At 36.9% G+C, this 72,089-nt stretch overlaps 4 protein-coding genes across 6 annotated transcripts in view; 2 read left to right on the top strand and 2 right to left on the bottom strand.

The window, feature by feature from the left end:
* apolpp (retinoid- and fatty-acid binding glycoprotein apolipophorin) overlaps positions 1-4,918 on the bottom strand; it is a 25,682-nt gene extending 20,764 nt beyond the window's left edge. The window contains exon 1 of the mRNA XM_011644092.3: positions 4,728-4,918. Coding sequence (XP_011642394.2) covers positions 4,728-4,797 — 70 coding nt within the window. The 5' untranslated portion in view covers positions 4,798-4,918. The remainder of the gene's footprint in view (positions 1-4,727) is intronic.
* Positions 4,919-13,896: 8,978 nt separating this feature from the next.
* jeb (low-density lipoprotein receptor domain-containing jelly belly protein) lies at positions 13,897-24,618 on the top strand. The gene is made up of 4 exons (XM_089078379.1): positions 13,897-15,738; positions 17,643-19,615; positions 22,181-22,341; positions 23,170-24,618. Exons 2-4 carry the CDS (start codon positions 18,673-18,675, stop codon positions 23,227-23,229), a joined length of 1,164 nt encoding a protein of 387 aa, XP_088934505.1. The 5' UTR covers positions 13,897-15,738; positions 17,643-18,672; the 3' UTR covers positions 23,230-24,618.
* LOC105430570 (uncharacterized) lies at positions 24,439-29,679 on the bottom strand. Its single transcript, XM_089078378.1, has 8 exons — positions 29,396-29,679; positions 28,368-28,448; positions 28,237-28,285; positions 28,081-28,165; positions 27,880-28,005; positions 27,520-27,702; positions 27,266-27,441; positions 24,439-27,175 (listed from the first exon to the last, which is right to left on the bottom strand). The coding sequence occupies exons 1-8, from the start codon at positions 29,513-29,515 to the stop codon at positions 25,077-25,079; spliced, it is 2,919 nt and encodes a 972-aa protein (XP_088934504.1). The 5' UTR covers positions 29,516-29,679; the 3' UTR covers positions 24,439-25,076.
* A 2,415-nt stretch (positions 29,680-32,094) lies between these two features.
* LOC105430498 (organic cation/carnitine transporter 2) lies at positions 32,095-48,735 on the top strand. 3 transcript variants are annotated; one of them, XM_011644087.2, is made up of 11 exons: positions 32,095-32,722; positions 40,844-40,929; positions 42,049-42,193; positions 42,372-42,591; positions 42,691-42,797; positions 43,487-43,641; positions 44,526-44,715; positions 45,066-45,198; positions 45,472-45,784; positions 46,598-46,782; positions 47,096-48,735. In XM_011644087.2, the coding sequence occupies exons 1-11, from the start codon at positions 32,688-32,690 to the stop codon at positions 47,300-47,302; spliced, it is 1,776 nt and encodes a 591-aa protein (XP_011642389.2). In that variant the 5' UTR covers positions 32,095-32,687; the 3' UTR covers positions 47,303-48,735. The 3 variants fall into 3 exon arrangements, with proteins under 3 accessions (XP_011642389.2, XP_011642387.2, XP_011642391.2); XM_011644085.3 differs by lacking the exon at positions 32,095-32,722 and adding an exon at positions 37,923-38,303; XM_011644089.2 differs by lacking the exon at positions 32,095-32,722 and adding an exon at positions 38,407-38,535.
* Positions 48,736-72,089: the final 23,354 nt, after the last annotated feature.

The following is a 72,089-nucleotide window of genomic DNA, read 5'->3' as shown; positions in this document are numbered from 1 at the left end:
TAAATATTACTCAATATCATATCAAGATTAATCGAAATGAAAAACAAGCAGAAACAAGATTTGCACTTTGCACTGAGAGGAGTTGCATAATTATTTGCTCGTTAAATATAACCGATTTGTATCGGCACAAATCGTTATTTTGAAAATGTGTACGGAGGAGAAAACAAAACTAGAGCAACTTATAAATTGTACAATTGTATCTGTAAGAGTTATGTGACGATTAATGTTTTCCGTTGTGGCGCTCAATCTTTCGCAGCGGAAACAATTAAATCTAATCCTCACACTTTATATTCGGCTAGAAACATGTACGTATACAAAGAGGCCCTACTAATCTTCCTTTCGTTGTGATGGAAAAAATGTAACATAATTTTTTATGAATAAATCGGGAAAGTAATTAATTTTTTTCTATAAATATTGCAACCGAGGAGAGCAAATAGGTATATCTAGATTGCACTTTATTTAAATGATGATGACGTAAGGGAAAGGATAGATAAAATAACAGCAACTGAATAGATAAAGAAGAAAAGAGATAAATGAAGTGCAACGAGAGAAAGGGGAAACGTTCCTTCAATGGGATAAAGGAATAACAAAGGGATAAAGAACGACGCGCGCGAAAAGATGAGGAGAAGAGGGTGGAAAGGGTTTCGAGAATAGAAAGAAGGACGAATCTATTCAGTGAAGATGTATATTGTTTCTCTGACAATGATGTTGCAAATACCGACGATCAATCTCTTTCTCTCAACCGTTGTTACTTTAATGACAATCTACAAATTCATCGAAATATTTCTTTGTATTATTATCGAACTGTCACAATTGGAATTTCACGTTTTATTGCACAAAACAAAGAAATTCGTTTGAAATTGTATTAGCACTTTTATCTCTCTCGATTGCTCTTTTCATTTTCCGCTCTTCTATGTTATTTATCCTTTGATTTAAAAACACGTTTTTCCAAGCGACAAATGAGATATCCACTGGAATAATTGATATTTTGAAAAGATATAATCGATTAAAAGAACAATGTTATATTTTGCAAATTATTTTTTAAACTAGATTTAGTTTTTTTTTTTACAGATACAAATTTACTTTTTTTTAAATCTAGATAGATTTTATTTTAATAAAATTTTATTCAAAATTGCATAACTTGAGAATATTTGATATAATTTGATATTAGAAAAACATTATTTATATAAACTTCTTTTTGGAGAAATTAACTAACTGCTAAATTGCTAAACTAACTAAAAATTGCACATAGAACATAGTGATTCGCCAATTAAATTTGTAATTACGCTCTTCGTACATTATCTTGTTGACTGAATAAATACAACGTCGACAGATGGACACAATATGAAATCTACCACGGACATTTATATATATATATATATATAGAGAGAGAGAGAGAGAGAGAGAGAGAGAGAGAGAGAGAGAGTCTCGCCGGGATTTTACTGTAATCTAACAATTGCAACCATAATTTCTCGCGTTGCTTGCTCCCTGATGTGCGCGACGCGATTAAGGGTGCTTCGTTCTCGTTATATTACTTAAACGTATGCATTATGCAAATTCGCGCAGCAAACGACAGAGAGTATCTACTTTCATATTTCATGCTCAGGGGGGGCGTTGTATCTTTCTCGCATTATTTAACGGCACCGTTTAAACGTCGATCTTTCTCCTTGATGAACCCGTATTCTCTGCACGTATTTTTAACCCGACAATCGCGCTTCCATTTCTCATACAGGCGCGCCATTGTAATCATTTATCACGGAATTTAATGCGCCTTCAATGGTCGTTGAGTGACTCGATATAGCGGGAGAGATGTTACGTTTGTGTGAAGAGAGATTTATATGAAAAAAAAAAAAAAAAAAAAAAAAAATCCAACTCTAGTAGCATTGTTTCTACTTTCCGGCGTTTCGGAAAATACGACGAGCGTAGCCAAGGCAATGAAAAAAGCGTATCGCGCCAACAGAAAGCAACGATCGCAATCGGACTCCGTTCAGTACCATTTTGCTTGAGAGAGAGAGAGAGAGAGAGAGAGAGAGAGAGAGAGGGGGGGAAGAGAGACAGACAGAGAGCCGCGGAGAGAGAATGTCCGACCCGTGTCATTTATGTTCCCTTTACGTACTTTAAAACGCGCCGGTGAAAGAACGTTTGTTACGTCGCAACGGTCGGATCGGATCTATTTTACTGGGATGTAGGGACGTCAGATCAATTTACCAAATGTCCGGTCGAACACGGGGGACCTGTAATCGTTTCAATGATACAGACCTCGTTCCGACCACCGATACGCCATACGCGAACTCTTTAACTACTTTCGTTACTTCGTAGAACGTGCAAAGGAATTCCGCTTTCTGCCACTGATCGAGTTCCATTCCCTTCGGGCTTCGTTAATTGCTCACGTTCATTACTTAGAAATATGATTACGTATTCACGCCACGAGCGATATTGATTATGAAGCTCTCCTCATTTTCCGAGTTTATTTTTTCGCCGATAATTTACTCGCGTGCGAAAGAAATGAAAGGAAACATATTCACAATTCTCACGATTTTACGTTCAATATAGGAATATGAGTTCGAAAGTGACTGCCGGCATTGCCGGGGAATTTTGCATTCAAAAGAGAGATCTTTATAAAAATAGCATAAAACGATCATTACGTATTCTATGTATGTAATTATTTCAATATACATATATTAATACGCGCTAATGCGCGTATCTTTAATAATAAGATTATTAGCTTGAATAGTGCATATAACGCTCAAAGGAAGAAATAAAAGATAAAATTATCAATAGAGTTCCTTGTATCGATTAATAGGAAAACATAAAATCACAGTTACTAGGAATAAGCAATATTTTATCATCAGTTTTCTGTCTGGATAGGATTATAATATCTGTAGCCAACCGTATGTTCATTTTTGTTTCATACCCGAGTGCAGAGTACATTCGCAAATTAATACATATGTTGGTTTACCCTTTTCGTTATTTATTGAAATAAAAGCGCTCACTAAAGAGAGCTTTTTATTCATTTTATTCGTTTTTTTTTTACACGTTGCAATTTTGCAGAAAACTGAGGAACTGATCTTTTTTATATCTACAACTATTTTTCCACAAATTATTTCACTGATCGTTAAACATATTTTTTTTTCAACGTAATTCTATGTAAAACGTTTCCGCGCCTGTTTGTTAATAGAAGACTCCGGTGTTCGTTTTCTTTACTTTGGCAGTGTAATCTAAAAAACAATTTTCTTTAATCTTCCTTCCAGTAATAAGAAAGCATTAAACACGCTCGCCGATAAAAAGTTTTATAAAAAGTTAATTTACAAACATAAAGAAAGCACGCGCGGAATTGTCGACTTTGATCATTAATTAAATTCCAGAATGGAATGTAATTTAGCGTAGAATGGAAAATTATATATCGATAATGCAAATAATGTCGTGTCATTGAATGAATTATAGTCGTTAAAGAGGAGAAAAGAGGCAAAGATTTCGCACATAAGTACGACACGTTTCCCTCCCTCGCGGGAGATTAAAATGATTCTAATATCATGTTGAATAAACATGACGGCACGGTGAGTACGAATGAAAGATAAATTTTCGTAAATCGCATTACAACGAACAAATTCATAAAAAGAAATACTTTTGTTATTTTTAGTTCGTCGCGGTAATAAATGCCAATGGAACAATGCGGATTAAGTTCTGCGAAATCACGGATCTTTCGTGGTCCTATGGCTCACAAAATTATCACCGATTTCGACATCCATTTCGCGACGATAATCTTTATCCTTGACACGGCAAGTAACCTTATGATATTCAAACCTGACCGCGCTGAGCACGTTGACCCTTTCTATCAACACTCGCGCATTAATCTTTAATTTGATAGAAAAATTAAGACTTATCGAAGTCATCCGGTCTTCTCGAACGATCTACAGGAGAGAGAACATGGTTGAAGATTTCGTATTCGTGCGTCAAGACACAAACAGATGCCGTTTTACAAGCTCCCTTAGGAATAGCAAAATTTTAATCGTAATCATATTACGTTGAATGTAACAACATGAAATACGCCTGAAATATCAGCGGGTATATAAAATATTATAAATGGAAATTGATATCGAGATAAAATTGTTCGAAAGCAATCCGAAAGGATGAAATTATATTTTTGTCACTAAAATAATTATGTGTTAAATATTACGTTAAATGTGAAAACATGACACAACTTGTTTTATTTAATTATTAATCAACTTAAATTAAATGATTAATTTATCATTATTTTTATCAATTATCTTAGAAACTAATATCTTGAAGGTCGAGGCTATATATTTGATTGTTCTATTTTCTATCTTAAATTGATGTGTAAAAGCATGAAAATTACGAGGTCGAGGAAAGTCAAAAGTTCTGTATTTTTTCCATCGATACAATTTCTACGAATCTATCGTATTGTATCTCTATATACAAGTCTGCATTCAATATATTTATTTAGCTCTCTTCCTTCTTTAATACATGTTACATCTTTCATTCTAAGAAATTCTTTTTCTTTTACTTGAGAAAAGAAGTCAGTACGTATTTCGGTTTTATAACTTCGGTCCTGTAACTTTCACGCTTTCGTGATCATCGAAGAATAGAAAGAAGAGCGAATGCAACGGCCGCCGTCCAGAGGCCCCTCAAGAGGGTGGGTACCGTGAAGTACCGGAGTACTTTGCAAAGAGGAACGAGCGACGAGGCGCATTTTCCGCTTTACTTACTGCCTGAGGCGTCGACCGCCAGGAAGAGAAGGAGACAGCCGGCGAAGACGGCCGCCCTCGCGAGCCCCATGGCTTTCTCTCCCCGAGTACCGCAAACTACTTTAACACTACTCTCGCACAATCAGTCGATGACACGATCGACGGCCACGGGCGAACACGACAAAAGCGTCTGCGCTTTTCTTCGTGCGTGCTTTTATGCTCCCCAGCTAGTGCAGCTCCCCACTCGCGCTTACAAATCTTTCCTATGCACGCTGGCCCATTCGTACAGATGGTCCGCTTCCCGGGCCGAGGGCTCTGTCATCACCCACTTGCGATACGCGGGAGATATAGAGATCTCCTCTACCCGCACCAGAAGAAGAAGCAGAAACTGTGAAAGTGAAACTTATCGAAACTTTCCTAGGATGTTTTAGTATCTATAGCGGAAAGATTAGAACGGACATATTTGTGACGTTCAAATGCATGCATCTGACTGTCCCGTGAAGGGTAGGCTTTATTATCAAGAGGTTGTGACCTAACAACGTCTATTTCCCGTCTCCGCCTCTTCCCGTGACTGTATATCAGCGTATGAAGTAAAAAATTTAAGAGGAATAGGACATGTAAAATAGAGATATATAATTTCTTGTCTTTTGAGTGACAGAACTGAAAAAAGATATATATATATATATATATATATATATATATATATATATATATATATATTAATATTGCAGCGTTAACAATGTTTCGATCATTTCTACAAAAACAACATTTACATGAAGAAAAATAGATAGATAAACTGAGTAAACAAATTCCTTACAAAAAAATTACACCGTATTTATCGGTAAAATGCGACTGTACGAGAGTCCTTTTAAAAGATTAGGAAGACATTTATATTTTGTCACATTATGCATGTGTGACACATATGATAAAACTTATCCTACCCAGTAGTTTTCTATTCACATGTTTTCTATTTTTGTGTCTTACAACGTTGCTGATCCTAATTTTGTCACAAATCTTGGAAAAGCGTCTTTTGTCTCAAATATCAAATTATTAAAATAAAAAGTGATATCGATTTTTTCTACCGATTTTTTGAAATTTCTTTTTATAGTATGTTTTTCAGCAATATTGATTTCATTTATTAACATTAAATCGTTTACTTCAGTTTCAATAAAATATCTATAACATGATTCTGAATTAGTTTATACAGTTAGTTTATACAGTTTAAATTTTATTTTCTTTAAAAATTTTCTTATTTTTTTAAATATTTTTTAAAAAATAATTTAAATTTATTTTTTCTTGTTTTATATACTTTCTTTTAGAACTAAAGTGATGTTTGAATGAATCTATTTAAGAAAACTAAACTTTTATTCTATCTTTTTATTCTATTTAGTATTTCTAGTTTTTATAGTGATAACTAAACTTATGTCGTTTAGTATCGAATGTGTTTGGCTGTGGAAAATTATTCTTTGCAAAAATAGTAAAAAAAAGATTCTTCCTATTTATTACCTATTTTTTTTTTTTAATATTTTCTGAGTATAAAAACTAATGAAAACTTCCTTTTTGAAGTATAAAAACTAATGAAACCTTTTTGAATTTAATTCGTGATTTCAGACCATGCGTCTATCAATTCGTGAACACGTGCAACATGACCTTAGTTTAGGTATTTACATATTAAATATTCATTATGATACGAGATATTCGTTGAGATATCATTGTTAGTTTTCACACATCTCTTTAAACATACACATATGAATACAGAATGTTCTTGACCGTATATATTTAGAATTTAAAAAGTAACTACTGTATGTTAGGCGACAATTTAAACAATTTTTTATGAATTATAAAATATAAGATTTTTCTTTTATAAAATTTCTTTTTGCTTTACGATAAATCCATTTATTTATTATAAATATGTGATGCTTTCGGATGTTTTTATATAATGAGACAAAACTAATATAGAAAAGAAATAGCTGTCGTTTGTTATAGATTAAATATCATTTATGTAAGTACACATTACATAAAATAGATATTAAATCTATATTAAGATATGACGATTCTTTGCTTTTATTTACATGTCTACATTTGATTTTTCTGTCTACATCAGCGTTTTATAACTGATAATAATTTAACATCATTCAGTAAACTTTGGTTAAATGAGGTTGAGTTCATAAAGATCAAATAAATTTTTCCATAATTTTTTATTTAATTTTCTTTAATCTGTATTTTTCCATAAGTTAAAATATGACATCGTCAAATATAACTTTGTTATTCATGTAATAATTATACACAATTAGATTTAATCAGTTCAAATCAGATTCATTTATTATTAATTATTCATCATTTCTATTTCAATTTATCGTTATTTAAAAATATTTTTAAAAATGTCAAGAAACAAATATCTTTCGCAAGCTGAAAAATGGATTTATGAAAAATGGAAATCTAATGTTACATTTTAAATATATGTAAATTTAATCCATTGTTGAATATTTTACGCTTGAATTCACTGTGAGTAAATAGATTTAGATAAATAATTTATTATTTTATATATATATATATATATATATATATATATATTAATTCTATATAAATATTGAATTAATACTCTCTCTCTATTTTTTCCTTTCTACCGGATATTTTAAATTTTTAATAGGTTTGGTTATTAAAATTATCCTGAATTTTATTTGCGCAACAAAATTAAAAAAAAAATTATAAGAAAGTTCATGACATTACGTGATCAGGCAAGATTTTAAGCGCCAATTATCTGTCCGATCGTGATATCATGAATTTTCCTATTGTTTATTCGCATGTCCGGTTTAAATTTATATATAAAAAAAATTCTTCAAAATATTCCCTTTTACAATTTTAAATCTATACTTATCTTAACATTGGTAGGATTTTATCGGACAGCGGAAGTAATAGTGATCATCACAGCGGTTCCCACAGTCATCACTCTGGACTTGATATCTATTTCTTTTTTATTTAGATGTCATTTATGCCATAAGAGATACGCATAGAAAATAATATATTTTATATATGCACGTTTATAAATTTTTCTACAAGATGATCCAAAATGGTTTTCTGATATTTGAGACAATTTCAGCGTTTATATCTGACCGTTACACTTTTCGCGAATATATATATATATATATATATATATATATATATATATGTGTGTAAGTCACTTATTTCAGTCGGAACTAAAAATATTAAATATCGATTACCGTTTAATACCCCTAGAAATTCTACAATTTTATTTAAAAACCTTTTTGTATTCGAGCATGATATAAAGAAACTAGGTGAATGACTGTTTCATGAAAATAAATCTCGTCATAATTTAGTTTAGTTTTGTTATCATGAACACAACAGGAAAGCAAACAAGTTAAAAGATTATGATGAGGCGATGACTGTTCAGACTAGATGTAACAAGTCAGTACTTCTCTTTTTATAATTCTCTCGAACTTTGAAAATAATATTACCATCAGAAAAGTTAATTGTACTTTATACGTGACAGCAATCAGAATATAATTTTAAGAAAAATATTATTTCAACATCAGACATATTATCTGAGTATTTTTAAAAAAGGTGATTGTTTAATTTATGATGTCACATGAGCGAGCAACAAGCAGTCGAACAAAATAGCAGAAGAAACATGAAAGATACAGAGTAAGATGGCGATTAAACGCTTAATTAGAGTTTAACATGCATTTAAAAAAGTTATTCCAACGTTTCAAAGTTGTTTCAACGAATCGATAAGGAAAATTGTTTTTATACCAAGGCATCAATAATTATGAATCATCAATAATTATGAAATTTACATCAATAATTATGAAGGTTTTCATGACATGAATGAGAACATGAAAGTTTTAATCCCATAAGTCCCCGAAATATAGCTTCATATAGCTTTATAAGCTTCTCAATCAATCAATTTTAATACAGTTTCTCTTTAACGATCAAATTTAATAGTCAAATTATTTAGATTTAATAAATAGAAACTCGCGACTAATAATAGTCTTTGATTGAATTGTTATTAATAAAAAGCCAATACTAAATTGATTGTATTCAATTTACAGCTTGAACACCATTTGATGATTTTGATACATATAGTACAATCTATACATGTATAGTATCGAACCGAAATAATTAATTCACAATTTGTCATTTATGTAATTCAGATGATAACACATCTATACTACAATGTCAAATCTACATGTACAATCTAAATTATAATACTTTTTTATCAACTTACATCTAAATAAAAGATATGATTACATGTCACGTAATAATTACGTCAATGGGGTGAACTTGAAGTATACATCAAAATGTCGTCAAAATATACGTCAAATTGTAGTCAAAACTTAATGATGCATCAGAAATGATAAATATGACGCTAAAAGTATAATGTTAAAGAAAATTTACTTTAGCAAAGCATCACGCATGTCTGCATCCAGACTTTCCAGAGAATTTAGATAAGAGAGTGCTATCTTTGACAGTGAACCCTCTTGATCTTCGCCGATCTCTATCGATCCAACTTATGTAATGGCGACCAAACAGACGTCGTCGCAACGATCTTACGGACGTGAATATGTTCGCACGATGGCACGAGTACGTCGAGAACGGCGAACCGACGACTCAAATAGAGCTCGTTTCTTTTTTCCTCCGGCGGATCAACGGTCACCGTGTTATCGGGCTTAAATTATCCGACAAACTTGTAACCAACATTGGCAGCTGGTGCTTCGGTGGATCGATGACGGAGAACATATAAAATCGTACGCCGGGAGTCCGTGATATATTGATAGATGGACGGGCAGAAATCAGATGCAGGAGATTTCGCGCTGATGAGATTTTAAATGAACGAATATCTCTTTCTTATTCGTAACTTTTTTTTTTTATTTGCCATCTGATATCCAGGCCCACCGACACGCCCAAAAATACGAACACGGTGATACGAGAAAAATGTTTCTTCGAGGCGAATATCCCGAATCTCTCGCGTCCCATTAATCTGCTCGCCCTTCCCATTTCGACATTCCGTATTTTAGGATCACGATACGATGGTCCCTTTGTGACGTTAGGGACCGCATAAATTATAATAAATACAACGGCTTCTGTAGTCGTCGGATCCTGTGTCGTCGATTTACCTTAACCGCACTGTAACAGATGTTAATTATTTATTTATTAATTACGAGTTAGCACGGGAGTCGCCGAATGTCCACGTAAAGGATTATAAGCTTTTCCTTGCTCTCTCGTAGGAAGTAAATTGGAAATTCTGTTTTTAACGTATTATCTCGTTTGCAATTTTATCCATTTCATCCCCTGAAAATAAACGTGCCCCGCGCACGTTGCCACGTTGATTCTATAATCGACGCGACAAGCTAAAATTATTATGTGTTATTTACGTCGACATGTTACATGCAAAAGTGCATTGGTAAATAGCGATACATATATGTATACCCAGCATTTTCCCGGGGGGATGTTGTTCATCTAATTATCGACAACGATAATTGTCATAAATGCGTTTCCCATAGCCGACATTTAGTCTAAATTGAGGGAATAGCAATCTAAATCGCTCGATATAATCCCCTACAAATCGAAAACAGTTGTATAAGATTGATTAAGTTGCGCGTCAAATTAATTTAATCGTAGTAATTAATTTATTTAAGTTATTGTATTTAGCATAAAAGAATTTTTAGAACTCTATTTTTATATTCGGTAAAGCAGTTTAATAAACATTAAATTTTTTTCTTTTTACGATAGTATGTAATATCATATCATATCGAAATGGTATATCTGAATTTATCTGAATTATATTATAATGATTTAGAAATTACTTTGCTTGAAATTAAAAAAAAAAAACTTTTGTATGTCTGTGATAATAATTGATAACACTAAGATTTATTTTATAAATGATATACTATTACAAAATAATTAGAATTTAGCGTTCTAAATCAGAGAGAAAGAGAAGCATATCTGACAGAATACAGGCAGCTCGGTCTTGAGAATTTTGAAATATCGATACTGAAACTATCAGGCCAACGAACACGAATGCAATCTACGTTTCTATCATCGTTCTCAAGTAAAGTTTATGACCCCTATTGATGCGCAGTCATGTATATTTCCGAATATGCTTGAGTACATCATGAATTCATGATCAGTAACAACGAAGAGCTTTAGTTAATGTAAAACTGACGTTAATAATAGTTTCATTTTGATCAGTTTTTTAGTAGAAAAGTACGTTTATTTGGATACACGTGTCAGCATGCACTTTTTCAAGTCTTGCAATTATAGAAATTATTTCACGATATATATATATATATCAGTGAATACTCATTGATGAAATTATTTCTGGATATAATTTAATTTTTTTGTTAGATAAATATATACATTGTTTTTGTTACATATTTATTTGTCAAATATTAATAGATAAAGTTGTTTAATAATAAAAGAAAAATATTAAAATAACTATGTGTAACATAAATAACTTTTATATTATATAAATATATAAAATGTCAAAGATCATTGTTAATATTTAATTCTGCTTTATTCAATTAAATATTAAAAATTAAATATTCGTATAAATATATCTTAATTTTTTTCTATATTTTTATTATTCCAAATATTTTTGATAATTTTTTTTATCTTCTTTCAAGAATATACTGATTTCTCCTCTTTACAAAAGAGTAAGAAACATTTGGTTTAATATTATTATTGTTAAAGTAAAAAAGTAAAATAAAATAAAAGTGAAAGAATTAAACAACAACAAAATCTAATATTCCGCCGTCTATTTTCTGTAAAAATATCCGAAAGATCAATAGATGAAAGTTATTCCATGATTACTGCTATTGATACTCGTTTTCATTTTTATGTGAAAAAGAAATATATCGGTTTTATTGTTACGTCGTGGTTCTATTGTTTTTATTAATATGCATATCGAAACAAACAATATACTTTTTCTTGCAGATCGACGCTGTATTGTCTTTTCTTTTTAAATTTTGTTTATACGAATATACATATGTATAATTCGTAGATATTTATTTATTTGTTATGAACAAAAGCGTACACAAGTCATCTGCGCAATATTACGCTTAAATTCGAAACTTACTATTTGCAGCATTTGAGTCCCTGGAGATTCAGTAGGCGAGTATCTCATTAAAAGTTATCGAGAACATATAAGTTTGCCCATAACGCCTGTAATTAAAAGATACTAGAACTAGTATACTAATATACGCTTTACATTATTAGTGGCGCATCTGCCAAACTCATTATGTCCATAGATAATGGTTTTTCTCCTTCATTTCTATCATCTATGTAAGCATTATAAATATCATATTTATATTGCATAACATGTTGTATAACATCATATTTATCGGATTTTTAATGAAAAACATTTCTACATGTTTTACATTTTTTCCAGAGAAAATAACGTCGCAGTAATTGTACGATACGAAAAAATTAATTAATACAATCTAAAAGGTTTAGCATATTTCTAGTTTCTTTGGACAATGTATTTCTGATTGACAAACGTAAATCGCTATAATTACTTGTTCGAACATACGACGAACTATTGTTGACTTTCTACGGTTTCTACAAAAGTGGTTATAAATAAATGAACTTTAAATCGATGCGATCGGAATAAAGAGAGACACGTAAATAAGTCGATGTTGTGCGGCACATGCTAAATTAAAATTTCGTTCCTCCATTTTTCGTGCATGGAGTGTCCCAGAATTATTCTTGCTTTTCTTGGATTATAAATATTGATACGTGTTAAGAAAAGCAATAATTGTTGACGCATCAATTAATTTTATGTTACGTTTATGTTATGTTTTATAGATTAAATAATTAAATGTATTCTCTTTATTTTTTTTTTTTTTTTTTAGTTTGGAATCTTGTAGAAGGAGATGATAAAATCTTATTTAAATTTTACATTAATTATGTTTTATTATATTTTAATTTTTAATCTTCTTCTCTTTATAGATCATTATATTTAATCAAATCGTAATTAAATAAAAGAAATCGGTAAAAAAAATTATTATCTTTTTTATCTTTTTAAAGATTAAATTTGCTTCAATAAGCATGCTAAAATAATTATTACATGTATTATAAATGTATGTTTTGAAAATTTCAAGTTTAATAAACGTGTCGTCACTGTGTATTTTACGTCACGCACGTTAATTTGTGGTAGCAAATAGCGAAGGTTAGCTAACAAAATGGAAAGGATATTAATCGAATATATAAAACTGGCGATTAATTAATGAAAACTGAAGCGTCAGGATCGTGAAAGTCAAGACAATTTGGATAGTAGCCAATTACATTGTGTCTTTCGGGGGAAGCTCAGATCGACTAACGTCATTCGCAAACACTCCCACGAAGCACGACGGCTTCGTGTTATGGAGAGATGCGAGACAATCTCCCGCAAACGTAGGCAGGACCCTGCGACATACGTGGCCGAACAGTGATCGAAAGAACGTGCGTCAGGCTATGTGGAAGAGATAGAAACTGGGCGGATACGATTAGGTGCGCACAGCGAGGCACCCAGCCCGGCGGGTAGTGAAACGAGTAGGGGTGGATTTTACAGGATAGCGAAGGTCGGACAGGGATCCTTCATTCTCGCCCTTGATTTCGCGATCTTCGCTTTAATAGCAGAGAGAAAGGGGAGGACCATCCGCCGACCGAGAGACAAATAAAACTGCAAACATTTCCGAGATATTATTCTCTCCCAACATTGACCTCTCTCTCTCTCTCTCTCTCTCTCTCTCTCTCTCTCTCTCTCTCTCTCTCTCTCTCTCTCTCTCTCTCTCTCTCTCTCTCTCTCTCTCTCTCTATCAGCGGAGCTAACGCTTTTTTTTTATTTCGCATGTATCATTCAAGCTGTATAGCGACTAAATGTACTCGAACGAGTCACGAACAGTGTCAGCAGGTGATAATGCGACATCGTGATGCGTACAGAATTGTCGTAGGGGCATGGGTGGCGATCGCGGACAGGATGATGGCACTCGTGGTAGGCACCCACATCACCTTTGACCGTATCGCCGTGAAACGTCATATGAAGTCGCAGGGTGTATAATCCGAGGGTGCTTAGGGCTCGCGGCAGCTTTAATCCGTTCATGGGCGCGTCGGCCGGGATGGAGGCGAGACGTGGCGAGACGTGATGAGGTGAGGTGAGGCGAGGCGAGGCGCGAGAAGGGGTGAAAAGCCACCCCGTCGTCGCTCATCCCAGTGTCGAAGAGAGGGGTGAGCGCCGGGAGAATGCGCGTTGTATTAAAGCACCGGGTCCTCGCCGCGCAGCGTGGGAGTTAGTTCTGGTGAGGGCGCCAGGCAGCTCACTCACCGAAGTAACCCACCGTCCCAACCCTTCGATCCTCCACATCCCTCGACCTTCGACCAACAAAGCAACCATCCACGGCCGCAACCTCCTCACCATTCGATTCCGTCGCTTCCCGTCGGTCGAGAGCACCTACTTCCGCGCTGTGAAAAAAAGGGGCGAGTCGACCACTCGTCGCACGGCACCCTCGCGAGGATCTCCTCCAGTGCAAGCGCGTCAACGACGGCGTTCGCGAGGGGGTGTGCAGTAACGAGAAGCAGTGCTGTCGCGCGACGTGCCGAGGTCGAGTGAGAGGAAAGAGTACGCGGGAGACGAAGACGCGAGAGAAAGAAAAAGAAGAAAAGAGATAGATAGAGACAGAGAGAGAGAGAGAGAGAGAGAGAGAGAAAGAGAGAAAAAGAGAAAAAAGAGAAAGCAAGAGAAAGGAAGAAAAGAAAAGAGCGAGAGGGAGGGAACGTTTCTCGTCGCTCAATGGAACACCGGCGCGGCCGGTCGAGATCGTCGGCGACGTCAGCACGGGAAGTCGGGCAACCGCGGGAAACAGCCTTTAACCTTTGAAATAACGTTGCGCGATTATAGTCGCAGACATCATCGTGAAAGACCGGTGTTAGAGGCCTAGAAAAAGAAGAGGGTGAGAGAAAGGAAAAGATAGAAGAAGCAAAGGTTGGAGGAGAGAGAGAGAGAGGGAGAGAGAGAGAGAGAGAGAGAGAGAGAGAGAGAGAGAGAGAGAGAGAACAGAGAGGAAAGGGGAGCATAACTGCATTAGAACGAGCCATTAGAACAAACTGGAAGATTCCTCCTCCGGTAACTTTGCAGTGACATCGCGATTCAGATCGCAACTTCGATATAACCAACCAGGTATCACATACGTATACGTACGCAATCACGCACGTATATCTAACGCGAGCGATTGAACAAGAGAGAAAGAGAGAGAGAGAGAGAGAGTGAGATCGCGCGCGCGCGCGCACGACATCACACGCCCATATATGAACGGCCATACGGAAGCGGAACGTGGCGAGCGACGAAGATGCCAGTGAATGAATCGCACCCCGCAGTGTGTAACTGGACGACATTGTACGTGATATGATCTCACGGGGGTGCTGTTAGGGTGCTACTGTCGAGGAGCGAGCATAGACCTCTTCGTGGCGCGAGTCGATCGAGCGGAAGAGGAAGAGATAACGTGATGCACGACGAACATCGCCGGGAGGGTAGCTACAGTCAGAAACTTTGGTATCCGCTGAGGAGGACGGAGCAGTAAAAGAACGCGGTCGCGTGCGAGGAAGACCAAAATCGCATCGGAGAACATCCCTTCCATTCGAGGACGTAAAAGAAGACCGCGAAGTGCGTGGAAGATATTCGTATAGCGATACCGCGGAGCGGCGCGAGAAAAGTAAGAGGAGACTGAGCGAGAAACGGAACTAAAAAGGGGAGAAGAAAAGAGAAAAGGGAAGATAGAGACGAAGAAAGGGTGACAAAAAGAGAGAAAGAAAGAGAGAGAGAGAGAGAGAGAGAGAGAGAAAAAAAGGAGAGAAAGAAGAGAAGAGAAAGAGAGAGAACGAGAAGGAAAGGGAGATTAGGTCGAGAAGCGGCATCAAGGAACGACGCGACGCGGAGAGTCGAGAGGGAAGAGAAAAGGCCGAGGCGGGAGATCGGAGATCCGAAAGCTCGGAGGAAAAGCGCAGGCACGGCAGACGCGCGGCGGCGAGATATCAAGAAGCAAGTATTATCCACGTAATGCCCCGCGTAACACTGCACCTCCTATCGATGAACCATAATCTCTGTCTGTAACTTTCTGGGCGCCTCTTGCGCCCGGGCATCCTCACTATACATATATATATATATATATATATATATACATATATACATATATACATATATACATATATACATATATACATATATATATATATATATATATATATATATATATATATATATCGGTGTACCTTTTTCTCTGCCTTTGTTCAACACACCCTGTGTACCTCTGTCGCAACACACGCTCGTGTACCGCCTACTCCCGCGTCTCGCACCGACAAACGCGCACCGCTCTCTGTCACGGCAAGCCTTTGCTTTTTGAACGTTTTTCGGGGCACCTGTTGATATGACCGACCTACATACCACACTGCTATCCACATTATGTCACCCCGTCATCGTCGTACGGCTAGATCATCGAATCCGTCACTCGGGCCCGGTACTCGAGAATGATCGGGTCCGGCGTATCGGTCCGATTCGCGCGAGTTACATCACGGCAGATATTCGCCTGTCATACGCGACGGACTTATTTCCGGATGGTAGCGCAGGTTTTAGGATTGTTCGAAAGCACTCTCGCGATTTGAGTCGGGTACCGTAACGTTATTTCAATTTTCTTGTTTGCATCAGTAATGCAACGCCGCGGTTACGTCATCTCGATTATAATTCGCGACGCGAGTTTACACAACGACGATGAAATCACGTTTAAAGTATATAAGAATAATTTAAGAAAAAGATTGCGTTCCTTTTTTGCGAAAGATTTTCATATTCTAGATATGTATGTCGTTATATTCAATGACAATCAGTATGAGATTCTCAAGGCTCATCGCATTTATTGAATGAAATTCAGAATCGTTAGGGCGCACGTTTAATAGTCGCTCGGCTTTGATAGCGGAATTTCGAGCAAATACTTGGGTGATTAGTGATCCGAGTGGGTATCCGACATTCCGGAGACCGTTGGCGGATTTGAAATTTACTCGCGCGAATCTCGCGGGTCAAGTATATCAGTCGGGTTTTAGTACGTGAGACATAGCGTATACGAGTACAAAATTGTAGAATTTGCGAAAATATAAAGGTCGAAAGAATCCCAGAGGCAATCTCCTGTGGATTTGCGACAGACCCAAATACCATCCATTTCGCAGTGGCACGTCTCGCGAAAATTACTTGAACAAAGTCACGTATGCGGCTTATCTCGTTGACGTTTGCGCGCACGATCGTGGGCTCTTAGGGCGAAACTTAGATAGGCGCGGTTATTTACTAGCGGACGCATCGGACGATTATTATCCATGATCGCGAGCGGGGCGCAATAATAGCTTAGTTTCCACTTTGTGGAAACGAACGAGATCCGAGAAACGTTCGTTCGAATACGTGAGGACGAAGGGAGGATAGGGACGTAAGACAGAGAAGAGACGGAAAAGAGAGGGGTAGGCCGAGTGAAAGAGCAAAGAAAGGAAGAAAGAAAGAAGGAGGATGAGAGGAAAGAAAGGAAAGGTAAGCGGATGAGGAAACAACGCCGAGGGAGAGGGTTGTCTCTCGGAGAGATGGTAGCTTTATTGGCGAAACGCGAAACGATCGCGGGCGTTTAACATGAGTGGCACACCATCAATTGGTTTAAATGTTGTCCACACTCGAGCACCTTATACGCATCTATGAGCACGCACGATGAGCACCTCCGATAACCACCTCCACACGTCGCAGCACTTCTGTTGAATATCCTGAGAAAACAAACCAAAAGTAATAAATAAATAAAAGAAAAGTAAAAAAAAAAAAAAAAACCACCACCACCACCACCACCACAAATCTTTTTGTGTTTCTGGCACTCGCGGTTATAGGATATCGCACGTTATTCTCTATTAACGACCTGATTTCAGGACGGTCGGTACAGGACGTGTGCACTTTATCACGAAGGGAAAGCCAAGGTCGCGGCTACTATCATGGACTACCAAAAGTGAAGCGTATCGATTAGAAGAGCGGGCATAACGCAATCAAATGTCAAACGTGATACGCCGTGCGCTCGAGTCGACGACTTATCCTCGATAAAGATAGAGAGAGGGACAAATAAAGAGAGAGAGAGAGAGAGAGAAAGAAACGGAGAAGCCCATATTTTCGGGTCCCCTGCGACAGAGTCCATAGTCCCAACTGGAACATGCTAGGCAAATCACAGTCGATGCAGTTGCACGCGTAGCACCGTTGCGTTTTCTATGCAATAATCGTTGCTGTGTCGCGTAACATACCGCGTGATTTTTTTTATCAAGTTTATCCTTCTCTCCCTCTTGGTATCAATCGACCGCCCCGTATCTCCCACCTACATTACACACACGCGTGTACACACACACACACACACACACACACACACACACACGCGCGCGCACACGCACGCACGCACGCACGCGCACGCACGCACGCACGCACGCACACGCACACGCACACACACGCACACGCACACATACGCACACGCACACATATACACACGTACATTTGCACATACACGGTACAAATACAATACACACACTCCGTCCTCAACTTCCTTGTGTACCGCGAGTTCAAACGAAAAGTCGGCCTAATCCAGAGTTGCTACAGACGTGCCTTTAGATTGGCAGTGAGTAGTAATCAGGCTAAAGAGAACGAACGAGAAAATATAAAAGAGAAAAGAGTATCATTGCTCTTCATTTAGGTCAATTATAACACCACGCCCAGCTGTATAATCGGGTGCGTCAAAAGTGGTGGTAGAGAAAGAAGAAAGAAAAAAAGAGATATATACGTAGATATAAAGAGATAGAAAAGTTTAGAAAAAGAAGAAAGGAAGAGAGAAGGGCAGAAACGGAGAAAGAGAAGAAGAGAGAGAGAGAGAGAGAGAGAGAGAGAGGAAAAGAGATATAGAAAAGCGATTTGAAGACGTTAATGATTTGTAAAATGGCAGTTTGCATGTTTTGGCTTCTCACTTACGTGGGACAGGGGCTGGATCTGGCGGTGGGCAATCGACCCGTGATCATACAAGTACAAGGAACACAGGGACTCGATTATCGTCACGGAAGCGGTAGCATTAGAAAGAAGAGCGAGCTGAGTTCGGTAGGTGGAAATTTGTTCCATTTTAGGATATACCCTTCCGATGGTCCCCACCGGGACGACCTGTCAAATTGGCTGGTCTTCAACGACGAGCCGCAATTATCCTCGTGGTCGCCCGCGGGTATGCTGATCGACGACATCGTCAAGGAGCCGCGGGAGCTCCAGAACGTATTCTTTGCTCTGTCGCCCGCCATGCTGAACGTCCTCTATAACGAGTACGTGACATCATCGCAGCCACACGCCGCAACGCAGCCCCACGTCGCGGAGCCCTACGTTCACGACGAGGGCAATCATCTGCTCGGCGGCCGGCAGGCCCATCAGCGTCCGAAGAAACGGCGCATCGGATGCCGGCATCCGTTGAGGGGCCCGCTCAGTCTGCCGATACTGGTGTGCGACGAGGCCGGCAAGAAGGCTACCATTCAGGAACCTAGACAATCGCATCACGACGATCTCTACGCGGAGCAGAGATTTAACACTGCGACGAGTACGAAGACTGATCTCGCGCGCGCCGAGGGCGGCACCCCGCTTAACTTACCTACGAATGACGGCTTCGCACCGAGGGCCTTCGCTTACGAGACTAGCGGAAACAAGTTACCCGGAAGCAAGCGGAATCAGATCGTGATCGAACGGCGTTCGATCGATGCGCAGGGGGAGTCCCCGGGACATCAGGCTCAAGCGTCCTCGGCACCCTCGACGTCATCCGCCGGTGCGAGCATCGCCTCGCAGCTCATGCTGAGATCTATCCGGGGAAGCATACAATACGACGTCCCGCAGATTGGTAAGTACTAATAATATATTAATATTACTAGTAATAATATTACGGAATGCTCGCAAAGATATAAATATTACGGTTGTTCGCAAAGACGCACGCATTAAAAATTCATGAAATTGACTGAGCGTTTCGAACATTTCCAAGATAATCAGAAACACTATGAGGAAAAGTTATTCTTCTGATAATATGTAAAGTTTCGACACAAAGATCTGCTTTAAGTGCTTACTTTTTCTCTTTTTTTCTTCCCCTTTTCTTCTTCTCTTTTCATTAATTATTTTTATGAAATTTTTGAAATATTTGTTTAATTTCATAAATTTCATAATTGTAAATAAAAAATTAATTCTAAAAAAATCAGTTTTAAACTTTCGTAATTCTATTTTGATAAATGTCACTGAATAAAGCCATATGATAAGATACATAGATACATTAATCCTGGTTTAAATGTTCCGATAAATGCCAAATTCTCATTATCACGCGAACTCTCTGAACTTTTTTTCATAAATATATCCCGATTCTGATAAAATACAATTCTCTTTATTTTTTTCTCAATTTTATCTCAATTTCCTTACAAAAAAATGTGTCGATTAAAATGAATTAAAAAAGTTTTGTTTCTATATATATTACATATGAGATTCGATTAATAATTTATGTAATAATTTATAAAATGAGAGATTTTTTAAATTAATTTTTTCTTATCTTTTTCTATTTTCAATATTTCAATTATTTATCGATGTAACTGAATGTTAAATGAAAAGATAATTTGATATCTAAAGATAATATTAAATAAAAGCAAATTCATATTATCATATCTTAATTCTGAATAACAAATTTATTAAAATCTTTGTTACTTTTCACAAAAAAATAAAAGAAATAATAAAAGATAAGGATTGTAAACTATAAATAGAAACTGAAGAAATTCTTTGATATCGATTACATTAAAAAAAACTTCACAATTAGCTTCACAAATCAATTTTTTAATTCGTCTGTTTATCCAAAATTGAGCAAAGAATTCAAAAGAATAATTGGAATAAAGAATTTAAAAAATATGCATGTAAATATGATATGTTATGAATTTAATTTATTATCAGAAAATGAATTTAATCGTGATATTAACAAATTTTCAAGAGCTCGTTATCGGGTCTGTACACGTGTGTTCTCGGTAAAGCTCGATTTTCCGCGAATCTGTGTTCGTGTGAAAGTTATTCTAATTTTTAATGAAATATGAGTCAAATGAGTGCGTTATGATATCTGTATACGTGGTGTGAATTACACGAGCAGAACAGGTCTATAAATCTAAATGAAACGTCGCGTCGCGTGCGAGAAATACAGACAAAGCGCTTCTGCAAATAAAGAAAAAGTGATGAAACGATGTCGCAACGATGAGCGTGCTCACCGTCCCTCCCAAATTTATTGATCGAGGAGAGCACCGACGGGGCGAATCCGCGACAAGAGGATGGCGAGAAACAGGGTGCCGGTAAACATCCTCCGGTCATGTAGACGCTATTGAGAAGTCTAGAAACGTGAGAAGCGTGCGGAATGCGAAGGATCTTTTCATTGAAAGTTTCCTTAAAATGCCATAGCTACTTTGAAGAGAGAGAGAGAGAGAGAGAGAGAGAGAGAGAGAGAGAGAGAGAGAGAGAGAGAGAGAGAGAGAGAGGGAGAGAGAAACGTTATAAAAACGAAGTGCGTTCAAACGGTTGTTTTATCATGTGCCGATCTGTCCATGGGTCGATATATAAAACGACCAGATAGGTCACAATGTAAAATGCTACGAACGTCCGTTTTGCTATTGCGAATCACTATCGCGGTTGTAAGCTCAATATCGAAACCTATGCTCGTCGACCCGTATCTTCAGCGTACATATTTGGCATTACATTTACTATCCAAGATTCGTCCCACGCCCCTTGAATGAGATCTTCTTATTAAGCAGCTAGCGTGGAGTACTGTACTAACCACATTTAACACCGAATGTACATTGAGCATACGGGCTTTTGAGATACATCGTCATGGCTAGGCAAATACAACATAGAGAATCAGTCAGCTGCATTTAATATTGAACATGCGACGAGAATACCACCAGAAATACGCTGAAATATATACTTAGATATTAAGACGACACAGCTGCCGATCGGCAACGTTTACATTTTGTTTACAATCGTTATGAATCGTTTACGTTTACGTTTAATTGTTGTAGGTTACGGGAAATCGGTTACGCGGCTATTCAATTTGATATTTTAAGTGATAATGGAAAAAGTGTTTATTTCGATAAAATCCGTAGAGACTAAAAATATCGAAAATCGACGTCGGAGAAAAATGGTGAGCTAACGAAAGCAATAACCGAAATAAATAATATAAATTTCGTATAGAAGAGATCTGAACGTTTTTATGTTTGGATAGCCGAGATACTTGTTTCTCTACGATATTTTTCACGCGCTGGTTTTTCCGATTTGGCCGAGATATCGGGTAACATTAACGTTTATATATGCACAATACCAGCACATTTTTCCATCCAGACATAATGTCAGCTTTTATAAAGGAATTGAAGTGGATTCTTGCGATTCCTGTTTACAGAATGTCCAGTCTCCGAAGACGGAATGGAAAGATTCGCTTGCCCGACCGCGGACAGAATGGGTAGATATCATTGCATCGACGATCATGTCCTGTGCGACGGCTTTATAGACTGTCCTACGGGTGAGGACGAGGATAGGCAAGCCTGCATGTTTTACAAAACCGTGAGTAGAATTACGTGATAATTTCTATTTTAATTTCATGTATCCCTTTGAATCCCTCTTATTTGAATCCTTACTACATCCGTACACGAAAGGGCTTTGAGGAATTTGAATCTTTTCACGAAAGAAAAGTCTTTGTAACGCTGAAAGATACGCGTAGCTCTATATATATATATATATATATATATATATATTACATACTATGTAAAACTCAGCTGAACTTTTAAAGTAACTTTCGTTATAAAGTTCAAAAGAAAATGGAGGCGTGCTAACCGTGCTAACCGTGGGTGTAATATCAAGAGCCAGTTTTCTGATTCGTCGGTAGCGTTTTCCGGGGAGCTTTGGAAGCAAAATACGGGAACACAATCTTTTTGATAATTCACACAGCATCTGCTTGCACATATGGGAAATAGCCCCCTACGTCGATAAATTCGCGTTATCCAATTTTCTCTTCAGCGTTGTCACGTCAAGGGAATGCTATCAACGCGGCGAGGAAAAAAGGGGTGGCGATTCCCAGATAAACCAATAATGTTGATATTCAGATATAGAGATAAAAAGAAAATATGTTATAATGGTGATGTTCAGAATTAATGAAATTTCCCTCAACGATTCGTTAGAATAAATTAAAAAAATGTCGATAAGGCACTAACATTCGAATATCTTGATGACGTGAAGATCACTCGTATATGATGATTTTACGCTCCGATTATTAATTAATCAAGTGCAATGAAAAGGGCGCGTGCAAAATGTGAATTACAGATCCAATTATTGTGTTTGTGAAACGCTATACAAGCTGGCGGATAATACAATACGTGTTCCGATATGTTTCAGACGAAGGCTCATCTGGACGTATTAGCGGACGCCATACTACGATGGGCGAGAGGACGCTAATTCCTTCTTTGTTGACGATGAATCTCCAAGCTGTACATAAAACCACAAGTCTGATACGTCTACTTCTTTATATATTCATCGATATCTTTTTCTCCTACATTAATCTATTTTCCGGAAACTGTTTTCTCTCTATGTTTGGCGCATAGAGACGTTCATATTGAAATCAAACTCAGGGGAACGTTAAGATGAATCGTCTCTCTCTCTCTCTCTCTCTCTCTCTCTCTTTCTCCTTTTCTCTCCCCCCTCTCTTTCTCTCTCTCTCTCTCTTCTCTCCCTCCACCCTCTCTCTCTCTTTCTCCTTTTCTCTTTCCCAGAAGAGAATACGGCCGCTCGACTTAATCTCCGAGAGGACACGGCATGGTTCTAACTACACTAAAAATCGGTTAGCAAGGTCTATCGTAAGCAAGATATCCTCACATAAAGTACAAATTAAGGTGTCCGAACTTTTAGGATGTTATAAATAAAGTTCGTAAGAGAGTTATGGCATTTTAACGCCGCTGTGTATGGCGCACGAGAGTACTCGACTTGGATATAATTTCAGTTCTATAAGCATCTATCAGCTATATACCAACACACAGATGATGTAACTTACGATTTCATATTGAGCGATTTCCGCGAGATCGTAACTAACTCTTTAACGACTTTATTTTGGTACAATAAAGTAATTTTGAAGACTGAGACCTATTTACTTCATTCCCAGAGTAAAAACACGCGGCTTTACCGTCGCGCGCCGAACCGATAGGAACGAACGATCGTATCGTTTGGCAAGAAACGGGCACGTGTACCTAGAGACTTCCTCCTAGAGTACTTCCTAAGAGATTGTAAAAGAAAATGTACTCGCGTTTTAATCAAATCACTCCGCACGACGTTGATGCGTTAAAGCGAATCGTAATAATAATAATAATAATAATAATGAGATCAACGTCGATCCGGTCTTCTGGTATCGCGTACCGTCACGAAGAGACGTCTCCTTCTCGCCTTGTGCACGCTCTATGTTGTCATATCGATATCTCTAAATATTTATTTCGAATTTAATAAAAAGATGTCCGAATAATAATAATAAAAAAAAAAATAAAAAAAAAAAGCAAAGCGAGTGCTTTCAGCAAAAGAAAGTCCTTGTGAAGATTAATTGCGCTTCACCAAACCCGCTCTGAAACTAACGAGTTAGAAAATATTAGGAATTTATTAGCAAGTCATCTTGCTGCCGTATACACTTTGCGTTCTGCGACATTTATTTACAAGCCTTTATCACACTTATTCAGAAATTCACTAATATATGTATCGATATTGCTGTGAGATTGACGAAAATGAATTTCTCCTATGTTAAACATTTGATGTCCAAGAATTATGACTTAACGGTAACATAATAATACATATATGTTCCAACTATCACAGGCAGTTTTGTACTTTCATTTTCCATACCAAAACAAATATTCATTATTCATTAAGAAAAGGATACTACAAGTATGTCCTTGTCTTTCACATATATGTAGAAAGAAAAGAAAAGTACGTATATGTGTATATATGCGTGTATGTATGAGTGTGTGTATACGCGTGTATATGCATATGTGCGATGACAACTATTACAAAACATTTGTGAAAGTATAACACCCATTTCCAGGTTTTCCTATCTTTCCACAAAATATATAAATTATAAAGTAAATAGACATAACTTGCCTCTCTGGGCAGACTTACAACTTTTATCTTAATAATAAATCTTTTTATGTATGGAAAAGCGCGCGTATCACAACTATATTTTTTGCAAGAAATATGGTCAATGTATTGTGCCGCGCGCTTTATACCATCAACTTATGTATATATTATAGTGTATCTATGATCGTTATCTATTACAAATTTGAGACATACCAAGTATTAGATTGCGAATTTGGGTTAATTAGCATCGTATTCATAGAATCTAAATGCTTTACGAAAGGTTGATCGCTTAGCTTACGTATTGCAAAATCGTTAAAGTGCAGACCATCTGTTTGCAACGGTATTACTTGCGTCGCAATATCTTGTGAAAATGCTTTTGCTTGAGTATTTGGATTCATTACCGCTACAACTCCTAACGGGACACTTTCCGCAATCCTAATATTTTTGTCATTTATATACACGGGTATTCTTTGGATATCTGTACCGCTTTTCGCAGCAAAGTATTTTATAGGTTGAGTGACATTTTGCAATAACACTGCATGATGTTGATTGTCGATCGCTTTCGAATACATGTATACATCATTCTTCTGTTTCAGTGATGGTGGTAAGTTTTGCATTGTGTTGGATGAATTAACGCAATTATCTGTACTATTATTATAGCCTCTCATGTCACATAAGTCTTTAGATTCTACAACTTTTTTATGAAGATAATGCATTTGCTCTTTACATGGATAATTGGTAGAATAAATAAGTTGTTCGTTGCAACGACATGCATTCTGACTAATTAGATGCTTGGTACATTCTATATCTGTGTTATCAAACGTTTCTCGGAATAATTCTCTAGATCTTCTTTCATTTTGAATATTATGAGGAAATTTTGACGTCGATATTATCTTATCATTACCATCCTTAAAAAGAATATTGTGGTTCTGATCGCATGTACTTTTTCCACAAAATTTTTGCTTGTTGATTTCACAAATATGTGAGTTACTTTGTTGAGGAAACTTTTTTGCCGATTCTACATTAGAATTAGAAAAATTTACACTTTGTAAATAGTGAATCGGACTATTATTCAAATAGAAAGGTTTTCTGGTATCATGTAATATTTGTTTTTGAGGTAATTTTTCAGTGTATGCACTTGTATTATAAGAAGTTTTAAAAGTTTGCGAGTACATAGAATCATCATGTCGACAAAATTCTTTCTTTTCATTATGTTTCGTGGAACATATATTTATATCACGTTGTTTGATTTCAGGTTCTTGTGAATCCTCTATTTTCATCGATCCAATCTGAGGTTCCAATATTTTTGTTTGCTCAAACAACATGTTTCTTGTATCGGATGACGGAATATTTTTCAATACATTTGGAAATTCAGTTTTATATAATTTCTTTTCAGTATTATTATTTGAAATTTCAAAAAGGTTAAATTCATGTTTATTATATAAATCTTCTATATAATCATTGTTTACCACAGAATTATTAGGCTTATTAATAGCAGCATTGTTATATCGACGTAAGATGGTAGGTACTCGTTTAACATTCTTCATATTACACTTACTTGTTTTGTTATTATAGTTTGGAGATATATCATTTGTTGCACAATTGTCGGAAACAGATAATTTTGCAACTGATAATTTTTCACGGAGACTATGTTTTAAAAAATGTCTGTCTAATAATATAGGATCATTTATAAACGAGGTTCCTAAGCGTTTCGTGTTATTATTATATCGTAAATTTTTATAAATAGGAATGTCAATAGAAAAATTATCTTTGTCATGATGCTTATTTTTTGGATGATTACTATAATTAGAAGTTTTATGAGAATCAAACTGAATGGTATTTTTTTCATTCATAAAATAAAAATTCATTGGTTTCGTGACTCGATCGATATTTGTTGATCGTTTTGCACATCGAATATCATTATCTTCAGAATTTTTTATAACGTTATCATTTATATTGTATGTTGAAGTATTTTGCGATGAACTAGGTGTAAAATTATAATGCGTTATATCATCACTTTGTTTAAATTCGGTATTATGTATTAGATGAAATTTATCATTCTTCCGAAATAAGCCTTGTTGAAGACGAGTTGTGATTGAATTTTCACACTTAGGAACTTCAAATTCGACAGGAGACAACTGCGAAAGATTTGAAGATACACAAGCTTGATATTTTCTAGAGTCTGCAGGTTCTACATTTTCCAATCCTTGTTTATCTTTCTCACGTAAAAGTTGTTGACGAAAAGAATTAGCATAGGCATTTCTTAATCTTTTAATTGTTGTTTCAACAGGATCTAAAATTATCAAATTATTCAAAAGATAAATAATCAGATTTGAATGATTTATATATATATTTATATATATACATATTAAACATAATATACCTGAATGATAATCTTGTAAGATGTCTACTTCAAAATTTTCGGCAGAAATTATTCTGCAGAACTCCATGTAGCGATTTAATGGAACATGGAAATTTTTACTATTCTTTGAACATGTCTGTTTTGTTTCTTCTTCATTCAATTCATTTTCTTTTGTTAGATCAATTGTATCAAGTATTCTGAAATATTTTATAGTTTCATTTTATATTAAATTCTTTTTTATTACACTTAATAATGTAAATATAATTTATACTTACTCTGTCGAGGAAATTTTTGATTGCTCTCTATCATTTTGAAACAATCTTCGCTTGCATATGTCTTCTCTTTGAACACATCTTAATTCATCATTAGTATTGTGTTTTTTAATTTTGTTAGAATCATCATTTTCAAAGATGTTTTCCTCACCTTTCTTTTTAACAAGACACAGCTTCTGAATTGAACTGTAATATCAATGTGTATGTATATATATATATATATATATATATATATATATATAATGTATAAAATATTTATATAAATCTTTTTTTATGTGCATGTTTAAAAGATATATCTTGTATAGAATATCTATATCTTTAATCTTTAATAATTAAAAAGTTTCTAAAACAATAGATATATACCTTCTTTTTCCTATTATAGGGCTTTGCTCTAGAATACATGGTGTCAATTCCAAAATATCCTTCTCATAATCCTTATTTAATGATTGTTTAGTAGTTTTATCATGTATTGAAACATCAACAATATTCCTGTAAAATAGAATATATTGTCATGCTTGTCCACTTGCGATATCCATATCAAATCTATTGTATCAATGTGCTTACTTAGATTCAGGACTGTCACCATTAAAGAGTTTCAATGCATCTGCCTTCAACCGGGCTTCATGGAATATATTTTCTGATGTCTTTGCTGTAAGACATTAAGATAATTAAATTTGTACGTCATTATATTATCACAACTAAATCAGTTTCAAAATATACCTTTCTGAACATTTCTACCCTTTGCACCATTCCTATATATACCGACAGCCTGAAATAATCATGTGATATGTCTAAATGTGATAAACAATAGTATCATTATAATATCTAGACTATTAAATAAAGTTACTCACAGGTTCTGGCAGAAGCCTGTCACAAATTTTCCGGCTTTGTTTCTTATGCTTAGCTTTATTGTCGTTCTTCCCAACATCATCCTGTAATAAATTCCAGTATATATTTCAATCATCTCAAAGAAATTATCATCAAAAATATTTCATGTGTGCGAATTATACATTGTTCACGCAATGGCCTATCTAAAACTTTTATTCAAGAACTCCTAGTTTCTAATATCACTCTCCCCTTCGAAGAGGAATTCCACCGATTACATTTGCAAGATTATTACTTGAGCATTTTCGGCCGGATTTCCACGACAGCTTAACGCTTATTGATGATCTCGATCGAACTGTGCAAATCGAGAGATTATCACTCACGAGAACCGGCAGCAAACAATGCCAGTAAACACTTGACACTGACACTAACCTAACATCGCGAGAGCTACGACGCCTCCATGCTACGACGCACCAACGCGCCGCTTTTTGAAACAGCAACCACGTGGATAACGCACGAATATCCATGTTTTCTATCTCCAATAGATCGAGAATTATAAAACGTCATACGATAATCACTACTCAGAGAGATTCTACTAGCGATCAGAAATAATAACATCTGAGTGTACCCAGATATCATTTTATTCTTGTTAACATTCGATGAAAAAACAAGGATAAAGCAATATATCCAGTGTTTCTGATCACGTCCTATATAAATTCTCGTGCATGGGGAAAAATCCAGGATTTTTTTCGAGGAAAAGAAGAGGATTATCAGATTCTATTAAGAACGATTTTCCCTATTAATGAATTACTTTTCTAGATTTTAAAGCTTAGATCTGATCTCCTCGTTCCTTCGATCTTGAATGAGAGAAATATTGAATTTTGCAAATCATAACTTTAACTTTACTTCAACTTCTTTTTTTTAATTTTCGGGAGAGGATACGCGCTCATGCGCTCGAATATCCTCACGTTCGTCCTTGAGCGACGCGTCACGTCGCGTCGAGCGAGAATATCATTCAGGAAGAAAGTCGAGGACGCGGCCGCGAGAGACCTACCAACTTCCGCTTAGCCTGCAGGATCTTAGAGTGTATCCGGTTGACGTCCCTCTTCCGTCGCTTCCGTCGTGGCTTCGGCGTCTCCTTCCGATCGGTGGACTTCCGCGTTATCTTGCCCATGACCTTGCGCGGGCACACCTCGGCAATCACGTATGCTACATGCGCATTGTCAAAATCGCTCTCGCGACGAACGCGAATGCCGGTGCGGGTGTGCGAAGCGAAACACCGCGCGCCAATCAGCGTCGGAACTGCGACTGATGACTGCCTTCACGTATGTTTATTTACTCTCGCTTTCACGCAGCAAGTTCGTAGTTCGTTCGAAATTACGGGAAGGGATTCTTTTTTTTTTCTTCTCTTTCTCCCCCTTTTCCGTCCATGGCGTCATGAGGGGGCGCGGGAGGAGAGGAATAACTTATAATTCCAGCACGAGGAGTCGTTCGAAAGGTTCGCGACGCGGATGATGACAATTAAATCAGAGGCATGTGACTTGAGCTTGAATGAATCGATTAAAATTAACTTGGATGCAAAATGGACAAGATAGCTTCCGATTGAAAATTCGGAAGTTCGTGGTTCGTAGTAAAACGAGAGATCGTTTCTAGATTTTAGAAATTAATTAGAAATTGTGTTTAATTAGGAGTGAAAATTTACGAGATTTGTAAAATACGCAGAATGCAATCTATATGTTCGATGAATGTAGTTTTATTGTAATAGTATAGTTTAACCTTGTTTCTTGTTTTATCTTATTTTACTCGATAAGATAATTGTCTAAGGTTAGTTAAATATTCTCTTGTATCTATTGATCTAATGATCTATGTCTTGTTAATTTAAGACACACGAAAGATTTTATGCAAATATGCAATAGCGCTTTATTATTTGTACATTTTATAATTTTAAATTCTAGAATGCTATTACGAGGAAAAGAGTACATGATATAAAGATGTTAAAAATCTGAGACACAAAATGTACCTTATCTTATATATATGTATAAATATTTATTATTTATACATTAAATTATTTATTATAAATAAATTTATTATTTATTATAAATAATAATATAATTTAAATAATTAAATAAACTATACTTAAATTAAATATGTTTATATATGTATTAATTTAAATATTAAATTAGATGCATTTCTAAAACATAATTGCAATTAATTATAAAATAGTAATTTCGATGGTTCATTTCTATGGTTTTACATTCCTTTATTTAAGAGAAAGGAACTGATATTACATTATGAATTGTAAGAGAATAATATGTACTTTTGTAGCTTTATATATATATATATATTTGTGAAGAAATTATTCAATTAATAACAAATTAATGTATTTTAAAACATTTCTCAATCTCAGAACATTTCATTTATAAAATCGACTATGTTAAATAATTATAATTATTATATATGAATTTATTTTTTGCATTTTTTTATAATAGTTAAGATTCATGTATTAATTTGGAGCGAAAAGATTTATCATTTGTTTTCAAATAGTTACGATGTCTAATCCTTAATATATGACGTTGATTTCGCGATGATCTAAATTTTCCTCTGTCTCTTGTCTTGATAATGACTGATGATAAGATAAAGTGATAAAGTATTTAAAAATAAATTCCATAAATTCAGAAAATACATCCAATAAATTATGAAAAGAAAATATAATTTTATGATACACATTCACGTACATTGTGGACATTAAAAATTAAATATTATTTTATGGCAAAAAAAAATTTGCGTTGAAAATGTTCATACTTTTATATTAAACTTATTGATCTATTTAATTGTAGATATATTAATACTGCACGATGGGTAAATTAACTTAATTGGCTGAGTAAATTGGGGTTAAACTATTTGAACGTGAATAAGTCGCAGAGGCAAATATGCGGAAAAAAATGTACTGTATGAATAAATGTATAACATAATTATTAAAGAATGCGCAATATTAACTATTAATAATATTGTTCTCATATCAATAATTTTATTGCTCATATTTATGAAATAGCGAGAAACAATGCACGCGTAACGCACTCACGTAATAATAAAAAATCCATATGTTTCGTTAAAAAATGCAGGACAATTGATTAAATGAAAGATTAATTAAAAAGTTATATTTTATAGAATTAATTTTTTATATCTTACTGTTAATCAAAGTAGAGGTAGGCGTCACTGTTACGTTAAAATTCCAGGCGAAACATAGGGGTGCGGATGACGAACGTAGTATAAATGTAAATGAAAAATGTAACCGTTTAATTCTGGTCGCAAAAAAAAGATCATTATTTTTATGCATCTATGATTGTTTCGTGAAATTGGGCTCTCGCTGAAAACAACCGTAGCGAGAATTAATGAATTGCAAATAACATTGTATTCCGCATTGTGACGTTCGCTCGACTGATCAAAAACGCGGAATCTAAAATTCCGTTTCGATTTCAATATCTAATCGCGCATTAAAGCACGTGTTTTTACGTATGTTAAGCTCCTCGATAACACACATTCGAAGATCCATTAGGTCGGACAGCTGTAATCGCTCGATGTTTCGTCGTGTGAATCACGTATTAGGTCGGCGCTTTGTTCGAATCCGCGTCAGAGCTTTGGCGCGGAGAAAGCGACGTGTGTCATATGACTCAGATCTTTGTCGATCGTCGATCTACTGAAGTTCAAGTTACGTTCTGATAATTTATCCATCACGTGCGCGGTGAATGGCTCAGAAGTGTCCATACGGACAGCGGAGCCTCGTCGTCGCGTGCAACCGTCTAATAGAAGCGAATGAGAAACGCGCCACGCTTGCGAGACGCGGCGCTTTTGAAAAAGCGTCTAAAAGTGCGCGATACGCATTTGCCCGCGACCAGTTTGACGCGGAGGAGACACGATTGTATCTCGCGCGCAGCGCGGTTTGTTGACCCAGCTTTCACAATGAGGCAGATAAGGGAGACGGCGGAAAAAGCGAGTCCCGCTGCCGAGGACGGCGGGTCCCGGCGCCTCGACTCTCTCGACGTCGTCGTACGCCGCCTACATCATCCGTCGCCTCCTACTTCTGCTCACCCCTGCGGCCACGGGCTCTTCTGCCCGTCATGTGATTAAGCACGGCTGGCGAGAAGTTTCCGAGTATTTGAGCGCTTGCGACACGCGGATGTAGAACAAAGTGACAACGAAGCGGCGGCCTCGTCTCTCTCTCTCTCTCTCTCTCTCTCTCTCTCTCTCTCTCTCTTCCGCGAGCGCGCGCGCACGCGGATTCTTCTCTGTGAGTTTTTCTCTCGTTTTTTGTACGCGAAGCGGTGAGAGATTGCGATCGAGTGTCCATGTCGCGATACGGCGCCACCATGGGCTTTGGAAGGTGAGTATTCTCCGTGGAAGCCGTTCGAACCTTTGTGCCTCTGTGTGAGCTCTCATTAAAATGAGCTTTCATTCGGCCGCTCGTTGGACTTGGGATTTGTCCAAGATTATTTCTTTTTTCCAGAGATGTGTTTAATTAGAATAAAAAATATATAAAATTTAAGCTCTTTATAAAATTTCTCTATAAAATAGAGATCTTTTTTATTTAATTTATTTAATAATACAATTTAGATATTCGGTTAACCTTCTTACGTTTTTGCGGAACTGTTGCTATTTCTTACTTTTAAAAATTGAACCTGATTGAGCTTTGATTTTTTTCCTGATTTGATAAACTAATTGCTTTTATAAAAATGATAAGCGTGATATCTCCCTCGGTATTTCTATCAAAATCATAATTTTATTATTGTAATCAAGTAAAATGTTTCAGTTTGAAAAGCGAAGAAGCTTATCAAATACATATTAATTTTATTTTTTTATCTTTATATTTTATAATTCTGGAGTCTTGAATGTTATTTTGTAAACAATTTATAAGATGTAAAATATTTAGATTATGCGATTTAATAATTTGTTTATTATCCATTCTAGCATCAATACAGAATTATTTTAATTACGATTTAATTTACTTTTTATTTTTTCCTAATTTCTAGAACTTAAAAGAGAAATAAAAGGTTAAACCGAGATTTAATCTTCATTAATAGAAATAAACATATATTACATTAAATTCAAATATATATAATTTTCAAAGTAATATTAGGCGGAGAAGATTACTTCGATTTCTAAATTTAACATATTTAACGGGATTGTAACTTTATGTGATGATATGAACAGATGCGAAACAGAGTGTTGCTGAGTAAAAATATCAAAGGGGGCCATCGAACTGTGTGTGCCGAAACATAAACGATAAACATATTATTATATCGACCAATTGCGCGCCAATTATTACGTCGTTTTTCTGGCGTAATTTTACAAAGTTAAAAATATCAAATTAATTTTGCCATATATAAAGAATATTCTTCGTTAAGCACGCTTATAACATTGCATTATTATAATATAAAGAGACGACGATCATAAATTTAAAATTCACTTCCTTGTGCGTATGAAGCTATTAATAATCTTATTTCTTATCAATATATTCATACTCGTTATATACAGTTATCAACGTTGATGTATGTTAGTTTTGCATTAAATGCGAGTTAAATATTCAAGCGCGAAGAGTAAGTACATACTGAACCAAGTTCAGAACTGAGTTGTGAAGCCGTTAAGATGATGCTTGGTCAACAATTGCATGTATTGGTGTAGTATTATACGTGTGTATGTACAAGCGTGAGATATTGATGTATAAAATCTTCTTTCCTTGGAAATTTTTAAGAAATTTTGTATATTTCTATTCTTTCAACAAGAATATCGAAATATTATTAATATCTCTTGCATTAAAAATAATTAAAAATTAACTATTTTTCAAAATAAAACTTAACAAATAATAAATAAGACAGACAACACGGACTTAATTTTTTTATATGACTTCAAGTCGATTATTTCATCTAATTTACAGTAGTTGAGAAATATTTGTGAAGGTTTGGAAATAAAAAATTCACAACACACGATCTCTTTCGAAACTTTTGTCGAAGGAGAGAAACTGAATTTCATGAAATGTATAAAATTTGAGCCAATGCTAAATTATTTATTATTTCTTCTTGCGGTGGTACAAGTACGTGGTATTTTCGCGTTTAGCATTCGAACATTGTTTTCGTCTTTTCATTAAGTCCGTCACGTACACGTTTCCTTCGCAGTTCATTGCCACGATACGTACATCCATAGCGACCAAGGTTCGATAACCATCAAGTTTCGCATGATAAATGCTAATATCGATTCGTACAAGACTGAGGTCATAAAGTTTTATTTTATTCTGCTCTCGTGGTGTTTTCATTGCCGACATGCGCATTGCAATATTGTTGAAAAGAATGTTCATAATTGTGGATGAATTCCATTGTTCCTCAGAAAATAGATAATTCAGACATTGTACGGTCGGAAGTAGAATTTTCTGTTAATCTTTTTAATTTTTTATTTTATTAAATAAATTCAAGAAAACATTTTGGATCTTCTTGGCAAGTACGCGTCGTTTATTTGCGGTTTTTGAAATATAACAATTGAAAGCTATATATGTTTCTCTATTACTAATTCGATAATATTAATTAAAATTCTCACAAGAAATTTTTACAAAGACCAACAATGTTGTGTAGAATTTATTGAATAAATTTAAAAATGAAAAAGATTAAAATGTCGTTGAAAATACCCGATTGTAAGTAATGCCTCAATTATCTTTTCAATATATACTTTCTTCATATATTCAAGCATGATGTATGAAATAATTTAAATGACGAATAGTTTACGTAATCTAGCTTCATTCACGTTTTTTTTTTATTATTTCAAAATTCGCGGCTAATTTTTGTTGTATAACACGTTATCATAATGACAAGATCATTAATCAATGATATCATTTGATATATAATTAAATGGATTGGTAAAACTTGTCTGCGATAAGGATTAATCTTATCGCCTCGAAGAGAAAAGAGAATCATGCAGACTAAAGTAGGTATCTTGTAAAGAAATGGTCTTTTCAGCGCTGCTCATAAATCCTTCTTAAGCATGTCCCTTACATAATAAAGTCTTTTTAATTTTTTCTTGTTTTTAAGTATGTGTCACAGTAATATTTCCGCAACAGCGTTTTCGCAAAGTGCGGTACAATATGAGATGAGTCCATCAGCAAAATGTCATCTTGTTTGTCACCGGATAATCAACGTATCGGATCACTTTTAGTCGATCACTTTTACCCAATATCACGTACAACTATTTTGTCATTTTATTTTATTAAATAAGTTTATTTTATTAAATAAACAAGAATCTGCAAATACTAGAAAATAGACTCACGAGTCACCATGATTAAATATGATTTATTTCGATTCATAACAGGCTTCACGTATGAGTAGTTACTTTACCATTTTACATAAAAAATTTTATTTTATTTTAGAATCTTAATAAAGTAACATAAAAGAAATACATAATATAAACGAAAATATAAATACAAATGAAATTATTTATAAGATAATAGTATGAATTTTATGTGCAATCCATTTTCGCACCGGCGATGACAGTTTAACTTCAAATCAGATTAATAACTCTGACATAAATATCAGTATAATTAAAATAACAATTATTAATAAGAAAGTAATGATATCTTTGCGATTTCAATTAAATGCCACATTAAATATTGATAAAATTTAACAGTACGATTACAACAATACGATTACATTATATATATATATATATATATATATATATATATATATATATATAATATATATATAATGTATAGTTATCCCATCTCGATTTGGCTCTATTGAAGTTTATTCATGTACCTTAGTACATCATTAAATCTTAATTCTATATTTCATTATAACTACATTAATTACTAATATTATCATAATAAAGTTATTAACACATGCATGTGCGCGATAAATGAGGAATGCAGAATATTTTTACATTTTATATATAATTTAACGACCATATACTCTCTTGCTATTTACAGTCTTGCTATTTACTATTTTCAATAATCTAATATCACTGAAATAGTCGACCAATAATCGATTACTTCCAGTGAGAATGTAATGCTAATGTTTTTAATTATTGTTATACTTTTTATTACTTTTTATTAACCCATTAATATATAAAATAGTATATAATTTAATTTAATAGATAATTATTAATCTTTTGTAATTTTTCGTTATCTGTATAATATGACATCAAGTTAATTAAAATTACGGGAGATAATTATTAGTATATATTTATAATAAAAATGTACATATGATAACGTATCAAAAGCAAGAAAAAAAATATTTTTTCTTCGAAATGTGTGTGTGTCTGGGATTATATCTTAATAAAAATCATATTTTTATATGTTATGTGGACGTGTCTCTCTTCAAGTGTATTGAATACGCTTGTGTACAAAATCTCTTGTAAAAATCTACCACACATATGAAATATCACTGCTGGACGAATTGAGAACAATTATCAAATGTACATAACGATAAAATAACATTATCTAAATAGGATACGAGCTGTTGTCAACACACATAAGTTATTTTGTTCATTTTGTGTATTTGATATATGTTTTCTGCAGATTCAATTTAACTTAATTAACAAATTAGGAGAAATAAATACATAGAAATTCTCGTGTAAAGTTAGTCGTTCAGTTGTCAAAATAACGTTATTAAGAGATACGGCAAGTGTTCAGGAATTAATTGACAAATATCGTGAAAGGCCACGGATTATATTTGTGTTGACATTTTTTAAATTCGCTTTCACGCGATATAGTAAAATCGCAACTCATACATATATACGAGAGAGGCAACGCAAGGCGGAACCGGCTAGTTAAAACCAGATATTAGATATATGATATTTCTTCAGAGCCTTTCAATATACTGGGTAACGTCGAAAGTACCCTCTTCATGAAGGAAATCTTTTGGAAATTAATGGACCTTCATTTCACGTTAATTACAGATATTGAATACGAGACACATTATACAGCGCGTGTATCAAAAGTTTTCTGTCGCAATTGACTGCAATACAAATTATCGAATATAAGAGTATTTTGCTTATATAGAAATACATATTAAATTGCTGCCACAGTATTGTGCAACAGTATTGTCGATTATCTGCGATGAAGTCACGGTTGTAATAACCGCTTTCAGTATTTACGAAATACGCACTGTTAATGCATTATAATTTATGTTGTTCGGATCGTGCTTTGGACGAGAAAAAAAACATATGCATTAAATTGGAGCAATGGTTTTGGATATTTCTTTAGCAAGCGAATATCCGCCATTTTCAGAAATATAAATTTTCGGCACGTACAAATCTTTTGAAAAATTGACATTGTTGTACTCGGAATTGCTTTCTCAAACGATAATATTTTTATATTTATATATTTATATATTTACATATTTATATATTTATATTTATATATTTATCTATTTATGATAATATTATGTATACTGTGGGTGCTGTCGGATTTTGTGCTCAGATCGCTTATAATTGCATACTTCAAGGATGTTTCTTCGAAGAAGTACCTTCAACCGGATGTAGGGATCACCTGTTCAATCGAATGCCGACAACCGTCAATAGCCCGCGCTCGTTTCTTCACAACTTTAAGATGAATCGTTATTCCCCCACCGATTGTTTAGCCATTCCCCACTCGTTCAAACATCGTGTGACCATTGCGGAATACGTTTACCTTCAAAGAGACAGTACTTGCTGTCTTTGCGAGACGGAAGCAGGCAGGTGCGCGTAAGGTCCATCGGATGTCCGGCGGCGGTGGCGGCGGCGGCGGCGACGACGACGACGACGTTGGCGATAATGGTAGCGGCGGCAATTCATTAATTCGCTTATCAACGATCGTCCGTGTAGACGAGCAAAAAGTGTACCATGCAGCTCGTGTCTCGCACGCGCGGAGACGGGTTTTACAACGTTTAGAAGGCCGAACGCCCGTGCTCGTGACGGACGTCGTGCTTGAGCTCCGTTTTAAGGTAATAGAATATGTAGATACGGCCCGGACAAGGATAACGCGCGCGGAAAACGTTCTCTCGCTCCCGGGCCGCGATAAAAGCGGGAATCGTAAACGTCAGCTCCGTAAGTCCTTTTTCGAAGCGCGAGTGTGACGTACGATATGCGGAAAGAGAAAAGAAAAAAAGTATAGTTACGTGGACGTGGACGTAATCTAGCAATAATTATCATCGTTATCGAAATAGAATAGATAAAGTATGTACTTTGTGCGTGAAATACCATCGAATTCCGGTGTTAATGTAATTGTTGTGTTGACTGCGTATAGAAAATTGACATTTAAAAATATCGAAACGAGAGACAGGGTTAAGAAGAAAATATAAACATCTTTTGATAATTTTGTGATAATAATTATGTTTATTGATATTCTTGCAATGAGTAAAATGTTTTCAGAAAATAATACGAATAGTAGGTTCAATTGCAAATGCAGAATGAGAAATATGATAAAAATGATAATTTTATAATCAGCTCCTTTTTTTAGATTACGCATATTCCGTTTCAAAAATTAATTCGCATTATAATGGATTTAATTTTGAAAATACTGTGGATTATTAGTGTAAGAAGGCTGAAATTTGAAATTATATGTAATTTCAACATTTATAATAATTATTATATGTATAATTATATAATTAATTTATTAATTATATAATTGTCGATATCATCTGCTAACAAGATAATCAATATCTGTGAACAGACACTATCTTTGCCCCGTATTCAAGTCGAATATTTGCATCTCCTGATATTTAGAATTTATGAGTCTATTTTTTACAGCTGAACTAGTGCACCTTTGTTGTATTTAAAATTAAATAGCTATATGCTCGAAGTTTGGCAAAAACGAGAAAGAAATTTTAGTGCGGTCTAGTCCGGCAATAAGAAGCGGGCCTCGTCGGAATCGCTCGGCTATTACGCTCTGGAGATTCCCCGAAATTAAAAGAAGAGAATAAAGAGAAAAAAAATCGTGTCGGTTTCAGCAGTTCATTGTTGTGCCTCATTCGTCGCGATGTGAATTCTAAAGGCGGAATAAACTTCCGACGTCCTCGAGATTAACTTGGACCATTTGGTTCGCGGAAACTTTCTCGCGAGTCATCGCGCGCGAGTAATGATCGAAATATCAAGACACGCTCCATTAATTTATTAACATTGTCGAGTTTCTCGTAAACCTCGTTTTCGCGAAGACAATGCCTGTCGCGCGTAAATCGCGAGAATGGATAAACTTCGCGAAGACTTTCGCGAGACAGCGGCGTGCGTTTAATGCCGACATCAGGGCGGTATCGTAAAACCGAATACGCGCCGGCAGTTACTCCCTTTGCGCATTTCACCGCTCGACATGGTTAAAACAATATAAATATCTCGTGACGCAATGGGATAAACTGCGCAATTGTTTCGTGCACAGCGATCTGGCACAATTGGAAGATTACTTTATCTAGTTTCGGCGTTCCGATTTTCTTTTCGGCTTCCCTCCTCCTCCCTCCCTCTCTCTCTCTCTCTCTCTCTCTTTTCTAAACATTTTTCCGGTTTTCCGTACCGTTGGGAAATCAATAACTACACGGTTACGTAGAAGTTAACCGTGTGCTTGCGAGAGGTCAGCACGCAGTCTTTGGGGAACTTTTCCTAGGATTTTTAAATCATTTTACAATATTCCGCTTATTAATTAATAAATTGTGTATTTCGCACGAGAAAAAAAAGATGCGGCTTTGCGAGGAAAAAAATTGAGAAAACAAAAATGGTTAATTACCCTTTTGCGAAATTGCGCACGTCTTATTAAAACGTATATTTAAATTCTATCTAACGGTAAAAGTCTGTAACAACAGATTTATTGTATTTTCTATGCTTGTGTAAAGATGCTTTTTCACGATAACGCTCTCGCGTTAAGTCCACGGTATCGCTTGTACACACAATAAGTTTGCGCTGCTCCCGCAAATTGAAAAGCCGAGAGAGGACCGACGCGACTCGCGCACAAAGCGATTATCTGATTCGCGTCTTATCATTCCGTGTTGCATCGCCGCGCGCGGGTTTACGCTTCCCTTTTCGATTCCTCAATAATTATTAAGCTCCGATAATCCTGCTTTTAATGCGCCGTACTTTTTTATTTTATTTGCAGCTGGGCCGCCAACTCCCAGCACCTGCAATATCGTCGTTACATGTATGCGTTGTTTATATACCGCCGGGATACCTCGGGCTGCTCCGGCGAAGAAGTCGTTTCCGAGGGCAGCCTCTCTCTCTCTCTCTCTCTCTCTCTCTCTCTCTCTCTCTCTCTCTCTCTCTCTTCCTTCCTTCTCCTCTGATACTTTTTATGGGGAAAAGCTTTCTGTAGACGCCTCCGCGCGGCAAACTGATCCCGTTTCTTTATGTAATGCCCGCCCAAGTCCGACGCGCGCGACTGGCATCATTTTTCATTCGCGATGTTCCCGGGAAACTTGAAACATAAAGCGCCAGGTTGAACTTTCGATCGGCTGCCACGGCGGCGATTCCCGGCAAGTGGTATATATTCCGAATATGATTGCAGCTTACGAGACGTAAAAGACGATAGCATGCGGCTGTGCTGCTCGAAGAAGGCCGAGACTGACCCGCTGCAGTCGGGACTCGAAAATGGTACGGATGATCTATATTTACATATAGATATAGTCGTAAACTGGAAATGCAATTTCTGAAAGAGGAGAAGAATAATTCATCAGAATAATTTATAACGTAAACCGAGAAAAATTTCACGCGATAAAATTGCGCGTAGTAAGATGCGTACAAAAGAACCTAAAAAGATTTTAAATAATACTTACTCTTTTCTCAATTATAACGATTAAAGAAAGAAATCAAGATGAAGTGGAAACGAGTTCACTCTGTGTGCTTGGTATATTATTTTAAATATCTATATCAGTATATTATTAAGATATTCTATTTTTCATTGTTTAAATTTCGATGACATTTGCGCGAGCTTGTGATAAATGTTGCCTGGTTTTATCTTGCATAACACAGGCAAATTGTTCGAAGTCTTGTGCACACAGCCTGCTGTTTGAAGAGACGATTAAGGTGGGCTTATATTTCCAACCGAATTATTCTTCCAGTTAGCGTTGTTTAAGTATCACTGCTTAGCAGTAGTATTAAATTACTAAGTATTCACGTACATGCACATACGACGAACGCCAGCTTGTTAAAGAGATGTTGGAGATTATGCCATTATTGTGTGTGGACTCTAGATACCCGATTATTCAATATTACGTAACTTACTGTTTCCTAGATACTTGAATATGCAATTACTTATGTTATATGTAATAAGGAATAATGAAAATTGACTGTGATTGCGGAACCTTGTCCCGAAGGAGGAATAAGCTTTTAATAATTTTACATGATAAATTGATATATTTTTGGATTAATTGCATATTCTAAAATAATGTAATTTAATGATGTAATGAGATTTTTTCTATTTTATATATTTTATATACTTTTTATATATTTTATATAAAATATAATTATATATATTATATATATATATATATATATATGTTTTTCTATTTTTGTATATTTTATGTATATAAAATATATAAAATAAAAAAAATCTCATTTTATATATTATATATTATATATATATATATAAAATTGTGTGTGTGTGTGTGTGTGTGTGTGTGTGTGTGTGTGTGTGTGTGTGTGTGTGTGTGTAAAATTCCTTAATCGAAAAGCACTGATTACGCAACCAAATTTTTAATAATTTTTTTTTAGGAGTTTCGAAAAACTCGATGGGGAAAAATATAGAAAAATTTGGACTTTACCAGATAATAACGTTCACATTTAGTAGTATACCATTGCTGCTAACGGCAGGATTTACACTTTCCTACGTATTTACCGCGGGCGAAGTTAAATACAGGTACGGATATGTGTATCGTCGTTAATTATTTAAACTTTCGTCTGTACACACGCAGTCTAAATATTTAAACAATTTAACAATTAAACATAATTGCGAGACATTTTGTTTTTTGCGGCGTCGAATCTCAAGCCGTGAGAGATTTAAGGAAGGAAAAAAAAAAGCAACTGTTTAAACGCAGATGTTTAGTGCCGGAATGCGAGCATTCGGGAAACACGACGTTCGCTCCGCCGTGGATCAACGCTTCCGCGCCGAAAATCGACGGGGTCATTTCCGGTTGTACGCGTTACACGGTGCGAGATGATGTTTCGGGCACATGTTCGGAAGCGTCGTTCACCAACAACACTCACGATTGCGACTCTTGGATTTATGATCCGGACGAGCGTACGATACTCAACGAGGTAATGTGGCCCGCCAGTAATCAGCACGTATTTTCTACCCGTCGAGATTAGCAGCAGATTTATTTCCGTTTTCTTTCCTCTCTGTTTATCACAATGCAGTGGGGCTTCGCTTGCGACGCTAACCGATGGAAGCTCACGTTAGTGGGCACGATACAAAACACCGGTCAATTCGTCGGCTTAATATTTGCCGGATATATATCCGACAGGTAAGAGATTAACTCAGTCCTCGGGACATTAATTAATTAATTTTAAAAATATTTTATGATGTTCGTTGCGGGTAGCGACGTCAGCGCATTTTCATATATTTTCGTATATATATATATATATATTCCCGTAGGAGAAAAATATAATTCTAAATTTCGTTTCATCGTTGTGACAGTAATTTAATAAATGTCATTACGTAATAAAATTTAAAATTGTATTTGTATTTAATTACGGTTATATAACGATGTAATTTGTAAAGGATGACGTAAGGATACATAAATTCAAACCGTGTTATTTTGCTTTTTAATAATAACTCCACTAGTGGTGCTAAAAATATATTATAATTATTTTTACATTTTTTTTCTTTGTCGCGTTAGACATGCTGAGATGTGAATAATCAGCTGCATGTTCGCGGAATGTTTTTCTTATCCAACGTTTCTCTATGAACCAGGGTTAATGCGATAAATCGCGATCGGTTACGAGATTAAATTCTCAGTTAAGAGAATACGTGTAGCCTTACGTAATGGTCTGGATGGTTTTTAATAATGTTTTTGCAGTTTGTCGATTTCATGGATTCTCAATAAGAGAGCGTATCGCGTGATATCGCAAGGAATTTCTGCGGCACGGCAGAAATGCGCTTTGCCGGAGGACAACGGGAGGTACACATCCGCGTTTATTCTTTTATTTCCAGATACGGGAGACGAACCTTTTTGACGCTGGCGACGTTTCTGTCTGGAATTAGCGGTTTGATACATTCCTTCTCGGTGAATTATTGGATGTTTCTCGCATTCGAATTCCTCGATGCCACCATGGCGGCCGGAATTTACAGCGCGGGATTTATTTTAGGTGCGTTAATAACGGAACAATAATTCAGGGGAACAAAAAAATATGCGACATCCGTAAGCGGTTATGTCATACCTGCTCTATCATGGATATTTGCGGGTGGCGAAGCAAATTCTCTTTACTCGCGTTTGAAATGTAAACGCGCGACACACGTAACGCAGATATTTTCGAGTTATTTATTCAGGATTTATTACGTGTTTATTTAATGTTTATTAAAATTGTAGTTTCAGTTTTATGCTCGCATCTAGATTCCTATAAAAATATTCTGTGACAAAATATTCCCGGGAAATGTAAAACTAATAATAAGCTGCATCAAGAATACAATAAGCTTTCGTTCGAAATTTCTCACGATTATATTTATGGAAAGCAAAATAAAAGGAAAAGAGATGTTCCGTCTCGCACAATATACGTGGAACAGCTCAGAAAATCGCGGTGAAACGCTCTTTTTCTGAATCAGTGATTGATATTTATCGGTGATATCTATCGTTGACGTTTCTTCAAAATGTTCAAATGTTAAATTTATCGATCGATAAATAAAAATAGACGATTTCAAGAGGTTCGGCGTTATTTTGGAAAACGATTCCATATACCGCGTTGTCTTCAAATCACACACATCGCGTTGTTTGCGATATCGCGTGAATGCACGTACATTCTCCTACGCTTGCCTTCGGTAATTAATAATTATCTACAATTAATAACTATAGATAAAGATAGTATTTAATTTAATTTTAGATATAGATAGTAATTAATAATTATTTATAAATTGCACATTACGTAAGAATGTGTGTATCGTACAAAATTTATTTAGCACTTCGTCTCTCTCTCTTCCTGGCGTAACTTACGCGTGATTACGTTTAATAATAAGTTATATACTTGTTTGCTCTCAGGGATGGAGACGGCGGGAGTGAAAAACAGAATCTTCGGGAGCACCATTATGTGCTGCATGTTCGCCATAGGTGAGATCTTGTTGGGATTGATCGCGAGCTGGCTAAGATCTTGGCGAACGCTTCTTAGGGTGGTGTACGGGCCGGGACTGCTAGCCATTCTCTTGCCTCTAGTCATTCCGGAATCGATTAGGTAAACCCTTTTAATCTTAATGAGTACTCGCGTATCAGTGGGGACATAATTTTTTATCGATTAGCAAGGCTTGAAATCGACGAACATTATCTGCAATATATTGGATTACGTGCGCAATCGATTTCCCTTTGGCTATCTATCGTGAATCCAGTAGAATATAATATATATAATTAATCGCATTAAGAGATCGAGAGATTAGAGTTAGAATTATTTATTATTTTAGCGCAATATTTTACGGCAAACGAATGAATGGAATTTTTAAAACAACTTTTATATGCAATATAGATAGAATTCTTTATACTCTTTTATCTTATCTGCGATATGATTGTACGCGCGATGCTAATTTCAAGGTGGCTGCTGTCGAAGGGTAAACACGAGGAAGTGGAGAAAATTTACCGTAAAATGGCACGAATGAATGGTCTGCCAGTAACGGACGAAGCTATCAATGTGTTTAAAGAATTAAATGTAGCTAAGCCTGAAAACGTATGTTTTTTTTATCTCTTTTTCTTTCATAAGTGTACATCGAATTATGACATTAAAAATGTCTCATCTGCAAATACTACTGTTATCTAAAAAAATAATATAAAATAATAATATTTATAACATTATAATATTATAATATGATATAATAATATTGCTCGAAAATTAGTAATTTGAGATAATTGTATTGTCAATAAAAGATTAGTTGGTATAAGATAGTGATTTGCGTATGATCCGCGCGAGTATGGGACCGATATATCATTTTTTTTTCTTTAGAAAAGCGATCTGGTGATAGCAGATGAAAGGAAACCGATTGTCCAAGTTCTACATAGCTCAGTGATACTCATTCGGCTGCTGGTCTGCTCGTTCTGCTGGCTCACGAACACGTTCGTTTATTACGGACTGTCGTTGAATTCCGTGGCGTTCGCCGGGGATAAGTACATCAATTTCATGCTCGTCGCGGTGGTCGAGATACCGGCGTATTGCCTCGCCTGGGTGCTGACCGATCACATTGGCCGTAAACCAACGCTCTCCGGCGCGTTCCTGCTGAGCGGAGCGTTCTGTCTCGCCATCCAGTTCGTACCGGCAGGTAAAGAGATAAAAAAAAAAGGGGGGGGTTTCTCAGACAGGGTTGGATCCTCGTTTCGTGGGTCGCTTATGAAAAGCCGTTGAATCGAATTTACGCTAGAGAAATATTATGTGAAAAGAATTTCGGGAATATTTTTTTTTTTGGAACATTAATGCCGGCGGTGTGCACCTCGTTATGTCGTGTATTTCTTTCATCAACGGGCTAATTAAGTGTCCATTTCATTCCCTTTTGAGCAAAAGAGAACAGACATAATTTGAAAAAATAAAGAAGGGTTCTTTTTACATTTCATTATTTCTTTCGTGCACTTGTGATATTTCTGAATTATTATAAATGAATATATAAATATGAGTATTAGATTTGATACCAAGAACTTTATTGATATTTTTATCATTTTTTACTTCTTGTGTTTATCTTTTTTCTAAATTTATTTTCTTGGCAAGAAATAAAAAATGCGCGTTTGGAACTATGGTTTAATGAGAACTGCGAAATTGTTGTATCCTGCTTCTGCTTGCGTTACGACTTCCGTATTTTACATTCCGTATTCTCGTTAAAATCGCCAGGTTTAATCGCGAGCGTGACCGCGGCTACGAGTTACAATCGCGCGAAAATATAATATAAGCTGCAAATATGTGATACGCCGCGTTGAACATTACGCGCGTAATCCGGATCCGAGGGCAAAAAGCGCGTTGAAACAACGTTACGTGCCGGCGTCGTTCGGCTTAGTCGCGACCGTGTTGTTCACGTAATTATGTCGGTTATAATGGGCCGCAATGCCGCGATCCTCGTGATATATCGCCGCGCTCTGTGTTTCAGGAGCCTGGAGTTACGGGCCTTTACTTTTATACATGGCCGGGAAGCTGTGTATCACCATGGCATTTGCCACCGTCTACATTTACACGGTGGAGCTGTTTCCGACGACGCTCAGGCATTCCCTGCTTGGAATTTGCAGCATGACCGGCCGCGTCGGGTCGATCTTATCGCCGCAGACGCCTCTTCTGGTGAGTCAACAGACGTGCATTGCGATAAACAGATGCTCTCCCTCGACGCACGTTTGAATTATTGACCCGATAACGCCGTGCTGTCGCAAATATCCTTCAGATCTGCACATCGGTCGACGTTCGTCTATAATTCGCAGATCAAAAAGAAAAAAAAAAAAAAAAAAAAAAAAAGAAAAAATGAAAATGGCACAAGAAATTTTTATTCTTCCGAATAATTCATATATACTTTTCGTTTTTTACATCTAAATGTGCACGTCATGTGATTTTGATGTCAAACATTTTGCTAATTGTATGTGTTCTCGTTTACACTCAGGCACAAATAATGCCCTCGTTGCCGCTCATCCTGTTCGGATCCATGGGCATAGTCGCGGGCGCCCTGTCTCTGATTTTCCCGGAAACTTTGGGAACGAAACTTCCGGACACCGTGTGGGAAGCGGAGAATATCGGCAAGTCAAACGAGACACGTGAAATTCCGGGTCTTCCGACGCCGCCGCGCCGAAGGAGCAGCGCGGAACGCTAAGACGCTAAGACGCCTCCCTTACTCTTTCTCCCTGTATCGGGAGAACCGGCGATAGCTTTTAAAAGCTTATACCGACGGCGACGGTACTGAAATGCGTCCGCTGACGTCAGATACGGAGATAAGGGGGGGGGGGGGTGGTGGCCTTCACGAGGCTCGACATTTATTTAAAATACACGGGGCGCACAACTGACGCGGGGAGGGGAGGAGAATCCTATCGTGCTCTCCGCAACGATGCGCGACGCACGCTCGCAGATTTTATCTGTCGGCGATTTGAATAAGCGCGGCATATTACTCCCCGTAACTGTTTACCCTCCGCAAACCACCGCCGTCGCTCCACCCGTCATCATTTGTCTTACTCTCCCCCGCGTTTATCCATGCGCGCGCGCGCGGAAGAGGAAGGATTATAAAATCTTCCGATAAAGTCCCAGCGTTCCCACGAAATCTTCGGAAATCTTCCGAAATCTCCTCGACGTGCACGCGTGTGCAATTCGCGAGGTGTTAAGTGGAAAATAGGTCAGATCTCCGCTGGCCCGTACGCATTTGTACGATATTTGTATGTCCTTTGTCTCGCATATTGCCTCTCGCAACGCGGTTGCTAATGCATCATTCTTAAAAGCGGGATCGCGCCTCACTCCATCCAATTGTCTCGCGGAGCTCGCAGCGCGTAGGACGAATACGGTAAAGGTGTGCGAAGAGAGGTGGGGGGGGTAAGGGAGGGGAATGCAAATGTCATCCCCTGTGTATGTTCCACGCCGAGATCTGCTTCACATAGCGACGCGCGGACGATTTGCTCACACATGGATTGCCATCGCGCGCATCTGTCAACGTAAAACATTCGCGAAACACAATGTATATTACATAGCATAGTTTGACCGTTCGTTATGTGAGCTTTATTTTTAGTCACAGCTCTCGGCACTTTTATCCTGTAATTTGCCGGCGTGACGTAATTCATATATATATATACACGTCGTTAGTTCGTTGTGGTAATTTAGTTTTAATTATTCTGGACGCGAGGCATGAGTATTATTTGTATTATGTGCGCATTTTAACTGTGTTGTTTTACTGCGATTTCTTATACACATATGTGAAAACAATGGAGTGTAAAGTATTTGAGCAGAAGTTTCTCCATAAATAATACTTCTGTCATCATTTTTTTACCAACAGAAAAAGAGTTAATATTCATTCTCGAGGTGATATATACATATCTTATAACATGTACACAGTTGTGTCGTGAAGTATTAAATAAGTATTATGGATTTTCAAAGGATGATATTGTATGATGTGAACGTGAGAAAAATATATTTTATCGTGTACAATTCGTTCTTGTTAAAAAAATCATTTATTGAATGAATTATGCAAGATGTGCCTAAATGTAAAAATACACATAGATTCTTTGTAACAATGCAATAATAATAATAATAATAATAATTTTATTTTCATTCTTTCAATGTCGGTAAAATACATATAAAGGCAAATACATATAAATAGAATTTTATTCGAAATTTTGACATGCCGCATTGTTAGTTTTACGTTTGACTGTCTTATTTCAGGATTTAGATTTTGCATAGTTTCAGATTATTGTGTCTAGACGATTTTGGTTTTTGCCCAAGTTTGACATTTTTATATTAAATATGAATTTTCGAGATTTAAAGCTATTTTGAATTTTTTTTTAAGAAACAACATGAAAAACGAATAAGGAGAGAAACCCTTTTTTCTCTCTTTTTTTCTCTGCGTCTACATAGAAATATGAAGATTTATTCCCACTGAGTTTCCTGATAATTGGATATTAGAAATTTTAATGATTTTTTTACGTAGTCGTAGTCTGCATTGTAATTATCAGTTATATGTGATATATTGCAACTCCCATGTTATGGATTCTGATTTATTCGAGCAACGATATTAGATAGCTACATCTGCTTACTCCGTTATAATTATCGAGATAATTACCGGATCCGATCGGTTCGCTTTGCATTCCACTGGCTTGAGAAATCGGTGCCATGTTTACGATTTGCCGACCCACACGAAACCTGGGGGCTCCTCGATTCAGCTGGTGCTCTATAAATCCCGGGATGCGTGTCTGTGTGTTGGATGGATCTTTAGCGTATCATGCATGTGCACTTATGTACAACCTTTATCCTAGATTAACTACACCACGCTCACAGACTGGTTTTGATCCGTCGTATACATGTGCTCTACCGAGTGCACACGATGCTCTCACGATTTGCTACGCGAAAAAGGTGTTGTCACACCATAAAAATGTCACGATTAAATAATACTGACAATTAAAAAAAAAAAAAAATCGAGAAGAAGGAAAAGAAAATATCGGATAATTGGACACTCACCGTAGTCAGCGATGTTTTGCGTAAACCCAGCAAAGTCCGTGTTGGTGACGACGTTATTAGCAGACTCCTGTCCTCTTTGCATCTTCATGCATTTTCATCGTTTGCATTATCAAGCATTTGCATTTGACCGAGATAATCGCTCTTAATTTATGAACGTAAGTGTAATCAATGCCTGTTTCGATGGCGGCAAATTGAGAACCGATGACTCTTCTCTCAGAAACATGCGAGACAGACGAGATTTTAGATTACACATCTCATTGTTATTTTAATTTTCTTACCATCCTACTATACCGCGAATAATCCTGCACTTAGCGAAGCAAAGGATAAATGCATACCGCGTGCGTTAACACGCGCAATCGAAATGGAAACAATTTTATAGTTCGCATCGCGGTCCACTTTTTTTCGAGAGGGGTCTCACGAGTGCGCATTGTTACGTTGTTAATATCAGGCGACCAGCTGGTGGAAAAGCGCAATTTTTGTTCGGCGGGTAGCCGCGTTTAATGGTAACGGCATCGAATTTTTTTCGCCGAACCTTTAACGACAAACAATTGCGCCGTCACCTGTCAAACACATGCTACGCACTGCGAGTGCGAACGATTGAACCGATATTACGTAAGAATTCTATCGTATTAACAAAAAGAACTGAACTAATATATTGCCACGCAATATATATTATATATTATATTCCATTAAAATAAGAGAGTGAGATTTTAGTAGGACGTGGATATCACCAAATTTTTCTTATATTTAATGAACATAAATATATAACATAAATAATAACACAACATAAATAAATTACATTAACATAAATAAATAATATAATATAACATAAATATTTAATGTCATATTCAATTAACAATTTTATAAAATATAATTGATTATTGATTTCACGTGATTAAAAAAGTTAATATAATTTTTTGTAATAGGAAAAATTAATATCTAATTAAGATTTTATCTTTTAAAGAAGAATTTTATAAAAATAATTAAAATTATATACATAATTAATAAAAATTATATATAATTTTTAATTAAAATAATTCCAAAGATTTATTAATACCTTTTAATAAATTTAAATATTATTAACTCATGAATTATTAAAATACACGGTGACAGACATTCGTAATCACGAATAATATATACGTATAATATACCAAGATATTCAATGATTACAAAAGGAATATTAATAAAATGCGAGAATTAATTTTTTATCGTTTAATCTTTTTAATCTGTTTGTTAATCTGTTGCAAAAGTGTATTTAATATACTGATATTTAATTGATATTTATTTAAATAATATTTACTTTAATAATAAGAAAAAAGCTCTGATGTTTGAATTGTTACTGTTACATAATTATTTGAGATATCGTAAAAAGACTTGTGATTATAAATGGAAATGAGAAAGAATACTCGACAATGTGAGCAACATGTTGTTTTAAAAAAATGCTACGTAGATAAAACAACTGTCCATTCTTTCTTCGATTGGTAATGCAAGATTATAAATGACAGCGCGCACTGTCCGAAGGACACTTGGATAAAAATGCCTTCGTAGCCATGCCTCACTCGGAATAGATTGTGAAATGCAAACTGGGCCGTAAAAGAATTCCGATCGAGCGAATGCATCTACCTACGTATCGACCGAATCACCGGGGCTTCCGGAGTGGATTAGAACTGTCGGGTTGAAATCGAAGCTGTCACTGCACACGTACTATACAAAGCTATCGATGCATTTTTATTCAAAATCGACGGTAATGTCCTGTCGCTGTATGCATATTGATTATCGTCCCCTGAATGAAATGACGCAAGTAGCACGATCAATCTCTTTTCCTATCACGACTGACCGAAATTGGGATCTATCAAAAGGCTAATATATCAATAATTCCTTGCATTTTACCTCTACATAATACCGTTAACGATGCTCGAATGAATCTCGCGAGAGTAAAAATCATAAAAATATCTCATTAATAAGAAGAAACGTTACGATAGAGGAGTTAATTGGCTTTCCGAATAAAAGTGGGAGTTTGATGCAGAAGAGTTGCGTATCGAAATAAAAAGAAGAAGAGAGAGAGAGAGAGAGAGAGAGAGAGAGAGAGAGAGAGAGAGAGAGAGAGAGAGAGAGAGAGAGAGAGAGAGAGAGAGAGAGAGGAGGGGAAAAGGAAAGTGATCCTGGTGAGACTTTTCCAGACTATAAAGATTTCAAGAAAGTCGAAAGAAGAACGTCGTTGTAAATAATAAAAGAATTACGACGGTTTGCAACACGAGGCATTTGCAATTCTCCATTCTGACATAACGATCGAGAATTTTGCATGTGCCCAGCGATAATTATTCCGCAACGGTGGTTCATCGTCGGCGGCGCGCTCGATCACGTTGCCGCGACATGATCTCCCGGCGGATCCTGGCCGAGCGATTGTGCGATTATATCGCGCAGTTGCAATCCGCGCACAGAGAGAGAGAGAGAGAGAGAGAGAGGAAGAATTCCGGTTGAGCGCGCGCACTAAGGGAACACGGCGCTCTCAACGTTGCTCTCTGGGGTATGCCGGAGTAAATCAGCTACTGTCAGGATGGATGTGGGATGGATATGACGGTGCCGGGCGAAATGATTGGCGTACCGGCTCGCGGGGGACCAATCGTAACCGCGGTAATGGATCATCGATTTTTCCGTGACCTCCGGGGTAAACGGTCCCGACGGGGGTGGCTCCGCGGCCTCGTCTCTGGAATTACTCGGGCTTTCCGAGCGAGCGACGGCGCGACGGTGGTGGCGTCTTGACCGCCCGCCGCAGCCACCGCCACCGCCGCCGATTCACCGAACGGGCCAACAAATAAATTAGTCAAAGCGGGGATTTAAGGCGTTCTCGGTTTCCATTAGACAAGTCCCGTCGTGTCTGTTGAGAGAGAGCGGCCTGGTACGGTATTAGGTACGCCTGTTCGATTTCCTCGGTGCCATTTGTCTAGGAGGGAAGCCAAGTTGAAAGAAGTTAATTTCGAGCCTTAGATAGATGCCGCGGGAAACGCGGATATTTTCTCCGTGTTCTCTGTGAATATTTATAAATATGTTATCGCGGCACGTAAGTTTTTCTTCCTTTCGAGTCGGGTTTGCCAGCGGATTATGTCTAATTATATTTAGGAAATTTAGATGAAAGAAGTGAAGTCTTTATGCTGCTATGAGCGTCAGTTGCAATCGAGAAGCACTTATAAATCTGAATTCCTCTTGATATAAAAATACTATTTTTACCGAGAATTCTAAGTAACAAGAAAAAAAATTAATAAGAGCATAAATAAGCATAACCGCAGTTAGTCTTGACGTAATAGCACGTTGTATGCAACTGCGTAAATGAGTTTGATAACTAATGTATGAATATAAATATAACATGTGAAAATTCCAATAACTCATTAACATAAATGAATCATCTTCTCGTTGCTCGCGTATAAAAGCCCGATTCTCTCTTCTTTGCTAACTATTTACCTTCCGGCTAGTACTGACTGAATGTTCTGCAGCTTGAGATACAAGAGAGATAAAAATAGAAGAAAAAAAGCCACGTGATGAAATAATGATCATTTTATTTAATGTGTTGCCTATTACTTCATTTATCATTAATATCGTAATACAAAGATTTTTATTTTCATTAATTTTTTTGACTAATGAACTAAATTTATTAATTTTTAATAACAATGAAGACGTGAAAGATATATATATATATATATATATATATATATAGAAAATCCATTACATTTAAAATGTAATAGATATATGTCAAGAAATCTGTGACTATAAGTTACATTTTTAAATTGATTTGCCAGTATGTACGAATAATTAGAAAAATGTTGGAGAAAAGTCGCTACCATATTACACTTGATTTTACACTTGATTTTCTTGAGATTTTTTCAAGATCGTTTTTTTGTTCGTTGTGCAAGCAAATCCCATAAATCGCATAGCTCATTGTGCATAGGCATAGGTCATGCGATTACATTTGACTTCTCGCGTGCAATCAGTATCTATTTTCACTTTACACCGGGTGCACTCTCGGACGCTATTAGACGCTAGGTGTTCTCTGTTGCAGCACGTGTAAGCTAAATAATTTAGTAGCTGTTCTACTGCAATTAGCGTAGACATCGGAAAGGTGCTTTACCGCATCAACGGATCGATAAATTGGATAAGGTAACGACGCTTAATTAACCACGCAACTCTATTGCCACAGCGGAAAAAGAACATTGTGATTTTTCATTACGCGATGCACATTACTTTCAGCGGCTTGGCATTACTTTGTTTGCTTCGTTTACTATAGTTTACAATAAGCAAAAAGGTATCGTGACGAAAATAAATTTCGTGATTTCGCTGCAGGCACAAAATACGCTTTGACATCTCTCTTGAATTTGCCTCGATCCAATTAGCAATTAAATTTGCACCGCGATAGAAATTTTACGGTGATTATGATATGATGTAAAAGTAATCGTTTTGATATGAGATACCATATTTAATTCCATTTTAATCAAATATAAGTTCTGATTAAATAAGGTCTATCTTGAGTCTTTATATCTTGAAATGAAATTTAGTTTTTCATCAAATCACTGAAATGATTGATGAAATTTTCAATTAGACATAAATATGGATTTGTGATTTGGAAGTTAAAAATTTAAACGTTGAAAGAGCTTAACTAAAAGTAGAATTTTTCAATTAAAAACATTTATAAACTTATGTTTATATATACAAATAATCAACATATAATCAATATAAATAATCACCTTTGCAAATCAATTTATATACATTAAAATATAGTCGACTTTTTTTTTAAATAAAATTTAATTTTTAATAAAATTAAATGATTTTAATGATTTTTTTTAAATATATAAATGATTTGAATTAAATTAAATTATTCAAGAAACAGATCATTATTTTAAAATAAATACATTAAAAATAAATACACTAAATAAATGAAATCTTTGACGTGTTCTTGGAAAACTTTAGTATATAATAATTATATTGATGATATAATTTCCACGATTATATGAAAATCACAGTACGACAGTAAAATTGGATAATTTTGTCAATAACATGATTATTCGTGATTCACGTTAATAAGCGCGTACATTTCCTTAGATCGTAATTTAAAATTACATCTTACAACTAATTTGATTTAATCTGACATTTACTCTTGTAATTCTTTCTTCCACTCTGCGAAATTTTTACAAATATTATAGATTATATATTTATAAAGTATATTAAACACGTGCAATAATCTCGTTAAGTTAAAATATAATATTTCGAAATATATAGGATCAATGATAAATTAAAACAGAGAAACATTTGAAAAGAGTATTCAATAACATTTCTTTAATTATTAATTTTATCAAAGAGTATAATTTTAATAAAAAATTAATACTTTGTTATACGTTAGGTTATACCGTTAGGTACTTAAAAAAAAAAAAACATGTGTTATCGATATTACAATCATTTTTCTCATTTTTACTATTTTATATAACAAGCTCTTTTGCTGTAATACAAGTACAATTGTTAAAAAAGCCATATCAAATATTTGTAAAAATAAAAACTATAAGCGTTTAAAAATATAATAAATGTGCTGATATGCTAAAATGGCATAGTGTTATAGAACGTATACTATATAATGTTTAAATTTAATAATTTTTTTTCTTATCGTAGTGATTTGTATTAATTGTGAAATCATAATAGCGGCACCGATAATTGAGACTCTGCAGAAACTATGCTAATATTAAGAAAACTACCCTACGAAACCCCCAATAACGCAGCAGTCTCGGGGTGTCGTTTATCAAGCTTAGCGGTTAGCAGCGTTCAAGGGGGTGTTCGAACGAACGAACGAACGAACGCAATAAAAAGCTCGGGTGCGTAAGCCTGTTTACAAAGTCTGGCTACGTTCTGCGGTGGCAACAGTGGGTTGCGTATGGACGATCTAAAGCACATTCATCGTCACTACCGACCGCCCACATTAGACGAAGGACATAAATCCCCGAAAGTAATCCAGGGCGATGCGTGGAGGCTCGCGCGACGTGCTTGCCCCGACGTATTCGCGGCGATACGTCGACTCGGATTTGATTATAGAAGCGACAGAGGGAGAAAAATAGAGAAGCGGAGAGAGAGCTAGAGGGTGCACGCAACGACGTCGGTCGGTGCACATGGAGCATGTGCGGGGAGGACAGGGAACATAAAAAGGGACGTGTTTTATTTAAAACCGACGTCGCTCGGGCACTCCGACTAAAGCCGGACTATATAGCAATGTACATTGCTCTCGCGCGCCACCATTATAGCGGGGAATATCACCTTATGCATTATTCAACGTGATATCGATATTACTAATTCAATTGCAATTCCACTTTTGCGGACGCGAACCCGCCGGTCCCCGGACATACTTGCTGCCTAATTAATACGGTGACGGTTGAAAATTATTCCGGCCGAAACGGGACGCGTTTCATTTCCGCCGTCGCGATCTGCCAAGATACCCCCGTTGCATCCCCCGTGCACAACGAGTGCAGACACGCGAGGGGAAGAGATCCGCGCTTTTCCCCCGAATCGCTTTACTCACGTGGCTTTAATAATACCTCGCTCCAAAATTGCAAAAGTGTAGTAGTGCTTGTGAAAGCGGCGTGTTGCACGCAAGCATAACGGAAATGTCGGCTGCTTCTCTCTTCTCTACGTCTCGGCCAAAGACGGCCCCAAGGTAATGGATGCATTTACCTTGGTAGCACATAAGTGCTTTGATAACGATAGAAATTGCGTCATCGACACGGCGTGACTAATAACTAAGCCGAAGAACACGTCGCTTCCCCGAATAAGTACCGTCAGAAGTCGTGGCTCGTTACGCCTCGCCTCGACACAGGATATAACAATCATGCACGTACGTGCAAGCTCACATAGTCATCCACTTTAATTCGATTATTTTGTCGATATATATATATATATATATATGTTTCAGATATCGGTGCATTAAAAGGGCTTAAGCTAATTATCTGTTCCGTAGGTAGATACGTTTCCCTTAACATGTCGAAGGACAGCGGGAACAAAGTTTCCGAGTTACCGCTCGGCTTTCATGTGGTTCACGTCTTCCGCTGTTACGCCGTTACGAGTGCGGTAATTAGGTCATTGCGACGGTACCGGTACCGTCGTACTACCTGCAGTACATTAAAATCGCAAGTCCTGCACTAAACGTTGCCCGTGAGCAATCTCGTTTACGTCGGCCCGAAATTTTCGTTACGAACCGCGAATGCTCTGCGACAATTCGAACATTTATGATTCCGATGTCTGATGTAATCCGGTCAGATTTCTCCTTATACGCGATGTAAAGTATATGACGTGGAAGTTTTCGAATTAACAATAATTCTCGTAAATAAATAATGTGCAAATTTCCTATATATGTAGAACAAAGCTACATTAATATTAACATTTTATTTCCTTAAATTCTATCTCTGCTCTTCTATTTTTTTTCTCTTCAATTTATTTGATAACGATTACTGAAAATGGAAAAAATGAAGCTGATATATTTTTCTCAAAATTACTCAACCAAATATTAATATGAAATAAAATATTATTTTACACAATCCAGCACAATTTTCCACTTCTTCCATACGATCCTAAAGGATCAAATTTGATAAAGGCGAGATGATTCCATAGGGATAGAGTCATTTTGCTATTATATATTAAATAAGAGCACATAAATTGCTGTCCGTACACCTACGTTCTGTTTTTCCCTATTGAATCATTATCCGTCGTATCGGCTATGATAATTTCACTAATCGAGTAATGAGCGGTTTGCATAAATGAACAGCGGTATCTGATTTTCTACCATCGGGTGATCTATGTGGGGAGCTCAATTTGATCGCCTCGAAATTCGGTACGAATACGAATTATATGCATTTTCCATGGAAGAGAAATACATTTTGTTAAGTGAACATTTTATTAAGTGCCGTAAATTAAAAACACAACAGTCTCATCTATGTGTAACAACAAATAAATATATTTTTAAATAAATATATTTTTCGAATAATTTTATCTCAATCATATCTATATTACTCATGCCTTTTTAAGAATTTTTAATTTAAAAATTGCCCATCAAAAAAAAAAGCAGACAAATTCTGACGAGTTAAAATTGCACATTTGCCAGATAATTAACTTTTCTCCTTTCACTCAAGTGAATTTTATCACAACTTCACTTGATAATTAATTATTAAATTTGCTACATTAATATTATAATTCCAAGGAAAGCAATAAAAACAATGTTAAATGAGATTTTGATGGATGAAACATTTTCCCAGTTTTTTGATGAGAAATCTCTTCAGAAAATCCCGCCGTTATCAAGCATTCGTATTGTTGCAATGAGATTACATTTTGTGCCAAAAGTTACGTAATAGCACAACTATCCAAAACGGATCGTTTTGTATTTAAAAGAGCTTCGGCGATTTATTCGCCCGGCCAAGTATTCGCACGCCGAGGATCACAGGGGTAGAACGTCCCTCAGTCGTAAATTCTTCAGTCGCGCTGGGTTTTGCAAACCTAACTGTGAAAAGGAATCCTCGCGAGAAAGCCGTCGATCGTGCGGGTCGGAGTGAGGGAGCGAAGGGAGATATCCCGCTGATTTCGAAGGAACGATTCGACGATTTCGAAGGTCGAGGCGTATAGAATCGGTGGGATCGTCCAGCGGGACGGACCCGGGGGAGGGACGGGGATTTGACGAGCCGAGATAGGGGTCGCGGTCCCTTCGCAAGAGCGACATAAAAGTGTATTACTACACGTGGCGGAGAAGAGCCGCATGCGGAAAAGGGGAATATGCCGAAGTGTGTGTGTGTGTGTGTGTGTGTGTGTGTGTGTGTGTGTGTGTGTGTGTGTGTGTGTGTGTGTGTGTGTGTGTGTGTGTGTAAGTTTGCCGTCGCGTTTGAGGGGATGCACGTTTATATACGGGCGTACACACGCATACACACGCATACACACATACACACATCGCACACGGGGGTGCGCGTGTACGCGCGTTCGGGGAGTTCGCGGGACGTGTAATTTGTCCGCGTTACGTTGCGTGGAAGATCGAGACCGTCGGGTCTTTACCCTCTTCCGTGTGCCTCCTCCCCCCCTCCCCCCCGCTTCCCGCCTGCGTTCTAATAAAAAAGTGCAATCTTTCTCCTGCAGAGTTACGTTATCCCGGCGTACGTCCCGCTCTCCCTCGCATCGTGCCGCATAGCGCCACGATCCTCGTCGCCGTCCGCCGCCAAGAGATCTGTATTCCTAACGCGACACGGTGGATTACGGGATTTATCGCGGGTTGTCCCTACGTATCTCCTCACCCGGTAACGGACCTTCAAATGAAATGAATCTCCTACTGGTGGACGGTGGTGGCGGCGGCGGCGGCGGCGGCGGTGGTTTGATACGCCACGCCATTTCCACCAGATCCTTCTCTCGCCCGCCTGCAAATAGAGCGTAAATACGCGGTGCGTAGACGGCTCTGTGTTTTACACGAGCTCGCAAACATGTGTGCCTGCTCTTTGTGTGCCTGCTCGGGATAATTAAATGGCAGTCTTAACGTCGCTTTTTACGTTTCGCTCGCCGGACTGTTAATAATTTTGCGAGCGCGATGTTGAAGGGCCACATTGGACGACGGGCAGGGCGGAAAAAGAGGAAAAAAAAAAAATCGTTGTTTTACCATGGATTCGCACATTTGCATTTCAGGCTTTCGAGAGGCGTACACGATTCTTTTCACCCCTTACTTCGTGATCCTGCCCATTAAATGGAAAACGATCCCCTTTAGCTTTTTCGTTACAACACTTTTTGATGCGGTAATTTTATACAGTCGATCCTATTTATTATTTAATTACGCAATGTATATGTTAAAATAGAACATTATTGAAATATATTATTATATTATTATATATTATTATTATTGAAATATTTATAATCATAAGATTTTATGACTATAATTTATAAAAAATTTGTTATTTCTTTAGCTCGTATGAAAAAAAAAGAATATAATAATAAAGTAATAATAAAGAATTGGTTGAAACACTTCTTGAAATCCAAAGAGTGAATAGTAGACTTATGGCGTCAGAAACTAATAATTTTTGAGAGTTCAGCAGGAAAGAGCTTAATGCTATGATTAAATGAGGAAATATTAAAAGGGGTTCGTTCCCCTATAATACTCTTTATATAATTTTCTAAAGATTGACGGATATTTTTACGAACGAATTAATTCTGCGAATTTTTTACCGATTGGAGAATTGTATGAGAATTTTATCAGTTTTGATATGGAATCTATCAGAATAATTTTATTATTGGGATAAAAATGCGACGCTATCCTTTGAAATGATTCAATTAATTACTATTACTCAATTGATTACTGTTAACTTAACGATTTTACCTATCTATTTAGTAAGCGGTAATCGCTTCTAATGCTTTGATAAATATTATTAGTTTTGTCATTGGAAAATATTCTTGCGACACTTTTATCCTCACAATTACCCTGATTGACCCTAGACCCGTCTCTGGTTTAGGTCGTTGGCCCTAAACTAGGGGTGCACTTTTCCTGGGGGACACGAAGACCTATAAGAAAAATAAATAATTAAGAATTGATTTATAAATAAATTGTATAATAAATCTGAAATTTTTATTTCAAAATTTTAATTTCTATTGAAAAAAATAAAAACGACAACATTAAACAAAAAATTGAAGTTGATAAAATTGTGGAAAAAAAATATTGGAGAATTTCTGCCATTATAAAATAATTTACGCTTACTTTTTGAATATGCGAAGTATCAGTTAATAATATAGTTTAATTAGGAAATATCAATTCGAAAATCGCCCGTTTGAGGCATCAAAATACAATCGTGGATACATCAAGATGCGAATTTTGTAATGACATAATTCACGCATGACTTTGTTATACGCGAATAATTTGTCCGATCGCAACGCGTTAGTCATTTATGCCAGTCGCTTAATTATGCATAGCACTTTAGGTGAACTAATTTACGAGGGCCACCGAGAGCCTATTGTACGCTCGCCCACGATCATTACAGCCGTTACTACGCCGTTGCAACAAGCGTATATTAATTTTCTCGACGGTAGATATCGATTCGTCTGCTTTGCCCGAATACGCTTTGTCAATTTCTGACAAGCAGAGTTTGCCGCGGCATTTCCGCTTTTCATCCCGGTAGACTCTTCTCTCTCGAACTTCAGGTATTTCCTATTCCCCGAATTTCTATTTCACTACGAATGTAAATGTGCCTAGTTGCACAAGTGACATATGTTACGCATCGAAATAACAAAAATCATACGTCGAGTACCTTGAAAATGCATTTTGTGAACTTTACATTGTCGGACATTGCAATACTTGGCACCAATTATATATATAACTTTGAATGCGCGATTTGATGATTATTATCAACTGTTTTTACGAAAAAAGAATAACGGACACAAATACATAGCAGATATATGCAATCTGAATTTCTCTCGAATTTTTAATTTTTAAGTAGATTAAAATAAAAAAAATAAAAAACTTTCTAAACTCTCAGGAAGTGAAGCGAAACTAGAGCACGCTAAAAAATATCAACTTTCTCAGCATAAAAATAATTAATTTAGTTACAAAAATAAAGTTTTACAGATAAAATCTGATTGCATATTTTAAAATATGTTTCTAAAATTTCGATCAACTTGGTAATTATGATAATAGTTTGATGAGCAAATATTTAAGTTAAGTCTATCTTAGGTTTATCAAAAACAACTTAATTAAATCTTTGTTAAATCTATGCGTACATACCTAATAACCTTTTAGTTAAATTTTAATTAATTAAAATTTTAGTTTAACATAATTAGGAGAAATGTTGATGCAAGCAGCAAATGACAATTTTTTTTAAAATTTTCTTTGATTATATGTTTAGTAAATAATTTATATTTAACAAATAATCTATAGATTGTAAAAACTAATAATAATAATATCAAATAACTGTACAAGATGATTTCAATTTCAAAAAACAGATCAGAAAGGACATTATTTATAGTGGATTTATAGTGGATTAGATCTTAGATGTCTAATTTTTCTTTTAATTGAATTTATATATATAAATTCAGAACAATTGCTTATACCGCGAACTATGTGCCAAATTTCAATTTCAATTGTTTATAGATGCATTTGTCGATAATAATGTGAAATCTTTAACTGCAATGACTTTAATATTATTTTCATCGTTTGAAATGTCTTCGGGAACGCACCCTCGTGACAGCCGAAATTATCGAAATTGCCCCCGGATACTCGAATGCAATACCAGAAATTTCCGTATGAATGCGAAAATGCATTCTCGGGGTCGCGTCGATGATTTCGAGGCTCCCCGCGAACCTTTCCCATGATTGACGTGGCTAGTCAGGCTTGCTACCGTTATAGCTCGCGCGAAAATTGGAAAACAGGGGAGGACTCGATTCGACCGGCAGCTGCGCGGCAGTTGCGTTAAGTGAGAATGCAATTACCGCCGCGTCTCTCCCCCTCGCGTCGATCTGGGGGCCCGGGGTGCGGATCTGAAGGCGTGTAAACGTGTGGGGGGAAAACCCGCCGTGTAACATACTGCCCCCATACGTTCCTCGCGAAAGGGGCGGTGAGATTTCGTTAAGTTCTAACGATCGTCAAGTGTAACATCGCGTTCTCTATTCCTCGCGTTAACGATCGTTAAAACGAATCGTCGTGCGCTCTCGCGCAATTCCGCCCGGGTGAATTCGTGCTCCTCGCATTCGAGCTCGTATTGTCAATAGTCGCAGCATTGTCAGTGGTCGACGCATTCGGCCGGTTGTTCGAGCGATAAATGAGTCTCTCTCTCTCTCTCTCTCTCTCTCTCTCTCTCTCTCTCTCTATCTATCTATCTATCTATCTATCTCTAGTTTTTTTTTATTTCTTTTTTTCGAAATTTCCCCAGAAATACGTATCTTATATCTCTCTCGTTCGTCGCTGTTCCGTGATTTTATTTCGGCTGAATTCATTACACGGCCTTCAATTTTTTTATTAATTAATTTTTTTTATCAAAACACTAAAATCCCAACAAATATGATGCATGCCGTTATTCCACCGAGAGTTACCCTCCTTTCTCGTCGGATATTTAAGGATGCGCTTTAACGGAAATTGCATGGGGGAAATATAATATAATTGTAGGGTGCAAATTTGGATAATCGCCTTTTTATTTGCATTACGCCCGTAGAGAGTGCCTTCCAGAGGCAGAGAAATAATAATGGCGCTGCCACTCACAAGAGCTCGGAGTTACTTTATTTCACCACGTACTTTTTAAACGGTTAGTTCTACATTAATGTTAATTGCTTGCGGCAGTTGCTTTATACTTTATGCTCGCGTGAATTAATTTTTTATCCCATATAAATATTGAAAAGACGCATAAGATAATGACCACGTCGAAATTTTTAATGCTTTTTTTATAACAATTACTTCTCTCTCAAGACATACGTTTTTTCTCCAGAAAATTCATACAGAAAATATTCATTAATAATAACAACTATTTCAAAACAATAAATTTTAATTTGTAATCGACTTCACTTTAGACTAAAGTTCCCGAGAGAAGTAATTACTTTTAACAACTTTTAATATTCAATATTAAAATACAACGATAATTATATTTTAAATTAAAATACTAAAAGAAAATAAAATAAACACGAATTTAAGTGAGTAATATAAGATGTATTGTAATTTAATTATCAATTTATCTTAAAAGAGTTTAGTTCGTAAAAAATTCATTATTTAGTAATTTATTAGTAATTGTTTTTTTTAGTAATTTACAATTTGAAAATTACTACCTCATGTTATTATCATAAAAAGACATTTCAAATTAACCTAAGAATTTGTCACCAATATTATCGTGTATTACATTATGTAACTTTTGTTTCTATATGAGAATTTATTTATAAAAATTTAATAAATATGGTTTGCCAAGAAATTTCACAGATACAAATGTTTGTCGCGGCGAATTTGCGGAAATTTAAGTATGCCGCACACTGAGTTTACACTTCAAAAACAATTTTATGCAGCCATCATGTAATCATCAGGTTACGGTTTACGTGTTATACGTGCATTTACGCCTTGCGCGTACTGATTAGCGCGCACGTCCTTGATAATATGTACGCAATTATTTATGCAAATCAATCCGGTTATCGTCGGATCCGTTTTGTATCGCGTTGCGGAGTATAGCGCGCGAAAGAGAGAGAGAGAGAGAGAGAGAGAGAGGGGGGGGATGAGGACATTAGTTAGCATCAAATGAAGGGGTGTTTCGAAATCGATTGGATCGTCGGGAGATGATGAGCCGACGCCGAGGGGAACAACCGTCGGCTGTGGCTGCCGCTGTCTGCCCGGAAAGTAGGGGTAGATCAAAGCGGTGCAAATGAGGAGGTTAACGGCCTAGGCTGCCTCTATTTGTCTTTATTATCGGTGCGCATAGTCGCGTACGTATGCATTCGCGATTCACGTTAATGATAAGCTGCGAATTAACAAAGGTCATGACAATAACGGGAATAATGCGAAATCACAATGTCATGTAGATAATGATTGGAACGAAGGATCAAGTGATCTTGATCGATCTAGTGTAATTTTTGTCTATTATACGCAATGTTCTGTAAAAATATAAAACATAAATGAATATATTTTACTTAGAAATACTACCTAGTCGATAGTAGTTTCTTTTGATATTTTTCTTACATTTTTTTTTGCTTTATGTCTGTCGTTTCATTTCTTTCATTTCTAATAACCTCATTTCTAGTAACGCGGAAGATTGTTAACCAATATTATTTTATCTTTCTTCAAGAAAGATTTGTTTTCCACGATTTAACATTCATTAATTTATAGGATTTCTGCTTAGCATATCATAAATTATTATACACAAAAATGTAATTAATTTTTATTAGTTTATACATTATTTATAGCAATTTTTTTATCATTCGATCGATGCTGGTAGGTTACATGAGAAATGAAAAAATGATTGAAATAAATTACTTACGGAAAAGATCCTTGCAAAAGCGCATAAGCCGCATTTGGAGATCTTGGAAGTTGCATACTTTATTTTCAGACCTTGAAAGGAAAAGTAGAGGAAAATCGTGCGCCACACTGAAGTCAAATGGCGAATCCGAATGCGGTCGCCCTAATGAAGTCTCTGAATACGGGGGATTCGCGATTCCGCGGACCGGAAGACTGATGCCGTGGGTGGCATTAAGAAAATAAACTTCCTCAAGCCAGGCCTCGGAATGCCCTCTCGTTAGTTTCCCTGATGCCAAAGCCGTGGGATATATATATACTCCAAGGGTCTGAATGTAAGCCTCCGCCTCGACGGAACTCCCGTCTCGCGGCTCTACTTCCATTTCTTCTTTCACCGTCACAAAAAGGGAGCCGTTTACCGTCCACGGGCTCAGGGCGATGCTGTGGAATATTGCGATCTAGTATCTTCTTCACGGGGGAACGCAAACGGGCGACAAAGAACGCGAAACCGTCTCGAAAAATATTACTCGCGCGCCGTCACCCCCACGGCCAACTTTCTTAATTCCTCCCGATGGATTTTTAATGAATCTCGCCGGGCATATTGGTTTCTTTATTAACAATGTGCCGAGAATATTTAACTTAATGATTACGGTATCTCCGTAACGGCGTGGAATTTTTTTTTACGATAGAAAGAGCCGCCGTCCGTCCTTTTTATCTCCTTTTTAATCTTCCCATAAGGAGGGATGAAATTTTCTCTGAAGTGGACGAAATCGCCGAATATTAAACATAAACGCACTCGGGTCAACCGCCCCTCTCGTTTAAAGATAAGGCTTTTATATCTCTAGCGAGATATGATGAAGTAATGCAATTTCCTCGACATAATTATGTAAAGAATGCGAATATAAAAAAGAGATACCTACGTAATATTAAGTAGATAATAATTACATATAATTACGTTATTAATATTCTACCTTGTAATTCCTTCTTTTATCGTATCTTATATCACGGTAATAACGCTTTATAACCTTATCTAATTACACCTAATTCCACCTAATTTTATCTAACCTTAACCTAATTTAAACATAATTGTTTGGTAAGTAAACTCCGTTACGGTATAATCACGTTGTTCTATTTCTGGCGCCTACGGGAGCAAAACTGATTTATAGTCAAACGGTCATTTTCATTTAGTTTTATCGAAGAGCTCACGGAAGAATAAAACGATGGAAATCCCTAGGAAAACGTCGGTTGTTTGTCGAGCAGCGAAAGTTAAACATCCATAGACGACGAGAAGGAAATTAATAGTCCGCCCGTCTGCTTCGATGTTAAGATGTCTACTTGCTAATTAAAATTTCTGCTCCTGGAAGCGGGCTAGGAGCCGTCAACGAATAACGGGGCGCGCCGCACCCCAAAGTGATTATCCTACAAAGAGGAAAGGCTATATACTAGACGGCTAATCATCACGATGTACCGTTTAATAGCATGAATTCATAGTCTCGTGAAAGCTTATACAAAGTACGTTCGACACGCTTGTTGTATTGTTCGTCAAGCGACACATTATCGTGAAGTAACTTTTCTACACGCTGGACACGGAATACATAACATAATTTTGCTTTGGGTGTTATTCTACGCGTTACTTATTCAAAATCGATCCGACATTTCGGTCAATTGATACTCGTCTTTCTTTCCGCAAACTTAAGACACAAAGGTGCCCTGCCGAGCGGCTTAAATTGGTCGGGTAAAAGCAGAGTAGCGGGCGGGTCGCCGGCTGACCCTCGTCTTATTTGAATTTTATTTGACATCGAGGCAAGCGTTGACAAATTCCATTTCGTTAAGTGGAGGCACGGCTGACGTGTCGGGTTTCGCTCGCTCGTTCCGCAGACACCGTTCCATTCGGGAGGAGCTGACGACGTGGTGAGATATACCGAAGTTCTCTGTCGCCTTATGTCTCTCTCTCTCTCTCTCTCTCTCTCTCTCTCTCTCTCTCTCTCTCTCTCTCTCTCTCTCCCCTTTCTCTCCCCTTTCTCTCCCCTTTCTCTCCCCCCTCACCTTCTCTCTTTTTTTCTCTTTTCTTCCCTCGTCCTCTCTCTCTCTCTCTCTCTCTCTTTTTCTCTCTCTCTACATATCTTCCTTGCCTGCGCAAATCCCTTTGTACCCTTTCCTCCTCCACAAGCTTCGCTTCGTCTTATGGGAGAAGCTGCTGAGAGGGGCATCCCTTTTCTAGCTCCTATACTTCACCGATTCCGCTATCTGCCATTCTCATCCCTTTTCGTCCCTTTCACCTTATACCCATCGTTCCATCGCCTTCCCCTTTTCCCTCCCAGTGTCTCACAGTCTTTACTCTCGTTACACTTCGCCCCCTCGATGCTCACCCCAATGCGTTACGCTTAGTTTGATTCAGCACGTGGTACCAGTCAACCAGCTCTATACTCTCATCGCCCCTATCCTGTAACCCCCTATCCCTTCTGGCGAATACTTTTCTCATTCGCTTGTGCGAATTTACGCTAATTTTGACCTGCGCGTGGCATTTTCAGTGTGTAACCTAGTTTCATCGATCAACTAATTTCAACGAACTCCAGACACATTCTTGTTCTTGTGTGATATCTTCTCACAAGACGTCATGGTACATTAAAATTAACCGAATTTAATTGTTTAACTTTATATTACTCATTATAATAAGAAACCATTTATGATAATTGGAACAGGAATTAAGCACATGTGTTCTTGTATTTCAAATAATATATTAGATGGAAAACGTAGAAAATCTAAAAATATTAAAAAAAGATTAAAAGTATTTTCGTAATCTAGACTATTATTTACAGAAAAGTTTTTATACATTTTATAAATTGTCCTTAATTGATTACAGACAATTCTCAAATATTTGCTAATATATTTGGCGGTTATATTGTTTGTTTATTTATTTTATTTAATTTATTCCAACATTTTCGTTTGTGTTATTTATTTATCAAATGGATTACTTTACGATTTGATATAGATTTTTAGTTTACATGTTATATTAAAATACGAAAAATAAATGAATAAAAACATATCAATCGTTGCCTACAATTTAATTATTGCAACAACGATATAAATCTCTTATCATTATTCCATTTGAAAAATATATAAAATATTGTTTGGCTTAATGTGACATGTGTGAGTCTGATCTAACATTTTTTTCATGATGTCTGTTACAAAAATGAGCGATTCCACGATATTTGCATAAAATGAGAGAAAAGTACATTCATCAAAATGGGAGACTGGGGTGGCAAAAGGATTAAAGCGCAATCTCCGTTTCGTAACTTGTCAGGGAAGTGTATTTATTATTCTTTAGTAGAAACGTAAGTAATATGCAAGAGTTATGTCAGAGCGCGGTGGGGGATCTCAGGAAAGTTTGAACTGTAAGTAAGATGTAAACGTGGATCTCGACGGCGACAGAGAATTTCTGGGATTCGCGAGCTGCGGCTGCTTTACATATTAACTAATTCCGCCATTCGGTAGGAAGTTTGAATTAGACCATTCCCTAGTTAGTAATACCGCGTAATGCGGTGCGCGCTGCGCACGGTTCGAGACTGATTGTAAAGGGTGTCGGAATGTATCGGTAATCTGCGTTACTAACTAGCGAAGAGCCGAGTTGCGGCTGAAGTGGGATTACCCCCTTCCCCCCCTCCCACCCCTCCTAACCACGGCAAAACATTCCTTTTCTGCGCTGTGCTTCTCGTTCGTTCGTTTACTTCTTTAGTTGACGAACGCGGCCAATTAGTACGCGCACTAATGACGCGAGCGTTGAACTTTGTAACATCGATCGAGAGAAATGTCAAAGACTAAAAGGTATTATCGCACTGTTTTGAACATCGTTTCACCTTTTCTAAAAGATATACTTCGAGATATACTTTTCTAGATAAATTAAATTGGACGAACAAATATCACGGAATAATAATTCTACTATAAATAAAAAAAATATATAAATATTTAATATGCTCTTATCAGTACATATATTTATCTGATATTATTTATTTAATATATATATGAGATGAAACATCACGTACAATAACAATTATTGACTATGCGACAAAAAAGTTTTTTAATTTGCACGAAATGATATTTTAGTCTGGACGACTAATAATTTATTTTATTTCAAGAATCGATACAGTTAATCTATCAATGCGTATTTATTTTGTTACATCGTTGTAAATAACGGGAAATACGGATTATTTATTGACGAAATCAAATATTATAGGGGAAGCGAACTTCCCCAAACGAAAAGACCCGCATTTACTTTTTCACAAGCGGCGCGTCGCGACGCGTTTTTCCCGGTCTCCATTTCTACCCGATTCTATCCTCGCGTTTATCCGCACCTGCGTCGTGCGACCAATAATTAACCAACGGTCTCGAAGACGCGATATTTCGACGGTTAACTTGCCAGATCGAGCGGTATCACGAGCTCCGTTCTCCAGACGTGTGGCGCAGTCACGTTGCGAGAGAAGCGCAAAGGAGCTGCCGCCGGATGGTGGCGGCGGGAGACGAGAGAACGTAAGAGGGCGGAGGAAAGCAAAGGGCGAATGAGCAGCGCGGGACGCAGGTAAGCGGTAAGTTTCTAACGAGAAGCATTAGCGGAGTGGACGAGGAGGCGACATCAAATATGTAGATAGCGCTTCGGGGAATTTCTCCGGAGAACAAAGTTGCTGCGACGAGGGCCGTGACGGAAGGGCGGAGGAGAACCGCGGGGATGTGCGGTAGAGACAAGGGGGCTACGACGAGAGGATGAGGAAAGAGAGGGGAAACGGGGAACGTGGAGACGTGCGGCGGACGGGGGCTACCGTCTCATCCTTGAAAGATTCCTCGCGGCACCAGACTCCCTTGTGGTACGCGTCTACCCTCCGTATATGCCGGATAATAATGGGAAAGTCAGCCTAGAGAGAGAGAGAGAGAGAGAGAGACGGAGAAAGGGAAAGAGGGAGAGAGAGAGAGAGAGAGAGAGAGAGAGCGGCCTCGCGCCCCGTTGCACCCGGGGCACGAATTAAGTCTGCGGAAACACCGTCGCGACTGGAATTGATTAACCTTCGTGCGCGATGCCGGAACCGTCCGTCGCCTCGGTTACATCCGCCGTGTTTTCCGGCTACACGATCACGGAAAGCGGCAAGAGAGCCAGACAGGACTCACTTTGATCCTGTACTTTAACTTGTCTGTGTGGAGTCTATCGAACCTATGTACGCGAAGATCCTTATCGAGAGAGAGAGAGAGAGAGAGAGAGAGGGGAGGAGGGAGGGGGGGGGAGGGAGGGAAAGAGACACTTAAACCGTAATCGTATCGCTCGCGTGAAATTAGTTTATGAATATCGCCTTCCATCTCCCGGGATAGACGGGGAAAAGGAAATCGCCAAAGGTGCCGTTAATAATCCCAATCTGGGATTAAACAAAACTTCAACCTCGGTCGATCTTGATTTTCACCGCTACGGATAACGTTGATGAACTAGAGACAGAATCTCTATCACGGTGAACAATTATGATGAAGGAGGGCAACTAGGTAAACTTAATAGAGCTCGTGATGATTTTGTTGATTCGCGAGAAAGGTAGACAGATACGCCGAAAAACTTGACAATGGTTGAATTACTCGACGGTTCTAAAGGTTACTAGAGGAGAGAGGGAGGGAGAGGGGGCTGGTGCTTAATTCTTGGCGCCGTCAAAGTCGACTATGTTTGCTTGATGGATCGCTTCTTTTGCGTGCTCAGAGCTGACGCTTCAATGTCCGACTCACGCAATTCTTCAATGTGTCAAATGTTGCAATTAATCTTATTTTTATAAGAGGGTCCCAAGTAAGATTACCGGAATATTCTGGTATTCAGCCGAAATGTAATTCTCTGTCACGATATTTCATCATCAGTTATTGTGTGTAAAGTGATTTCGCGCGTTACAGAATGAAAACGCAGGTTGATCGATTAAGAAAAATGAAGTTAAAATTCCTCCGCGAATTTCTTCGTGCCGATACAAAGTTTACGATGTCTATGTGTAAAGTTTGCGTTACCGGCACGGCACAGTAAAAATGAATGCGAATAGTAAAAACACACTGCCGTCATACGCCGTAGTCTGGTTGGGGATTTAGATAAGTGAGGCCGCTTAAACATAGACGTCGTAAACTCGAGAACCGGTGCCGGAGATACCGCGGAATAATATTTTGGCAGCTTAACCGACTTTCTCTGTTTGCTGCATTTGTCGTCACACGGTTGGGCTAATAAATCTCCGCATAAGAAACGCGGATCTCGACGAATCGCCTTGAATGGTGGTGAGTCGACGGTGGTAATGGCTCTCAAAGCCAAGTTTTAGTTGTAATTTTCAGGCAGACCAAGTGTGAATGTCACTTCAATTTGCATTTCAAAATTATTATGTAAGAATATACGAGAAAATCGAGATAATGTGAAGTTAAGTTTAAATACGTATGTCACGTAAATTTGATCCTTCGTAAGAACTGTGTAAGAGCCAAGTGGAATATCGCGTGTTTTATTAAAATCAAATGTAAGCTAATGAGTCGTATTACTATTTAATCAAATTTTCCAAACTAATTAAAAGAAATCCATTCACATATTCATACGTCAACAGATTATATTTCATACGCTCACACGGTTCGATCGTTTCATTTCGCAATACGCGTGCGCGTATGTGTGCACGTGTAGTAACAGATTAATACTTTGCCAGCTAAAATTTATATCTCGTTTGCAATTGCTACGAGCAATAAAAGCTTGCGATGGATTGATATATGGCGGGGAAAGATTCGACGTCTCGCGCCAAGGATATCATCGATAGTCGAATGAATTGCAGACGAGTGCCGAGGGCATTTTTTTTTTTTTTTTCCTGGAACGCTGCGTCAATGTCCGATAAATTCAATTAATCGGGCCACTCGTTAGATCCGCGACGACGTCTAAAGAGAGCCGGCTTTCCGTCGCGGTAAAAACTCGCGGTAGGATCGCGAAACGCGTCCTCGCAGTGGTCGGAAAATATCGCTCCGGATGTCGTTGAAATTCCCAACGGCGGGAAGCGAATTGTTCTCCATCGTACGTATAACAAGATTTAAGTTCGCGAATATCGTCGTTACGAATGCGCGGAAATTGATTAAAACGCCGAGCGGATTGCACGCGACTGCAGCAAGCCGGGGCGCCCCATTCGTCAGGCGTGCATACACGTGTGCACGTGGCGGATAGCGGGATAGATAAGGTGATAACGGCGCCTATGGAATGCGTCTGAAAAATGTTTCCGGTTCGCCGAGTGCCGGTGTACACACCATGCGTGGATGATGTATTTTCCGCGGCACCCTTAAAGGGGCGCGACCGTTAAATCGCAGACAAATATTCTTTTCTTTTGCGTTCGATCGAAACCTCTTGCCTATCTTCGCGTTATTTCGCCAATACACGTTCTTAGCACATTCCTAATGATATTCGGTCGGGAAAACTTGGGAAAATGTTAGGAAAATGTTAGGCGTGCTGCAATTATTCCGTAAAGGGAAA

This window comes from Pogonomyrmex barbatus, unplaced genomic scaffold, assembly GCF_055798465.1.
Source record: "Pogonomyrmex barbatus isolate J1 unplaced genomic scaffold, ASM5579846v1 scaffold22, whole genome shotgun sequence".
NCBI classification, from domain to species: domain Eukaryota; kingdom Metazoa; phylum Arthropoda; class Insecta; order Hymenoptera; family Formicidae; genus Pogonomyrmex; species Pogonomyrmex barbatus.
The sequence above is the reverse complement of the archived record's forward strand: the minus strand, read 5'-3'. Positions and strand labels throughout refer to the sequence as shown.

What these genes read in the sequence shown, in the direction of transcription:
- jeb (XM_089078379.1), top strand. Translation starts at nt 18,673, where the DNA reads ATGATTTGTAAAATGGCAGTTTGCATGTTTTGGCTTCTCACTTACGTG. An exon ending in ATACGACGTCCCGCAGATTG is followed by an intron (nt 19,616 to 22,180) that starts GTAAGTACTAAT and finishes TCCTGTTTACAG; the next exon opens with AATGTCCAGTCTCCGAAGAC. An exon ending in CCTGCATGTTTTACAAAACC is followed by an intron (nt 22,342 to 23,169) that starts GTGAGTAGAATT and finishes GATATGTTTCAG; the next exon opens with ACGAAGGCTCATCTGGACGT.
- LOC105430498 (XM_011644087.2), top strand. Translation starts at nt 32,688, where the DNA reads ATGTCGCGATACGGCGCCACCATGGGCTTTGGAAG. An exon ending in GCCGGATATATATCCGACAG is followed by an intron (nt 42,798 to 43,486) that starts GTAAGAGATTAA and finishes TTTTATTTCCAG; the next exon opens with ATACGGGAGACGAACCTTTT. An exon ending in CGCCGCAGACGCCTCTTCTG is followed by an intron (nt 46,783 to 47,095) that starts GTGAGTCAACAG and finishes GTTTACACTCAG; the next exon opens with GCACAAATAATGCCCTCGTT.
- LOC105430570 (XM_089078378.1), bottom strand. Translation starts at nt 29,515, where the DNA reads ATGGGCAAGATAACGCGGAAGTCCACCGATCGGAAGGAGACGCCGAAG. An exon ending in GGGTAGAAATGTTCAGAAAG is followed by an intron (nt 28,166 to 28,236) that starts GTATATTTTGAA and finishes AATGTCTTACAG; the next exon opens with CAAAGACATCAGAAAATATA. An exon ending in CTTACAAGATTATCATTCAG is followed by an intron (nt 27,176 to 27,265) that starts GTATATTATGTT and finishes TGATAATTTTAG; the next exon opens with ATCCTGTTGAAACAACAATT.